At 38.9% G+C, this 72089-nt stretch overlaps 1 non-coding gene and 2 pseudogenes across 1 annotated transcript; 1 reads left to right on the top strand and 2 right to left on the bottom strand.

Moving 5' to 3' along the window:
• The first annotated feature begins 25320 nt into the window (after positions 1 to 25320).
• Positions 25321 to 27538, top strand: LOC112319546 (farnesyl pyrophosphate synthase pseudogene; annotated as a pseudogene).
• Positions 27539 to 41581: 14043 nt separating this feature from the next.
• LOC112319634 (small nucleolar RNA SNORA28) lies at positions 41582 to 41686 on the bottom strand (annotated as a pseudogene).
• Positions 41687 to 68277: 26591 nt separating this feature from the next.
• Positions 68278 to 68351, bottom strand: TRNAN-GUU (transfer RNA asparagine (anticodon GUU)). The gene has a single exon. It is a non-coding gene; the product is annotated as a tRNA-Asn (tRNA).
• Between the last annotated feature and the right edge of the window lie 3738 nt (positions 68352 to 72089).

The raw sequence follows: 72089 nt of genomic DNA on the forward strand, positions 1-72089 counted from the left end.
ATTGAATCTAAAACAAAAACAGAAAATACTAAGCAAACAACCAGGAAAGGAACAGAATCATAGGTATGGAGATCATTTTGGAGAGTTATCAGCTGAGAGAGGGAAGGGGAAGAATGGAGGAAAAGGTGCAAGGATTAAAAAGCATAATTAGTAGGTACAAAATAGACAGGGGGGTGTTAAAAATAGTATAGGAAATGCAGAATCCAAGGAACTTATATGCACAACCCATGGGCATGAACTAAGGTGGGGATTGCTGGAGGGAAGGGGGGTACCCGGCAGAGGTGGGCAAAGGGGAAAAATTGGGACAACTATAATAACATAATCAATATACTTAAAAAATACAGAACTTGGCCATGGAAGAATCGGGGAAATGGCATTATCTCCTGTCCAACAAGATCATTTGCCCATGAGTATTTATGTCCTAATTGGGAAAGGGAAGGGACTCACCTGTATTGCAATAACAAAAAGTGAGATTCACTCAATTATACCCTCGGGGGTAAAGACCAAGCAGAGAGCAGGATTCACAGCTAGAACCTACTAGCTAGAGGTTTGCAGGGTTCTCACCCTGAAAGAGGGGCTTGGGATGGAAAGCGCAGGCTGCTGTGAGAGCCTTGCTGCACGTGAAATGCAAACATTTTTGGTGTTTTTCCACACAGGCTAATTAAGATCATTCGGTTTGAAGTTACAGCTCCTGGCTCCACTCTGAGAGGCCTGCTCTTATTTCTTGAATCTGTGCCCACACTTTGTAGGTTTTCTGCATGGCTGTCTGGTGGGTAACTCTGGAAAATGTTTGCAGAAGCTGCCAGGCATGTGTAGCAGTGAAAGAGTCAACTGTGTACATACAGAAATTCCACAAAAATGGCAGCACCTCACCGGATGTAGACAATATGATTTTTCCAAAGACCTGAAATTTAAAGCTTAGTCTGGGGAACCTGGAGACTTTCTGTGTAGACGTGGCTTAGGTGTCACATCTGGGGAGCTGAGCCCCTATGACCTTTCCAGTTTACACTGATTTTAAGAGTGGGTTTTGGAATGAAATCATCATGGTCTGACCACAGCCCTGCTCAAAGCCAAACATTGCACAGGCATTAGGAAGAGGTGCTACTATAGCAGAAGCAGATGATTGTTACCTCTAACCCCCCAAAGTTCTTTCAGACCAAGATGATGTCTCCTATGCTTAGGGTGCATAATTCAGGGTTTTCAACAAGGTACCAATGAGTATCTGAGCAGAGTCAAAGATGCTTCCCAAATTGGTGCAGCCATTATGGAAAACAGTATGGACAAAATTAGAAATAGAACTCTCATATGACCCAGCAATTCTACTTCTGGGTGTAAATCCAAAGGATATGAAATCACTATGTCAAAGACATATCTGTATTCCCATGTTTATTGCGGCAGTATTTCCAATAGTCACGATCTGACATCTGCGTGTGACAGCATACACCCATCAATAGTAGGGTGTAATTTCATTACCCCACGGCTAGAATATGTAGCTTTTTGTAGGACACAGAAGCATGTAAGACGGCTACAACAGGTAATTTTGGGTTTTTTTCCCTTAGATAATCTTAATTTTTAAAATCAGTAATACTTTGTCAACCTCGCCCTGAGCGGGCATGGCTCAGTTGCCTGAGTATCATCCCAGAAAGCAAAATGTTGCCAGTGTGACTCCCTGTCAGGGCACATGCCTGGGTTTAGGCCCAGTCCTGGGTTGGGGTGCATGTGAGAGACAACTGATCCATGTTTCTCTTACACATCGATTGATATTTCTCTCCCTTTCTTTCTCTCTCCCTTTTCCTCTCTCTAAAAATAAATAAAATCTTTAAAAAATACTTTATCAACCTCACTGTTAGTAGAACTGTAGATGATCTGGGCAACAGGATATGGGGGCAGGAGGGAAGAAATCACCCAATTGTCTTTCACTGTAATAGTTGCTAGAGCAATCTCACACACACTGATAAGGAGATGTCATAAAAATTAAGGGCTAGTTGTTGTTGGTTGCACAATGATAAAGTTTTTTTCAAAATATTGGTTAGCCCGCTTATAAGAAAAATGCCCTCTCCACCTATGCAGAAGGAAAAAATATTCAGGTTATGTTTGTCTTTGCTATGTCAAAAAGTCAAGTGTACAAAGGTCTACATGTCAAACCTAAAATTATAACTTTGAAAGTCTATTAAAAACAAAGACATCATGCATTTTTATTAATTATGCAGAAGGTATAAAACTGCTGCATGACAATATAGTATATAACAGTATAAAAGCTTTTATACTGTTAATGCAAACTAACAGCAACCTTGATTAGAAATTTGTCTTAATTGCACCTTTACATATCACACCAGAGAGACAAATACCACAAGATCTGCAGAAACATTCGATTCTGAGCCCTTAAATAGCAGGATAAATTGTTGTGTTATAATTTATTACATATAGAAAAACAAAAGTAAAATTATATATAATTTATAAAATATATAATATTCACTTAGTCCTGGTCATTTACCCTCACATTGAAACTGTGTTCTCTCATGAATTACACTACCCTGCCCTGTTTCTCCTTCTACTTTTTTTTTAATGTTTCTCTCTCATTTTGTGATTTACTTTGTCCTTCAGATTGAGAAGTGTGGACAATGCTCAAGACTCAGTTGTTCTCATGCAGGTCTTCTCTGTGGTCACCCGACCTTAGCAGTTTCATCTGCTTTGTTGGCTGCTTTTTGGATGAGTCCCAGATCTGTCTGCCTCTGACATCTCTAAGCTTCAGACTCACTTTCCCACCTGCCTGACAGCCATATGTCATTTGGATAAATGTTGTCACCTGAAATCCAACCTGTTTAAAACCAAATTCATCCTTTTCCCTAGGTCGATGTCCTTTCCCACCCACTGATTTTTTATTTTTCTGATTGGCACCATTTTTTCTTAGTTTCTTAGGCTTGAAACCTTAAAGGAAGTCTTTGGCACCTTCCTCCAGCTTACCCTTCATATAAAATCAAAAGGAATTTTTGTTTTGGGTTCAAGGTGTCAATGTTGGAAGATTCTAAACTCACCTCTTCCTACAGATACACTGAATTGACAACTACATATGGAATAATTTCCTCTGGAGAAAACACTAAAATTAGCTGAGTGATGCCTACATACCAGGCAAATGAGGGGAAACACTCACATTGATGCAGATAGTAGGAGCAGAGACACAATATGGCCAGAAACTTCACCCCTGATGCAGCAACCCACAATCAGGAAGGAACTCAGAACCTGGAACTTCTTCCTGAGAAACAAAGCTTTGAACCCCACATTAGGCACCCCAACTTTTAAGACCTGCACCTGAGAGACAAGCCCCCAAATGACTTAGCTTTGAAAACCAGCAGAGCTCATGTCCATAAGACCCACAAAGCTATAATAAACTTGGAAATGGCTCTTATGAGTGTGTGTGTTCAGACTCACCGCTCCAGGGAGGGACCAGCACAGAGCCAGATGATTGAGAGGCACCCACACTTCGTGTGAAAGGGCTTATTTACTTATTTTAAAGCATTGGCCGGAGGGGCAGACATCTAATTTGATACATATCTAGGGGCCTGCTGGGGTACTCACTAGAAACAGAGGCTGGTGGGAGCCATATTTGCATCCTCCCTCTGCCTCACTCTAGCTTGCTGGGATTTCCCAGAAAGGAACTTGTGTCCTTTTCTGGTGCCCTGAATTTTTGTGGCTGCTGCCAGGGGACACCTCTGGATCTCCTGGCTCTGGCAGCAAAGGGAATTTGAGTTCCATAGGACTGCGACAACCAGAGACAGTTCTGGGCTGGCTACCATATGCAGGGAACACAGACAGCAGATGAAACACATCCCCAGTCTTTCTGTGAAAGAAACCTACTTGTTTGTCCTGGAGCTTCAGCCTGAGGTTCAAGCTTCTAGTTTGACACACAAACTTAACAGATGCACTAAACTGATATAGGCAAAACATGCCACCCAAAAGCAACAGATTACCCATTCTTCTCAAGTGTACATGCAACATTCTCCAGGGTATATCAGATGTTAGGCCACAAGACAAGCCTTAAAATAATTTAAGAAGATTGCAGTCATATTGAGCATCTTTTCCAACCTCAACGGTATGAAACTAGAAATCAATTACAAGAAGAAAACAAGTATGGCTCAACGACTTCAAACACATTAATGTGATATACCACATTAACAAAATAAAGGATAAAAATCATATAATCATCTAAATAGATGCAGAAAAAGCTTTTGACAAAATGAGTAGAGAGGAAGCATACCATAACATAAAAAAGGCTGTATATAATAAGCCCACAGCTAACATCTTAACTCAAAGATTAAAAGCTAAAAGCTTTTACGCTTAGATGAGGAACAAGACAAGGATGCCCATTCACTACTTTTATTCAACACAGTATTGAGAGATCTAGTCATAGCAATTAGGCAGGAAAAAGAAATAAAAGGCATCCAAGCTGAGAAAAAAAGTAAAACTCTCACTATTTGCAGATGACATGGTATTGTGTACAGAAAACCCTAAAAACCCCACCAAAACTGTTAAAATAAATGAATTTAATAAAGTTGCAGAATACAAAATCAATACCCCAAAATCTGTTGCATTTCTATACACTGGTAGTAAACTATCGGCAAGAGAAATTTAAAAAGCAATCCCATTTGCAATTGCACCAAAAAGAATAAAATATCTAGGAATAAATTTAACCAAGCAGCAGGTTAAAGGCTTGTACACTGAACACTGTAAGACATTAATGAAAGAAATTGAAGACACATAAATGGAAAGATATTCTGTATTCAAGGATTAGATGAATTTATATTTAAAAAATGTTGTTACTACCCAAAGCAATCTGTAGATTTAATATAATCCCTATCAAATTCCAATGGCATTTTGCACAGAAATAGAACAAACAACCCTAAAATTTGTATGGAACTACAAAAGACCCTGAGTAGTCAAAACAATCTTGAGAGAGAAGAACAAACCTGGAGGCATCATGCTCCCTGATTTCTAACTATATTCTAAAACTACATTAATCAAAATAGTATGGTATTGGCATAAAAACAGACACACAGACCAATGGGACAGAATTGAGAGCCCAGAAATAAACCCATGTATATAAAGCCAGGTAATGCATGACAAAGGTGCCAAGAATACATAATGTGGGAAAAAGTCTCTATAAATGATGTTTGTCCCTGGCTGGGTTACTCAGTAAATTGAGCACTAGTCTGTGAACCAAAAGGTCACTGGTTCAATTCCCAGTCAGGACACATGCCTGGGTTTTGGGCCAGGTCCCTGGTTAGGTGCATGCAAGAGGCAGCCAACTGATGTTTCTCACATCTAAGTTTCTTTCCCTGTCTTTCTCCCTCCCTTCTCCTCTCTCTGAAAATGAAATAAACAAACTCTTTTTTTAAAAAAAAGGTTGCTGGTTTGATTCCCAGTCAGGACACGTATTTAGGTTGTGGGTTCAATCCCTGGTCAGGTGCATATGGGAGGCAACCAATTGGTGTTTCTCTTTCTCTCTTTCCCCCTTCCTCCCCCTCTAAAAATCAATAAAAACATATCCTCGGGTGAGGATTAAAGAAAATGGTGTTGGAAAAACTGGACCACTATCTTACATCATGTACAAAAATCAACTCAAAAATGGATTAATGTCTTGAATGTAAGACTTGAAACCATTAAACTCCTAAAAGAAAACACAGATGATAAGCTCCTTGATGTTGGTCTTGGTGATGATTTTTGGGATATAACACCAAAAGCAAAACAACAAAAGCAAAAATAGAGAAGCGGGGCTACTTCAAACTAAAAATCTGCACAGTAAGGGAAACCATCAAAACAATGAAAAGGTAACTTACCAAGTGGGAAAAAATATTTGTAACTCATAAGTTTGATGAGGTTAATATCCAAAATAGATAAAGCACTCACAACTCAATACCAACCAACCAACAAAATTCTATTTAAAATGGGCAGAGGATCTGAACAGAAATTTTTCCAAAAAGGACATACGGGTGGTCAATAGGGACATGAAAAGGTGCTTAACATCGCTAATCATCAAAGTAGTGCAAATCAAAACCACAGTGAGATACCACCACACACCTGAATGGCTGTTTTCTAAAAGAAAAAAATAATAAGTGTTGGTGAGGATATGCAGAAAAGGGAACTCTTGTGCAATATTGCTGGGAATGTAATTTAGTACAACCACTATGGAAAACAGTATGGAGGTTCCTCAAAAAAATTAAAAATAGAATTACAATAAAAATAGAACTGCAATCTTACTTCTGGGAATTTATTAGAAAGAAATAAAATCAATAAGATATATGCGCCCAGAGGTTCATTGCAGCATTATTTACAATAGTCAAGATATGGAAACAATCTACATGTGTATCGATGAATGTGGGTATATATATGAATTGGAATATTATTCATCCATAAAAATAAATGAAATCTTGGCATTTGTGACAACATGGCTAGACCTTGAGGGTATTATGCTAATGAAATTAATCAGACAGAGATCAACAAATGCTGTGTAATCTCACTTATATGTGGAATATAAACAACAACAACAAAGCCAAACTAACAAACAACAAAGCAAGCTCATGGATATAGAACATAGACTGGTGGTTGCCAGAGGTGGTGTGAGGGGGTGGAGTGGGGGAAATGGGTGACAGGGGTCAAAAGGTACAAACTTGCAATTATAAAATAAATAAGTCATTGGGATGTAATGTACAGCATGATGATTAAAATTAACTATACTGTGTTACAAATTTAAAGTTACTAAGAGAATAGATCTTAAAAATTCTTATCACAAGAAAAAATAGTTTGTAACTATGAATGGTGACTAATGTTAACTAGACATTGTAGTGATCACTTTGCAATATATATGAATATCAAATCACAATGTTGTACACTTAAAACTAACATGTTATATGTCAATTATAGCTCCATAAAAATTATATAGTCAACCTGTCAGTCTTTTTGTTTTGTTTATGATTTGAAATTATATTTGATATCACAAATTTTTTATAGTACTCAAGATTATAGAAATAGTCATCTTAGTTTTCTGTTACAACTTTTTCATTTGCCCTAACTGGTGTAGCTCAATTGGTTGGTTGTTGTCCTGCAAACCAAAAGGTTGTGGGTTTGATTCCCAGTCAGGGCACATGCCTGGGTTGTGGGTTCAGTCCCTGGTTGGGGCGTGTATGAGAGGCAACTCAATGGGTGTTTCTCTCTCACATCGATTATTCTCCCCCCCTTTTTCTTCCTTCCTTCTTCTCTCTCTAGAATCAATAAAAGAAAATTTTTTTAAAGAACTTTTTCATTTTACTTTTTAAGTTTACATTCTAGTCCCAACCTTACCTGGAGTTTTTGACATAAACTCTAGCACATCTAATTGCCTGCTTAACATCTTCACTTTAGCTTCTGACAGTCATCTCACAGTTCCTAAGGCCAAATAAGAATTCATTAAGCCTCCTTCTACAGATCTGTTCTTTGTCCAGTTTTCCTGTCATTAGTAGATGGCACTGCCATTTCCCCAGTTGCTCAAGCCAAAAACTCATCCATCAGTACTGTTCTCTCTGTCTCTCATTCCTAACATCAAATTTACCAGCAAGCTGGGTCAACTCTACCTTCAAACCACATCCCAAATCCATCCATTGTCTCTCCTGCCACTGTTACTGTCTGAGCCTAAGCCAGCAGCCTCTCCTTCCTGGACGCTATGACAATCTTGTCACTGAGATCATTCCTTCCATTCCCTACCACACACACACATATAATTCATTCTCTACATAGCAGCCAAGGAGATATTTAGAAACTGTACACCAAATCATATAACTCCCCTTCTTAAAATTCTATCATTATCGATGAAATAAGATCTAAAGCCTTTGCCATAGACTCAAGGCTCCATAATGCCCACTGCTACCAATATGGGGTAGACTCCAGTTCTTTTTCCTTTCCCCTGGGGTCCAGTGTTCTCCAAATAGCTGCTTAAGGGCCTTCTGCTATTCCATCTGCTTAGATTTATCTTCTCTCAGATCTTTACATAGCTGGCTGCTTCTTCATTCAGATCTCAGTGAAAATATTGCCTTCTCAGTAAAGCTTTCCCTGATACCATATAAATTAGCCCCAGTCATTTTCTCGCTCTGTCCTGTTTTATTTCGTCATAGCACTCATTATTACCTAATATTTTCTTTATTTGCATATTGTCAGAGTGCAAGCCAAATGAAAAGACTTCACTAGGCAGTAGGCCCCGCTCAGAAAGCTTTACATACAGGTCATGATGGAACTGGCACTTCAGAAGACTCACTCACGCAGTAAATGGGAAGGCAAACCTGAGTGGGTGAAGCAAACACAGAGGACCCAGGGGGAGCCAAGGAGGCCAGTGGTGAACCCGAAGCTCTCAAGGCCAAGCTCTGTGCCTTGTGGCTAAGTCAGGTTGGGTGCTTGCCATCAAGGTCTAATTTAACCTATTAGAAACATGCTCAGAGGAGCCAGCCGCTTAGTCCCTTGGGCCTGTGACAGATGAAAAAGGTGGGAGTTCAGCAAACAAGACCCGTAGGAGAGGAAGCCCTGCATTTCCTCTGTGTTCTTTCTTTTTTAAAGCTTCAAACTGAGAAGGAAAAAATCTGATAAATATATTCTCTTTTGAATTTCCTGTCTGCCCTTAGCCAGCTCTCAGCAAGAGAAGCCAAGTTCTCCTAACCTCTGTGAGGAAGGCCAATAGACTGACAGCTGGATATCAATATTTACATTCTGTTATCACATCTGTTGAAGAACCCCAGGCCAAAGTAGCTAAACTGAATTATTCTAGTTTTATCTCTCCACTGCTGTGTTCTGAAAAAATACTTCCTCTTTTTTGAAAGCACGGGTTTTGTTAAGGCCAACATATTTTTTTTTCTTCAAATATCATAAAGACGCCTCACGCCAAGCGTTAACCCTCCTTTAGCTCAATTGGCACTCAGTATATCTGAAGTGCAAACTGATTGACATGACGTGTTATAAGCCAACATTAAAACAATCTGCCATCTGAAAGACACATCTCCAACATGTCAGTAAACAACAAGAAAAACAGACTTTAAGTGACCACTGACATGAGTCAGCTGTGAGCAACAGCGAAGGAAAAACACGTGAAGGGTCCAGAGGCCTTTCTGGGACTTAAATTTTGTTAAAAAGCAACTGCCAAGTGAAACTTTAGGAGACTCGGCTGACCACCCAGTGTAGAGACAGTGCTCTAGATGCATTCCACAAATCATGGGAAGGTTGCCAGACATGCACTTTCATTGGGAAAAGAGAAAAGAAAACCCCCCCGCAGAACCTCTATAATATATACCCTTGGCTAGATATTGCCATGATATCAAGTGCCAGATAGCTTAAACAGTTTCCCTTTCTTCAGACTCCTACTCTTTCTTTATTTTCCTTTTCTTCTCCCATTTTAATCTATGAGATATACATAGATGCCATTTGGAACAATCCAGGTTTATTTAGAGTGTCCTTATTTTCTGCATTTTATGTGGTTGGTTTACATGGGGTCAATGCTTAGCAGGCAGCTTTGCTAAGGGATTTCTCTCTCTTGCAAATAATATAAACATCCATGTCTATTTTACAAAATGTGAAGATGGAAGAAAATATCTTTGGTCTTTTAGTTTGGCCTTTTAATTCGTTTCTCCTTCACACACATGGTGTCATTTCAAGCACATCGACTTCGTGTCATTCTCCCTTAATCCCATGTTCAAGGTTCCCACCATTGCCCCCCAAGATCTGAGTGGAACTTGTTCAGAGGCTGGCTGGCAAGGTGTGTGACAGCATGTTCCCTCACATGCAGTGACAGCAGCCAACAATGGGGCACTGCTGTGCATGGATCTGTATCCACAAAATCACCGTCAAAGGAAGTGGCCCAAATAGCTCTTCGTGTGTCACTGTTGGCGTGAAGGCACAACAGCTTCTTGAACATCAGTGTAGAATTGAGGAACAGGCTCACCATTTCTAACTAGAGTTGTTTTTTTTTTTCTGGAAACCGTGGAGTTTGAACACTGTTTAATGGGCACTTCTGCTATATTTTGAGTTCAGCAATAATTAACCTCATTCTGCACCTTAAACCTGGTGTGTCATGGACGTTTGTAGGAGGCTATTTTGTGTTTTTGTTTTATTTTGTTTTGCTTTTGACAGCCCAGCATCGGAACCCCTCTGTGTGAGGAATTCCCTATCTTGTGAGTGTTGTATGGGAAACATTGCTGAAAAGTCCAGATCTTCTGTTCTTAGTCTTGTTTGCAGTTGGGGGCAGATGTGTGGCCTAAGCTTGACCAATACAGTTACGAGACATGAATTAAATGCCAGGGAGGCAGCAGAGTGGGCCTGGCAGTATGGGTGTGGGGCACCAAGGGGGACCGAGGGGGTGCTGCAGGGACACCACTGACCTCAGAGGTGGTTCCTTGGCAGCATTCAAGTACAGTCCCTGCTGTTTCCTATCATCCCGCTTCTTGCTCATTCCCCAAAACTGGTTCTCTGGTATCCCCAGCCATCATCTGGGCTTTCCAGTATCACTTCAGCACATTTAAAAAGTCATCCAGGACCCGTTTCCATTGCTCCTGACAGGCCAGGGAAGTGAAAGAGCACTCTGCACAGGGCAGCAGTCCAAATCTGAGTCTTCCTAGGAAATATGTTTTGGCATAAACACCAGGTGGACTTCAAGGCCCTACCTTGGCCCAGGTCCTCTCTTTTATCACCAGCATTGTGTTCCCGTCTTTAAAGGCAGCTTGATTCTTATCTCCATTCTTTTTGATGGTAGACCAAATCAGAAACACCATTCAAATGGAACAAAATAAAAAGAAACATCAATGTTCCTTTTATTTAATCAGAATCATAGCTAATTCTGATTTCATGCAAAATGGTGAGAACAGATTTGCTGGGGTATTTAAGAGATAAGTTCTCAAGGCTTAAACTGTTTGATTCCATTTCCCTGACTCCCTCACTAATATAGCTTTAGAATTACCTTTGGCTTTTTTTAGAGCAACTCTTCAAGCTGCTATCTCTTTTTTTAGTAGCTTATTTTAATTAAAATAAAGATTTTTTAAAGCATTGCTCAAGATACTATATATTTTAAAATGCAATATTCACAACAAAAACCAGAGAACAAAGGGGTTGGCTTGCGGTGGTGCTCGTACACCTAAGTGGAAGAGCCAACAGGGATTTAATTTTGGCTCTCTACCTACCCATAGACTCAAATGATTCTGCACAAACTATGTCTCATCTTTTTTAAGGGTGAAGAAGGCCTTTTGTCACGAGACAGGCACAGATGGTATCAATATGACTTACACCCTTGAGTTGTCTGTAGAGGTAAACAACCATTTGCTTTGTTCAGTTCTCAAGCTCAAGAATGTCTAAATATGGCCTTTATTTCCAGGGGTGTTTTCTCTAATTTTTAAAATATAATAATACTTAGAGTGGGAAATGTATGAAGGTATCAACTTCATCCTCTAGTGATGTCTCTGGAAAAGATTTCTGGAAGCCCCTAGGGGTGTTTCCCAAGAGTTTATACCCCTGTCTGGGTAGCATCTTGTGACATCTCTCATTTTTCTTTCTTCTTGCTTCTTGTCTCCTACTCTGGCCCTGTCCCCTTGGGCAGTGCTGTGTCCTGCCTATGGACCTGCTGTCGCTGGTTGGGCCCTGGCAACACCGGCTTGCCTTTTCTTTTCAGTTTCCCAGGTTCTTCACATAAAATATCCCATTGGGAATATTTTTATTTTATTTTATTTCTTTTTTAAAAATGTATTGGGTTTTTTGGGGGGGGGATATTTTTAAATGGCAACAATGAAAACTATGTGGAAATTTTGATTTATATTATCCAGATTAAAATATACTATTTGTATTTTCTAACTCATAAGTATTTGGAATTGTTCTGACTCTCAGAATGAAGTGTTACTCTTTTGGACCAGTGAATGAATTCAATCCACTTTGAAGTTTCTCTTTTCTTGCTTTATGTCAATAGATTTTTGAGTCAACATACTTGATCAGAATTTATTTTGAAGTTTGTGAATGAATATCAATCAGTTCACACAGGCAAGCAGAGTGGACACTAATTATTAAGGACTTTGTATTTTCCCATCACATGTAAGAACTTATCTTTTGATCCACTCATTTGCTGATGGGAATTCTACGCAGCAGAGAGAAAGAAGGAGTTTATATCCTTTGCAATGGCATGGATGGAACTGGAGAGCATTATGCTAAGTGAAATAAGCCAGGCGGTGAGGGACAAATACCATATGATCTCACCTTTAACTGGAACATAATCAACAAAAGAAAAAAAGCAAACAAAATATAACCAGAGACATTGAAATTAAGAACAATGTAACAATAGCCAGAGGGGAGTGGGGAGGGGATAGTGGGGAGAGGGGTCTACAGGAGCTACTATAAAGGACACAAGGACAAAATCAAGGGGGAGGCTAGAGGTAGGGGAGGGAGGTGGGATTGGCTGGGGTGGGGTGGAGGGATGGGGAGAAAATGCAGACAATTGTAACTGAATAAAAGTAAAAAAAATTAAAAAATAACATCTCTTGGGCTATTCATTCTTTGCCATATTATGTCCTATTACTATGTTCATTTTTAGCATTTTAACTCTTTTCTTTTTTAGCATTTATGCCAATTTAAAATAATTATTTTCACGAATCATTGTTTAATGTTTGTTTGACAGAACTTCTTATTATTTCCACGTCTACCATCTAAACATAGCCCCTGAATTGGCCTCCTTAACTCTAACCATTTCGTTGCTCCTTCGCCCTGCTCTTGCCACACCAGCTTCCTTACTACCACGCTGCTTCAGCTCAGCAGGCATGCTCCTAGTTAGGAATCTTGGCAATTTCTATTCCCTCTACTTGAAATCTCTTTCTCTAGATATTCCCAAGTCTCAACCTCTGGCTTTGATTAGATCTATGCTGATGTTTTGAAGGCCCTCTCCTTGACTTCCCCATCTATCTTCCAATTGTTTCCAAGCTCAGATGTAGGGAGGGGTTAAGTTGTTATTATTTGACTCCTCAAGCCCTAAGGGTATTTTATAGTTTATATTGCTATTGTAAATGGAAGCTTTTAAAATTTTATGTTTCCTAATTATATAGGAATGTAATTTATTTTGATAGTTGATCTTGTACTCAGGAAGGTTGGTGAACATTTATATCAGTTCTAATAGTTAATCTGTAGATTCTTTCCAAATTCCTATGCTTTCAATCATGTCATCTGATGCCAGTTCTGTTTTTCTTCTGAAATCTTTATATTTTTTAGTTCTCTTTTTATCTTACTGGTTAGGACCTCTGAAACAATATCGAATAGAAACAATGATATCTGGCATCCTTGTCTTGTTCCTAACTTTAAAGGACATGTTTTCAATAGTTCACCATTAAGTATGACATTTGCAGCAGATTTTTTCTAGGTACCCATCACCATAATGGGAAAGTTCCCATTTTTCTGAGAGATTTTAAAGTCATAAATGCATATTGAAGAAAATGAAGACAGTATTGTCCTACTACATATTAATGTCTCACAGTTACAACAAAGAGTGTGGTACTAACACTAAGATAGATAGAACAATGGTGGGTTTATAGTCTAGAAATAGATGCAAATAAAAATAAGAACTTGGATGATTTATTCTGGTTCCCTTTATTTTTTATATTTTCCTTGTATTCTGTTAAAATTTTACCTTAAGTATCTTTATGGCTTCTCTTTCCAGTTCATTGGGGCCATGTCTTCTTGTAGCTTATTGAAGAAGCAGTTTTCTGAAATTTTCTTTTGAGTCCTGCAACAGGTTATTTTCAGAGATTTCTCTGACTCTTCTAGATGATGTTCATTTTTTCTTTTATTTCTTATTCTGGAAGAAATGTTTCAAAGCTCAGCTCTGCTGCTTAGTAGCTCATAATATATGATGTTATTTTTTCTAAGCTTCAGTTTCCTCATCTATAAAAAAGACAATAAGAACTCCTATAACACAGGGTGTTTTAAGGGAATAAATGTGCTCCTATGTAACATGCCTGTCACAGTGCCTAGCACTGAGCAGCACTCCATAAGTTTAGCTTCAATAAATGTATCGAGGTTTGTTTTTCTTTATTCCTCCTCAATCAAGGCAATTTCTTGGACAAGATGTGTGCATTGTCTTTTGCCCTGGTGTGATGGTTGAATTCTTGTTCCATGTTTGCAGTGAGAGGGTCGACTGAGGAGCACGACATCATTCCAATTTCTAGCTCTTAGTAGGCTTTCATACAGTGCATTTCTGGTATGTTGAATAGACACCTTCGACCATGTTGTTTGGTTCACTTAGGCTCTGAACCAAAGTTGTGTATAAGAAATTAAAACCCACTCACTACAATAAGGTTTTTGTATCCCATCCCATAGCACTTTATTCACAGAGAATGTATTCCTAATGTACGATATTCACAAAAGGGTAAGCTTATATCTGAAGAATGTCAGCTCATAATGATGATGATGACAATAATGCACAATGATGGTAATGTTTACTGAGCATTGCATTGCAAATGCAATAAAGTCCCCAGTTAACTCATAGATATTTGAGTCAGCAACTCCTCAAGCACAAAAGCACTATAAAACTGTAGTGCTCCCAATAGGGACCTGCATTCCTTGGATATATCAGCTCTTGCATTGGCTCTTTCAGTCTTGATTAAGCCACCTTTGTTGGGGGCACTCAAAGCCTAGAACTTCAGTCTGTCTATTAAGCTATGGTGTACACTGCTAATCACAGAAGGGACACACTTAACAACAATAACAAGAATTAAAAACCACCATACACAGATTTCAATGATGGTTGTGGAAAACTAAAGATACTTGGGATGTGGGAAACCAAAAGTGTTTTTAAAGCTACTGTTATATCTGAAATAGTATAAAGGTTATTATATATCCTTACTAAAGATAAATTTTAAAAAATAAGTGAAAGTGTTCAAAGTGGGGCAGCCTCCTGCTAAATATTGAGCCAGCTTATAGAGAAATACCTCATTTTCTTTCCATACATTTTTAAAGAGGAAAGCGCAGGTTAGGGAGTAAATTTAGCACAAGAATCTTGGACAGGCACAAGCTCCAAGCATGCTGAGATCTCAGCATCAGGCTAATCTACAATGGGCAGAAACAGACTTTGGAAAACTAATTGAGATGTAGAATTGTGTATAGTAACCCCATGATTGATCTGCACTTGTTTTGGTATCAAGTGTGGTTTAATTCAGAGGACAGCGAACGGCAACAGAATTGTGGTGGTGTCCTGATTGCTAATGGTATATCTGGTTAGGAACAAAATCTTAGCTAGTTCCAGGGGGGCATAATCTCTAGGAACAGTGATGGTAAACACCAGTCAGAGTATCAGAACGTTGGTTTAAGTTGAAGTTCAGGGAAGGCTCAGGTCCTTGTGCAAATAAGAAAACCAAGAGGGATGCCCAGTGAACACTACAAGAATAGGCCTGTATGTGTCCAGAGTGCCTATGTGTAGGTTTTCTTTATAAGATGAAATCCATATTTCAGCAGCAGAAGGATAACTTTACTCAATATGACTGCCTTACTGGGGTTAACTAGAGAATTCACTAAGAGATTCCTTAGCCTTCTTGCCTACAGTTCAGAGGGACTAAACCATTCTGACTATAATGGAGCTTTACTTTTTCAGGCCTGAAAAAGTGTTGGAGCAACACAGAAATCTTATTCTAATAAGTGAAGAACATGCATATTAGGTACTACAGATAATCCAAAGGAAAAATATGGCTGTATTACTCCCAGCATAAAAGCACATATAAGCAAATTTACTTAAGTAAAAGTAGTGTGCTATTTTGTCATTAACCAGACATTTTATTTTTATTTATTTGTTTGTTTGTTTTAGACAGAGGAAGAGTGAGTGAGAGAGAGAGAGAGAGAGAGAAAGAAACATCAATTTATTATTTCATTTATTCATTCATTGGTTGATTCTTGTATGTACCCTGAACAGGGATCAAACCCACAACCTTGGCTTATTGGGATGAAGCTCTAACCAGCTGAGCTATCCAGGCAGGACAATAGCATGCTATTTTGAATAACAGGTGATATTTAATAAATGTTACCAAATACAGTGGAGTAAAAATAGTCCCCTCAATAAACAGTGGTCGGAGAACAGGGCTTGTACACGCGGAAAACATGAAACTAGATCACCAACTTACACCATATGCCAAAATAAACTCAAAATAGATAAAAGACTTAAATATAAGGCATGATATCGTGAAGGTCGTAGCAGAAAACAGGCAGTAAAATTTCAGATATCTCACATAGCAATATTTTTGCCAATATATCCTAGGACAAGAGAAATCAAGGAAAAAATAAATGAATGGGACTACATCAAATTAAAAAGCTTCTGTTCAGCTAAAGAAACCATCATCAGAATGAAAAAGGAACCAACTGTATGGGTGAACATGTTTGCCAATGATGCATCGGACAAGGGTTTAACCTCCAAAATATATAAAGAACTCATATGACTCAACACCAGGAAGACAAACAATCCAATTAAAACATGGGCAAAGGACCTGAATAGACATTTCTCCAAGTAGGATACATACATGGCCCATAGACATATGAAAAGATGCTCAACATTAATAGCCATCAGAGAGATGAAAATTAAAGCCACAATGAAAAATCACCTAACACCTGTCAGAATGGCCATCACTAACAAATCAACAAACAAGTGCCAATGAGGATGTGGAGGAAAGGGAACCCTAGTGCACTGTTGGTGGGAATGCAGACTGGTGTAGCCACTGTGGAGAACAGTATGGAATTTCCTCAAAAAATTAAAAATCAACTGCTTTTTGACCCAGCGATTCCACTGCTGGGAATATACCATAAGAGTCCCAAAACACCAATTCAAAATAACTTATGCACCTCTATGTTCATAGCAGAGCTATTTACAATAGCCAAGTGCTTGAAACAGTCTATGTGCCCACCAGCAAATGAGTGGGTCAAAAAACTGTGGTACAGTTACACAATGGAATACACAGTGAAAAGAAAGAGGGAGCTCCTACCTTTTGTGACAGCATGGATGGAACTGGAGAGCATTATGCTAAGTGAAATAAGCCAGGCGTATGGTATTTGAAGGGCAAATACCATACGATCTCACCTATAAGTGGAACCTAATCAACAAAACAAACAAGCAAGCACAGTATAATCAGTCATTGAAATAAAGAACAAACTGACAGTAACCAGAGGGGAGGTGGAAAGGGATCATGGGGAGAAAAGGGGGAGGGGTTTTCAGGAACATGTAGAAAGGACACATAGACAAAGCCAAATGGGAGCAGGATCAAGGAGGGGAAATGGGGCTGGCTGTGGTGTAGGGGACTGGTGGGGAGAAAATGGAGAAAACTGTACTTGAACAACAGTTTAAAAATGTGAAAAAAAATAAAAAGGACTCATGGCACAGACAACAGTGTGGTGAGAAGGGGGTGGGTGGGGGTGGAAGAAGGTATCAGGGGGGATAAATGGTAATGAAAAAATACAACAAAAATGAACTAGTAAAAGTAAATAAAAATTTAAAAATAATAAAAGTATGTTTAAGGGTGTCAGTAGAGAAAATTAAAAATAAGAAGTAGAAAATAGGTACTCGTTAAAGGCATTTGATACTTTCAGTTTGGCAGAAATATGAGGATCAGATTGAACCTCATTCTGTGAATAATAATTACAACATAATGTGGAAGAAATTCATCCTCTTTGACTACAACACTCCAGTATGCAGAAACAAAGAATTCTAAAAAGAAGTCTCTCTCTAACTGAGAGCTGAGGGTCTTCATGATGCCTGAATGGAGTTTTAAAATAAAGAAAGCAGAGCTGAAGAAGTCTGAATCAAATAGCCCATTTAATGGTAACATGAAAATCAGGTTGAGCTATAGTCTAGAGATGGTACAGGTTTCTTCACCCCATTCATCGTTAATTGGTTGATTTATTAATTCAATCAAGAAATACGTATTGAGCATCTACTACACACTGACACTTGGCCAGGCACTCCTCAAAATTTTGATCTAAAATGAACAAACTCTTCTTTACTTTCATCAGCTCCAAATAACCATTTCAATTTCTTGCCATGACGGAGCCATAAATGTCCCATAGGGATACCGTGTCTTCTGCAGTCCTCTCCAACAGAGGACCCTCCTAAACACCTCCTTCCCAGCACATTATTTCCTCTCCCTTTTGTGAAACTCCTGCTCCTTAGAAAATTAACTGTCTGCTTATACCTCCCTTTTCCCCTCCCCAGCAATCATCTACTGCTCCTCGTTCGTGTCCAGTGGATGGTTCAGGCTTCTTTTACCTCAGCTCCTGTCACCATCTTCAGTCATTTCAACACAAGCTTAGGTGACCCATCAACTAGTTATTCAACAACTTGAATGTCTCCTCTTTGGTTGTGCTCCCTTTTCCACTTTGATGAGCCACTTCCAAATCATACCTAGATCAGGAACTGCAACATATCAGTAACACTAATGAATGCTCGCCTCTTCCAACAGTTGTTATGTCCTTCTCTTTCAAGTACTTAGAAAAGAACAGTTTTTGTCTTTGTCTCTTTCCTTTCTTTTCTTTCCTTTTCTTTTTCTCCCTTTTCCTTTTTTATCTTTTTAACCAATATTCTTCCACTTTCTAGCTACCTCCTGTCTCCTGTATTCAATTCCTTCTCTATTCACTTTAAAATAAAGTATTGTGATTAGATACCTTAATAAACTCTCATATTATTTCTAATTTCTTCTGCAGGTTTTTTGGTGTCTCTAGGTGTATCATCTGAAAAAATGAAAAAATTTTGGATTCCTAGTTTCCAATTCATGCACCTTTATTTTTCTTATTTTTTATATAAGACATACAGTAAAATAATGAACAAATGCAATGCAACAGTAGAGTTTCTCTGAAAATCTAATCCAAATAGTGCCCTATTCTCAATCTCTAAGGCAAGTTCTTTAGTCTAAATCACCATTACCTTTTCACTTGATCAACTAATCTCGCCTCCAAAGTGGACTCCTCAATTCTCTGTTCCTCTCCATTCCTTCTGCACTTAACAGCCAGAGTAATCTTTTAAAAACATAATCTAGGTTATGTCATTTCCTTGCCTTAAACCTTTCATTGGTTTATAATTGCACCCAGAGTAAAATCCAAAACTTTTAAGAGAGTCTACCTCTTCAAGCCCTTTTTTTCTCAGGAGATCTTCTCACACTACTTTTATTTCCTAAAGACTACAAAGCTTTTCTGCCTCAAGTCCTTCTCAGTGGCTGTTCCTTCTTCCTATTGAACTCCTACTCAGAACGCTCCTAGAGAGGCCCTCTTATTCTAGAAATTCAGCCAGCTTATTATTTTTTTAATATTTCATATAACTCATCATTTTTCTTTCAGAACATGTACTACCTTTTGTAATTATATTTATTTATTTGTGTGGCTACTTAATATATGTCTCTGCCATTATACTAAAAGCTCTGTGTGTTTATCCCCTCATCATTAGCCTCTGGCAATTTGCCCAGAAAATACTGTACTCTTAATAAATATTTATTAAATGGATAATGAGGATATAAAGATGAGTAAGACACACTCCTGGCTCAGAAAATGCACATGCAAATCTTTCCCCCCAGTCTCAATTATTTGTTTTCCTTCCCAGGATTAGAAATGGCAATAAGAGCACGATGACATCCATGATCCTGATTTCATATTCCTCAGTGAGAGGAACTTTGGTCAGAAACTGATTAACATGAGCAGTTACAGCAGCCTGAATCTGGGCCTGAAAATGGCAGGAGAAGCAGGATAAGTGGGGGCAACAAAATAAATACAGGATTTGTTCATTGCCCATCCAAATCTGGAAGCCAGGACAGCAAAATTACCCGTGATTGGAATTTATTGGAGTATAGACCTAAACATTTCAATACTTATATTCCTTTTCACACACATGTTATATCTCCCTTAACTTCTTTAGAAATACAAGTATTTTTAATAGTGTTGCATGTGAGTGACTAAGGGAAAAATCCAGACTTTTGCCCAACGTAAAAACAAGTGGCAGCAATTGTTAGCTTCCACAGCCAGAAGCAGCCCAGGTTACTTGAAAACAAATGTGAAGTTCCACAAGTGTAAATACAGGCTGAATGGCAAATATTTGTTCATTTTTAGAGATTCCATCTTTCTTCCAGTCTTGAATGACAAACCATGTTTCCTCATATTCACGGAAGCTTACACCGGTGCCTCAAATCCCAACCTTTCCTTCCTCTCCTGACACCTTCACTTTGCAGCATCTTGTACCTTCAGCCTTGCTTTCTCTCTCTATGCAAATACCTCTCTGAGCTATATATATGCTTGTTTCTTCTTTCCCAAAGTTTGTATTATCTTCTGGCTGTAATATAATTTATATCTTTCTTTCTCATTAAAGCCTTTCCATTTTCATACCTCCCACTCCTTAACCCACTGTAATCTGGCTTCCACCACTCATGAGAATGCCCTCTGGAATGACTTCCTACCTGACAAATCCAAAGAGCTTTCTCTAGTCATTTTTCCAGTGGTGACCCAGTAAATATTGAACAACCAGCTTCTCAGAACAAGAGTTAAGGAGCCTGGATTAGTAGTGTATTCCACTTTCAGTGGTGCAAATATGTTCACCAGGGCTCATTTCAGCTACCAACTTGGAGCCAACGGGCTTCCAAAACTGAAAATGTAACATTGGGTCTGTGAGTCATTACAAGCCTTCTAAACCTTCTGTTACATGGGTATTTGTTGATCAATCCTTATTCCAACTTCCCATTCTCTTGCATTACATGACAACAATACTTTTGAGACCCCCCTCCTACTTTTTTGACCATTTCTTGCTTGTTATATTCTTGGCTCTTTTTTCTTCTCTTGCTTAGGAATTGAGGTTCCTTCCCTGGGGTCTGTACTTTGTCCAATGCTGTTCTTTCTCAACAAAATTTCCTGGTGAAATCAAATACAATCTTATTGTTTTAAACATATATCTCTTACACAGAAGTTCTACCCTAACTGCCTAGTGGATATCTCTAATGTCAGACAGACTCCTCAAACCCAAAATATCATAATCTTTCCCATGGTCTGGCTTTACTACCTCTGTTTAATCTATAAAACACTGCTTTAGCTCCTAAATAATTCTTAAATTTATCTGTGTCTCTCCATTCTTCTCACTTTTGCTAGTTTTAAGAGCTGGAATAATCTACAAGGCAATCTATAAGATTCAAAGTTAATGATGTCCTTCCCTAATGTCAGATGGTTCAGTGGGGCACCGCCACTTGCTGGCAGCATTTCTCAAGATGTGTGTTGTGTCGTAAGGGGGAAAAAGAGGTTTTGCAGTCAAATAAGTCTAGGAGTCACTGAGTTGAACAAAGGGAAGTTTTGTTTTAATTTGTTTTCAATTTTCAGAACCTTTAATATGCCAATGTGCATTAGGGATTTCTGAGAAGAATGGAATATTCAGGGATTTTCAAGTATATTTGACCAGCTTGAACTTTTATTTTTTAGTGGGAGGAGGGGATGAGTTAAAATACTACTACCTGAAAAAAAGTCAAACTCAGAGAAACATAGAGTAAAAAATTGGTAGACAGGGGCTGGGGGAAGAGTACGTAGGGAGAGGCTGGTAAAAGGGTACAAAGAGTACTTTCAGCTCTAAGATGAGTAAAGTCTGAGGGTCTAACGCGTGACATGGTGACCATAGTTGATAGCACTGTATTGTATAATTGAAATTTGCCAGGTAAGCAGAACTTAAATGTTCTCACCCAAAAAAAGGGAGGGGAAAATTTTGTGAGGTGATGGATATGTTAATTAACTTGATGGGGGAATCTTTTTCCAATTATATAAATATTGAATCATCACGTTGTACACATTAAATATCTTATAATTGTATTTGTCAATAACATCTCAATAAAGCTGATAAAGAAAACGGACCATGTTACCTGGGAGGTGAATTCAATCTCTCCCCTGTTGTAACCGTCCTGAATGAAGCCTTCCTTAAAAAACCCACTATTACCACTTCACAGTACATCAGCATTTCTCAGAACACAGTTCAGTGTGACTCTGGTCTAACTAACTAGAATCAAAAGCCTCAAGAAACACAAAGCCCTTTTTGACTTCATCTCTGCCTACCACTTGAACTGAAATCCTTCTGCTCGCTGCCTGACGACTTAAACTCCAACACTACATTTTTGTAGTTGGCCATATAAACCATGTTGTTGGCTTCCGTTTTTGTTTTTTTTTTTAGTGCAGGCTCTGCTCTCAGCAGGAGTTTGCCTTTATTAGCTTTCTTGTCTAGATAACGCCTATTTTGACATTCAGTTCTGCATCATTTCTTCAAGAAATTCCTTTCTGGCTTTTCCAATACCCTCATTTGAGATGACTCTCTTTAATATTGATACTCAGAGTACATGCCTATCCTTGCACTTGCTGCATTGTTCTATCAACAGATGCCTGTGCTTGTTTCCTTCCGGATTGTGAGCTTCTTGAAGGCAGGGACTATATATTACTCATTTTCACCATCTAACATAGTACCTATCTATATTGTGACATTTTATTCAGAGATTTTGACATCTGAGAACTCCTTGACCTTGGAGTGACTGTCCTTCCCAGGGCTAGTCAGTTCCTAGAGATAGTAAAGGACTCACCTGCAGGCACACCATTTGTATGCAAAATAACCAATCCATAAGCCATATACCCAACCACCTCCTTTATTAAGTTCTCACAGGGCTCTTAATACTCCACACCATTATTCCCCTGCCCTAATTACTCTGGAGCCAGGTAACAGGCAACTAGAGACAGCCCCTACATCCCAGAACCTGCTGAAATTACTCAAACTAGCCAATCCAAAGCCTGCTTACCCGACCTCGTTAGTTCTTTCCACAGAAACCACTGTAACAGCTACTGCCCATGTTTTCCCAGCCCTGGTGCTTCCCCGTGTGGCCCTGCATGGCATGCTGTACCGTGCCTCCTTGATGCAGATCCCGGCCAGCAGGATCTGCTGTTGTGGTTGCAATATTCAAATACACATGGACTACCAAAATCCTGTGGAGAAAAAGGGGCTGCGTGGCCGCTCTCCAAGTTTGAGAAAGGGCCCCTGACCCTCGCCTGGACAGGCTTTTATTATTTTTCTGGGCACATTACATCGAGGGCGATCCTTATTTACCATGCACAGGTTCACCACAGGTGACTACCTTTTAAGGACAACAAAGGATAGAACACTGCTAATTACTTCAAAGAGAATGATATTACAGCTCAAAGGGGAAGCTGCTCACACTCCATACCTGGGTGGTTTAGCACATATTTTAGGAAGATGAAGATACTCAGTAAACATTTGCTGCCTCAATTCAGGGTGAGGGAGTTTTAGCAAGAGCAAGTCTCATGGCAGTCTAGGTACAATGCAGGCCTGATTTCCCACTGGAGAACCTATCCATGGACGTGGGTCCTGCCCACTAACCTCACTCCCCACTGGCTTTTCCGAGTGGGGGCTGAGCCACATTTCCTACACTTGGAACGGTTCCCCACACCTCCTGATTCTAGGATCTGTATGAACATCTTCCTTCATGACTATTATTTTCATGTCTGTGTGTCTTACCACACCTGATAAAAACAAATTCCAGGTACATTTTAAAACACTGTCACATGGTGGATATTCAATAAATGTTTGTTGAATAAATAAATGAATTAAATTGTTGTTGGTAAAAATATATGAGGTCTGTCCAGAAGGTATCCAGCCATATAATATGAAAAATAGAGACATTTATTGAAGAAGATACAAGACACAAGAACCATTGTACACAAGACAAGGACGCCTTAGTCCCCTTCAAAGTAGGCACGTTGGGACCTCACACAGTTCTCCCAATTGCCATCAGCTACCCCGTCATATTTTCCTGAATCTCATTGACAATCTGAAATCTCTTCCTTTTCAAAGGTGATTTTAGTTTTGTGAAAAGCCAGAAGTTTCAAGGAACCAAATCTGGGCAGTAGGAGGGCCGAGTCACCTGGGTGATTTGATGTTTCACCAAAAAACTCTGCACAAGACATGATGCAGGAGAGGGCATGTTGTCGTGATGAAGCTGCCAATCACTAGTTGCCCATTGCTGTAGCCTTCTGAATCATCCAAATTGCTTCTGTAGAGGAATGTTCAAGCTTAACTCAAAATTTGATGCAGATTCGTTGCTCTACTCAGTCATTTTTAATGTGATAGCCACACAGTACACTTGCTCACTCAGTGACGTCTACTGCCCCCACTGACTAGTACAGTGAAGTTGTCATTGGTTACAAATGCCCATTCCAGTCCATTTTCCTTGGCTGCCAGGTGACATCAATGTCACACAAACCATTCTTATTATATTAACAATGGCTGGACTTTTCCTGGAAAGACCTCGTAAAAACTGCTACACTGAGGTAGCTTTATATTGTGACATTGGTGAATCTATCATAGAAGAATATAATTGTCCTTGACATCAATAGCTAAGCCATATCTTTAAAACAAAACAAAAAGAATATTTTTTCATGAAAAAGAGATAGGAATTGTATGCTGTTTCCCACCTTTGCAGAATATAAAATGAAAAAAGCAGGGGGCAAGTTTCAGTTGTAATAAGAGAGTTAACTAGCTTCCCTTCACTCCTACTGTCTTTAAATCTAACCCTTAAATTAGGAATAGTGAGGAAAGTCCATAAATTAAGACAAGGTTAACACTGAGACACTCTAGTTAAAACCCTGTCTAGGAGTGGCAGGAGAATTCCCTTCCATCATATCTAAAAAGCATTAAATCTGAGAATTCCCTTCCATTATATATATGAGAAGCATGGATGCATAAGAATGTTGCTGCGGGACATCTGTAAACACTCTCGACTCACGTAAACAAATGTGAAAGGGGACCATGTCCTTCATTTCCAGTTAAGCCTGGAAATTGAAGCAGTTATGAGTCTTCGTGTTACCAGTGCCAGAAAAACCTAACTCAGACTGGTCTAAACAATCACAACTCACTGGCACATAAAAGGTAAGTCTGGATGTAGAAAAACAATGAAACAGAAAAAATTTTCAAAAAACACACATGCAATAAAACCATATTAAAAGTGAGAAAAAAAGAAAGTATGAACACAGGATTCAAGTGAAGGGTTAAACGAGGTCAGGGGAAGTCAGAGTTACGGGAGGTCAGGAGAGGGTTATGTGAGGTCAGGGAAAGTTATATGAGATGGGGAGGAAGCCATATGGTTAAGAATGGGGTTATTTGTCAAGGTTCTAACTTTTGTTTTGTATAATGGGTTTTAGGATGTTTGTTACATTATGGAAAATATAATAAATACACAAGTAAGCACATTTAGGTGGAAGCAGAGCTAGAACTAGAATGAAAATGTTCTGAGCTTCGTCCAGAGGTCGATGCTGCTTGCGCAGAGAAAAGCTGTTGTCACCAGGGGTATGGGCTCCTGGTCCAATAGCGCCTCCTCCTTTGCAACAGGGAGCAGGGGCAGGGTGACTTTGTAATCTGTATTCAAGTAGGCATGAAGTCGGGGCCTTATTGTATGCCAAGAGAGGACTGAGACAGAAGAATTTCAGATAAAATAAACATGTGTATATAGGGTGAGAGGCAAACACAGGTTTACAGATGTGAGTATGCAAAACATGGAGTTTATTCCTGTATTATTATTTATTATTTATTGTATTATTTTCTATATGAGCAACTGTAAACCTACTTTTGCCCCACCCTTTATTTCTCTTTTTTTGTAGAGAACAAATTTAAATAACAGCCCATTCCTAAATAGATTGATGGAATTAAGTCAATAAACCCCAAACAGTTGTTAATTGATGAGATCCTCCTTTCATTGTTAACTGAGAGTTTGCAAATGCTGAATAATTAATTTTTGCATCAATAGTTAACACAATTTAGTAATAGGAGAGCTATCTGATTAAGAATTTAAATCTTAAGTCATGACCCATAACAAGTCAGTCTGACTCTTCTTTTATTAAATCCCGAATGGGTAGGATCTTGAAATAATATATAATATGTGAGGTTTACATGTATAAGAACATAAAAAAGCATTTCAATATTTTCCCACTAACTCTTTGGTTATGTTATATGGGATTGGGTGGAAGCAGAGATAAAAACTAAGCATGGGCCTTGTAGAAATTTTTTTCCTACTTCAGACCATGTTTAAGTTTTCTCCTAATGACTGGGCAGTATCAGACTAAAGCCATGATTCTTCAGGCAAAATGAATGGAGCTCAGTAACTTTTTGTGAATTTGATCAGTACAAAAAGCTAAACTAAATCATACGAAGAAAAAGAACTGTCAGAAACAGCTTTTTCTCCCTCCCCATTCACACTCCCCCCAACACTTACATACCATCAGTTTATTCTTGAGCAAAATTTGTCTTCGATTTTCATTTTACTTTTTTTCCCCATATTTAAGACTTAAAAAAAGTTTGCTAATAGTGTGCTGACTTGACATGGCGTGGAACTTAAACACTTACCGGTACACTAAGTTATCAGGCATTACGAAAGTCAGAACACAAGAACCGGCATCCAAAACAGAGTACTTTACTCCTCCTCAGAGCGAATGGAGACCAGAAATTGGATGTTTATGACCCCCAAAACGCAGAATTTCCTCCAGCACTTCTCCCAGATGTGCTGACTGAGGATGACATGGGGCACCCAGATCCTGGAGATGCTATTGCCTGGCCCAAGGAGGTCCTGAGGTACAATGTCATTGGAGGCAAATGCCAGCGGGGTTTTACGGGGCAGATAACATTCCAGGAGCTGGTGGAATCAAGAAAGCAGGACGCTGATAGGCTCAGCTGGCTTTGACTGTGGGCTGGTGTGTGGGACTGCTCCAAGCTTTCTTCCTGGTGTCAGATGACATTAATGGATTCATTCCTCACTGAGGGGGGCAGATCTGCTGGTATCAGAAGCCAGGCATAGATTGGAAGCCATCAGTAGTGTTACGTTTCTGGAAGCATGTATCTACTGGCTGCAGAAGCTCTAGTGCTGGGAGAAGCCCTGTTCTCTAAATCTAATCAAGCTTTTCCGGCAGGGTTTCTAGCAGACTGAGAATGGACAGGCCTCTACCTCCACAGCCCCATAGGGCAATGTGGATCATGGCAGATTCACTGAAAGGAAGTACAAATCTATTGTCAAGTGTAAGACAGCTTTCTACTCCTTCCACCTTCCTGTAGCTGCTGCCATGTATATGGTGGGGAGTGAGGGGGAGAAGGAACATGCCAAAGCCAGGAAGATCCTGCTGGAGATGGGAGGGCTTTCAGACTCAGAATGATTACTTTGCCCTCTCTGGGGACTCCAGTGTGATGGGTAAGATTGGCACTGACATCCAGGACAACAAATGCAGCTGGCTGGTGATTCAGGGTCTGCAACAAGCCTCTCCAGAACAGCACAGATCCTACAGGAGAACTATGGGCAGAAAGAGGCCAAGAGGGGGGACCTGCGTGAAGGTGCTCTAAGAGGAGCTGAATCTGCAGGCTGCATTCCTGCAGTATGAGGAAGACGGTTACACTCACCTTATGTCTCTCATCGAGCAATACCCTTTGCCCCTGTCTCTAGCCATCTTCCCGAAGCTAGCACACAAGATCTACAAGCAGAAGTGACCTAGAGACTGCCAAGGCAGGGAGGAGAGGCTCTCAATAATTTACAGTAAATCCTCAAACAAAAAAAGTCAGGACACTCTTGTTTATGTTTTGATTGTGGTCAGCTTGACCACGGAGAGACAAAAGCCAGTGTGATGGTTATGTCTGGTCTGCCTTATCAACTTGTCAAGAATGTTCTAGAAATTAGTCGATAATCACACTGTGATCTGCTTCATTCCAGCCATGTAGGCTCAGCTCTGTACTGCTAATGTCATACTGGTTCTCTCTTGGCCATGGACTTTGAAGTCTAGGCTGGAAGTGTGAACATGAATCAGTACAAAAGAAAGTTTTTGAACAATGATATGATTCATGATTTAGAGAGTGTATTAAAGGGAGCAGTAGGAACACATAAGTGAGAGTAACAGGAACCTGAGTTTGGCGAGTCTAGATAAATAGGTTAGGAGGTAAGAAACAGGGAATGATGAGTTCAGTAATAAAGATGTTGAATTTAAGTTATTAATGGGACATCCAATTTCAGCATATAGTGGAAAATGCAGAACTGTTACTCTGGAAGATAACATTGCGAATTAGCTAAGGTGATAGCAAGTCATGGAATACAGATCGCTGAGGCTGTGAAAGAACCAGGGAGATCTGAAGGGTGCATACCCGATCTCAGTCCCTCAGCAAATTATAACAATTGCACAGGTACCAGCAAAATCCCCTCCCCCAACAAACTTAGAGGCTTTTTTCACCAGGATTCCTTCACCACCAACACACACACTCACTCTAGTGTTCTCAAGACTTTAAGGAAAGAAAAATATATCTTGGTTATAAAATGTTTATTCAGGGCAGGAAAGACTTTCCCCCTATTCTCTTAGGTTCTGTGGCTGGGCCCAAGAATTACACTGACAAAAGACAGATTAATAGGAGAAAAGCATAGACATTTTATTTGATGTTAACATTTCTATGTGTACACAATTCCCTTCATATAAAGAAAGTAAAGATGAAAAGCAGCGGATAGGCCTGAGAGCTCATACACCACTGAAACAGAGTGAGAAATTGCGGGGATGGGACAAGCAAAGGAAGGGGTTGTGGCTAGGGGCAGTATATTGGGGGAAAGTGACTAGGAAGTAAATGAGGGAAACTCATGGAAGGTAAGGATTATTTTTGTAAGGTTCATTTTTTTTTTGTAGAGATTTAGGGAATCTCAGCATTGATTCCCAGTCTTGGATGATAAGAACATTCTTCTCTTTCTGCTGCAGGGAGGGCACCTTTATCACAGCAAATTTATGCCTTGCTTTTAGGTAGAAAAGAGATCTGAGAACCCTTCCTACATCTGCTGTTTCTCAGGTGCCTTCAGCTCAAAATAATCCATATGCCAAAGTGGCATATTGTGGGGTGGCATGTTCTGACCCCTTTATTGCCATTCTTGACTCAGTAAATTTTGTGAACTGTAACATAAATGCACTGGTAGTATACCAAGATTTTAGCACACTTGCATGCATAATATAAAGCAGATATATACTGAAACTAAAAGTATTTCATTATAGCATATTATAGTATTTATTTCATCATTCATTCCTTCAGTGTTGCATCCCGCCAAATGCTAGAACTATACTGAGCACTTTGGGAAATAAGAAAATAGAAATCCACCTCTTGTGATCACTTTTCAAAACAAGGGAAATGAGGCATATATATATATATATATATATATATATATATATATATATATATATATATACACTGAACATGAATAAGCATAAGATAGGGTAGAAAGTCATGTCTTAAAACTGGACAAAAAATGCTATTCCAGATGGGTGGTGGGGGCAGTATCAGCAACTCTCAGGTGCTTAGGAAGGCTCCATAAAGGACAAGACAACTAAACTAGTCCTTGAAGCATAAGATTTGGAATTTAGAGATCAAGATGACTATCACCAACGAGAAGAGCAATGGCCTATAGCTGGGAAAATGCAGCCTGTAGGTAAGAGAAAGCAAGTGTTTGGTGGAGCCAAGGGCAAGATTTATTGACGGGAGGAGAGGATCTTAAGATTGGAAATGTTGGCTGAGGTCACATCATGATAGTCTCAAAGGTCATATCCTGAGGATTTGGACTTGATTCTGAAGCCAGGAGACTCTGAACTTTCAGCAGATAGAAGGAGACATGGTACAATCATAGATATTATATTTCAGAAAGACAAAATGGTAACACTGTGTAAGATGTAAGGAGAAGAAGAGCCTAGAAGTGAGCATAAATGAGGCTCTATCATATTAGGGTGCAGGGATTCTATGTGCTAATAGAGTATTAGTGTCCACATTTTGTAATGCAACTAGCCTTATTTAAAGTGGTGATGTTCTCAAACTAGGATGAGGGGCAATTTTCTCTGTCTTAATATGGATTTTAGCCTAAGGATATTTTGTAAAAGTTAAGTTACTTTTGAAAATGAAGAATCTTCATGAAATAACTGCTAAAACAGGACTCCATGGAAGAATCACACGGTGCAGTTTCGACTGCTATCTAAGAGTACAGATAACAACTTCTGACCCTTCATAGATTCTCCTGATCCAATGTCACAATGAAGGTGACATTAAGGTTTGTTTTTAAGTTTCTCTGCTTAGTTCATAAGAATGGTAGCTAAGAGAGAAAAACTGACCTTTATTCAATACCACACTCAATGGTAAATGAAGCTACCTGGATAGGTATTTGGTTTTATTTACTATTATTTTTTGAAGTCATATTAGCAACACAGCCTAAAACCTTGAAGAGGACTTCATTGATGTCTGTAGAAACTTTCAAGTTGACTAGACCTGACATATACACCTCATCCCTGAGATATTTATAGCCAATAAAGAAAAATTAGACATTGGGGCTATCCAGTGTCTTTCACGCTTACAGTCTTCATTCATGAAATCATGGACCTTTGTGCTTGCCCTTCATGGCACTTGTAATCAAAGAGAAAGAAAAATAGTAACCATATAAAAACATGAAAGTAAGTATATTTTTACTAATCACAGTGAGTTTTCTGATAGGGTAAGGACTGAGCACCATGAGAGAAACTCGGGGGATGGATAGATGTAGGGGATCAGAGAAAGTGTCTCAGAGAAAGCAGTATTTAAACTGAAGTAGGAGTTAGCCAGGAAAAGAGGATCAGCGTTTCACAGGAAGACAGAATCTCAAGTCAAGTTAACTATAATAATCACATTGGAATTACAAGACCCTAGTATATATTTCATTGGGCCTAGAGGTACAACATAAAAATATTACAGATCATCTAACAATATGTGAAAATGTCATACATTAATTTTAAATAGCAATTTGCGATATTGTGGTTATAAACTTTTTGGCTTGGGGCAATATATTTCTATGTCTTATGAAATTATTAATTCTCATTTAATGCTAATGTTCCTTTCTGTGAAGATTAGAGCTAATTAACTACTCCTTTCATCTACATTAATTTATTAGTTACTCATGATGAATCCAGTAAATGTTTCTGTATTAGTTGGCCAAAGTAAGTTTTATGGACAAGATACCAACACAGCTGAACATGCACATGATCAAATACTTTAGGAAAAAAAAATAAACATTGCAATCATCAGCAAATAAAGTTGGAAAACAAATGGACTGAAGGGCTAAATATTACGATACATTAAATAGTGATCAACTTAACATTATTTGGGTGACCAAACATAGTTTCCCTAGTTACAGTCACTGATGTAACAGGACTGCGCCTCACCACCATTACAGAATCAAAAGTGGGTAACTGAGTAGGAAGATAGCGGCGAGTGAGATAGGTGGGAGCAGAGTCCACTTCCCCTGAGCACGGGTGAAACACCTAGCCGATCTTCTCTGGAACAGAGTGAACAGCCAACAGTACCCCAGCATATATGAAGATTGGAGACCAAAAATTGTAGAGGACATTGAAAAATCAGACGGTAAGGAGAGTGCTTCAGGACAATAAGGTTCCTGGGACCAGCATGGGGACCAGGGCAGCTGCAGCCCCAAGCCTGCGCCCGCCGGGCCTGCTGCAGGACTCTTGGGAGAGAGCCGGGTCAAGTGCTCCCTCCCTTGCCAAACAAGGTTTGAGCAGCACCAAGAGAGACCCAGTTGCTTGAAGTCACAGAGAGGGAAATAAGGGCGAAGTGGCAGACATACAAGGGCTGTGAGCACCCACAGAGACTGTGGTTGCAGCCTGGGGAGAGCTGAGAGTTGGGCTGGGATGGGTCCTGACCCGGACAGTCCCTGGTCTAGTTGGGGAGGTGGGCTGTGTGAGTGGCCAGGCCCTTCCTTGTATGGAGTGGCAGGCTTGAGCAGAAGGAAGATTTCAAAAAGAAAAAGTGAAAAAAGAGACCCTCGGTGCCTGTTTGGGAAATTCTCCTGCAGCAGCCACTCTGACCTCCTCCCCATCCAGCCGATGGGCGCTCCCACAGTGGCGTGGAAGGCCCCGAACTCACACGGGTAGTCCCAGGGGGAGTCTGCACCCGAACCTCTGGGACGGGAGGCTGTTCCTCCCACCACAACTGCAGGCCAGGGACAGAGCGCTCCTGACCCTGCCATGCAGAGGCACTGTCCACCCAACCCCTGTGCCCCTGGGGAAGCAGCTGAGGAGGCATGTGCCTGCATTGCAGCAGCAGCCATGGTGGCATCTCTGCCCTGCAGGGCTAGGGCTGACTGGCTCTCTGGGAAAGCAGAAATGACCCTGCAGAGGAGAACTACAGGGTTCAGGGAGTCAGTAATCCCCAGAGGGACTTGACTCACTGGGGGCACTGAACTGGTCTGAGGGGGCATTGAGAGTCCCTAGCATCTAGGACAACAAAGAGTGAGAAGGGGGTATGTGAATTGCCCCTAATTGGTGCACCTTGGGGACAGTGCAACTGGTGGACTGAAGGCCTAGGCTGGGTGTAGAGGGGCACCAGGGGCCCGGCAGGGAACTGGGGAACTGGACTAGAGGCTGGCCGAGTGCCAATCAGGAAGGGAGAAAAGTGAAACCAATCCCCCCTCAGCTTGCTGAAGCCAGGAAGACCAGCAGATTTGGCTTGGCCAGTTTGAAGCCAGCAGAAGGTCTTTTGGGTTTTGTTGGTTTTTCTTTTCTTTAGTAATTCTTTATTTTTTTATTTTTAATTTTTTCTTTTAACTCCTTCTTCTTCTCTTTGCTTCTTTATTTTTTTTATTCATTCTTCCTTTCTTTCCCTTTTTATCTCTTCTTCCTTCCTCCTTCTTCTTTTTCTTTTTTTTAATTCCCACAAGCAAGACAATAAAACCTGGAACTGTGAAAAGACCAGAGTTGGACCCAAAGAGGGGGCATCCCAACAGTTGAGACAGTGAGACAAATTTCACTTTGCTATTCCAGAGAACTTGCAAGTTATTGTATATTTGTATTATTATTTTTTCATTATTACATCTTTCATTTTATTAGTATTTTTGTATTTTTCTTCTTTGTGTTTAGTCTTCTTCACTTGACTGGTTAAATTGCATTGTTTGACTGGTCTCCCTTGTTCTCTCTTTCATGGTGTATTGTTAATTCACTGTATTTCACTTCACTTGTGTTCCATTAGCACACTACTCTAGGACCTCTACTTCCTATTCTTGTTATCCAGATCACATAAATTCTGTCATATGATTGCTGCTCCATTATTATTGTAAGTAATTGCTGTTCCATACATTCGTAAATACTACACAGCATCCCTCCCAGATCTTAGCCCACTTCACTATTTTCTGAACTTTATTACTGTTGTGGTTAACTCTATTCTCTTACATACCACACCTATTTTCTATCTTTTACTCTCACTTTACCTCATAATCTGACCTCCCACAAGCTCACTGCCTTCTAGATCCAACTCACAATCCTTCCTCCCGCAACAAGTCTTTTTGTTGTTGTTGTTGTTCAATTAAAACTGTCTGCATTTTCTCCCCACTCCTCCACCCCACCCCAGCCAAACCCGCAACAAGTCTTACCTTCTTTCTACACTTTCTAAAAAGTGGCTAGTTGGGTGAAATATCACGGTTAACACTACACATATCCAAAAGATCTCCTATCTCCTCTCTATGGGCTGGTACTTTAAATATTATAGAATACGCTCCTGCTTTCTTAAAGCATTTCACTTTCCCTCTCCAACTGATCACAAAAAAGAGTAGGTGGAAGCTGTGAACACCAGGATACCTGTTGGAAAAGGAAACCCACCAACAAAGGAACCACCAACACAACTGAACAAGAGCAAGAGAGAATCCTCAAAACCTTGCACACAGGGAAGAACCAGCTTCAACACAACCTGCCCACACCTGCACAACAGAATACAAGAGGTGGTGGACAGAGTGACTCTCAGTTAACCAGCTGGTGGGAAGGACCCTCCAAAGACAGACCCAACAACAAGCAAAACCCAAAGACATACAGAGAGCCAACATAAGCGACAGCCCAAGACCAGCAAGCTCAGGAGATCAAGGAGACTGCATCACTGAATCTCACAGGCGTCCTATCATAGAAGTTCACACCATAATCCCATGGAGTCAGAATAGATCAATTTAAGAAGCAGAGGCTAACAAGAAGAGTCTCACAAACAATGGGAAGACAAAGAAACAAACCCCAAATGAAAGGAAAGGAGTAAGCTTCAGAAAGAACGCTAAATGAAATAGAGGCTAGTCAACTATCAAATATTGAGTTCAAAGCAATGGTTATAAGGAAACTCAATGAGTTCACAGAGAATTATCAAAAACTCCAGGGAAACTACAATTAACTCACTGCAAACTACATCAATATGAAAAAGGAGATAGAAACTACCAAAAAGGGTCAAGAGGAAATGAAGAATACAATTTCTGAACTGAAGAACACAGTAGAAGGAATCAAAAGCAGGCTCAATAAAGCAGAGAATCAAATTAGCAAACTGGAGGACAAGGTAGAGAAAACCTCCCAGAAACAACAGGAAAAGGAAAAGAGGCTCAGAAAGAATGAAGAAGGGTTAAGGGAACTGCAGGAGGACAACATGAAACATAATAAGATCCATATAATAGGGATATCAGAAAGAGAAGAAGAGGATGGGATAGAAAACCTGTTTGAAAAAGTAATGATGGAAAACTTCCCTAATTTGATGAGAGAAAAAGTCATACAAATCCAGGAAACACAGAGCATACCAATCAAGAGGAACCCAAAGAGGCCCACTGCAAGACACATCATAATTAAAATGGCAAAATTCCAAGACAAAGAGAGAATCTTAAAGGCAGCAAGGGAAAAACAGGAAGTAACATACAAGGGAGCCCTGACAAGGCTAGCAGCTGACTTCTCAATGGAAACACTCCAAGCTAGAAGGGAATGGCAAGAAATATTCCAAGTAATGAAAACCAGAGGCCTACAACCAAGACTACTTTATCCAGCAAGGCTCTCAATTAAAATCGAAGGCAAAATAAGGAGTTCCTGGACAAAAGAATATACCTCCTCCAAACCCGCTCTGCAGGAGATGCTAAAGGGTTTGCTTTAAGAACAGGAAGAAAAACAGTGAAAGAGAGAGGAACATAGGTATGAAAAAATGGCGATGAATAAGTATCTATCAATAATAACTGTAAATGTAAATGGATTAAATGACCCAATCAAAAGACACAGAATAACGGAATGGATAAGAAAACATGACCCACACATATGCTGCCTACAGGAGACCTACCTCAGAACAAAAGACCTACACAGACTGAAAGTGAAGGGCTGGAAACAAATATTCCAAGCAATGGACAGGGGAAAAAAGCAGGGATAGCAATACTCATATTGGACAAAATAGACTTCAAAAAAAGAGCCATAAAAAGAGACCCAGAAGGTCACCTCATAATACTCGAGGGAAGAACCCATCAAGAAGACATAAAATAGTAAATGTATATTCACCCAACATAGAAGCACCCAAATACATAAAGAAAATCTTGGAGGACATCAAGAAACATATTGACAGCAACACAAGTATAGTAGGAGATTTTAACACCCCACTGTTGAAAATGGACAGATCTTCCAAACAAAATATCAACAGAGATATTGTGACATTCAACAATGCTCTAGATGAAGTGGACTTAACTGATATATATAGAGCCTTTCATCCCAAAGAAGCAAAATACACATTCTTTTCAAATGTACATGGAACATTTTCAAAGATAGCCCACATGATAGTCCACACAAAACAAGTCTCAAATTCAAGAAAATGCTTGAAATCACATCAAGCATTTTCTCCAACTACAAGGGACTGAAACTAGAAACCAACCTCAAGGAGAAAACCCGAAAACACTCAAAATCATGGAGATTGAATAGCATGCTACTAAATAATGAATGGGTCAAGAATGAGATTAGGTAAGAAATCAAAAATTTGCTGGAAACAAATGAAAATGAACTCACAACAATGCAAAACTTATGGGACACAGTGAAGGCAGTCCTGAGAGGGAAGTTCATAGCAATACAGGCCTACCTAAAAAAGATAGAAACATTTCAGATAAACAACCTAACCCTGTGCCTACAAGAACTCAAAGAACAACAACAAAGACCACCCAGAGCAAGTAGAAGGAAGGAAGTAACCAAGATCAGGGCAGAATTAAATGACATAGAGACTAAAAGCACAATTCTAAGGATGAATGAATCCAGGAGCTGGTTCTTTGAAACGATAAACAAGTTAGACAAGCCTCTAAGCAAGCTCATCAAGAAAAAAAGAGAGAGGACCCAAATAAACACAATCAGAAATGAAAGAGGAGAGATTACAACTGACACCACAGAAATACAAAGGATTGTAAGAAATTACTACAAAGAATTATATGCCAAGAAATGTGAAAACCTAGGTGAAATGGATAAATTTGTAGAAAAATATAATCTTCCAAAACTTAGTGAAGAAGCAGAAAGCCTGAACAGATCAATAACACATGGTGAAATTGAAGCAGTAATCAAAAAGCTTCTGGCACACAAAAACCCTGGACCAGATGGTTTCAGAGGAGAAGTTTACAAAATATTTAAGGGAGAGCTAACCCCCATCCTCCACAGATTATTTCAAAAAATTCAAGAGGATGGAAGACTCCCAAACTCTTTTTATGAAGCCAACACCATCCTAATCCCAAAACCAGATAAAGACATAACAAAGAAAGAAAACTTCAGGCCAATATTGCTGATGAACACGGATTCTAAAATCCTCAACAAAATATTGGCAAACTGCATCCAGCAATACGTTAAAAAGATCATAAACCATGATCAAGTGGGATTCATCCCAGGGATGCGAGGGTACAATATTTGAAAATCAATAAACATAATACACCACATAAACAAAATGAAAGACAAAAATCACATCATATCAATAGATGTGGAAAAAGCATTTGACAAGGTACAGCACCTATTTATGATAAAAACATTCAGCAAAGTGGGAATAGAGGGAGCATTCCTCAATATAATAAAGACCATATGTGAGACACCTACAGCCAACATCATACTCAATGGACAAAAGGTTAGAGCTTTCCCACTAAGATCAAGAACGAGACAAGGATGCCCACTTTCACTACTCCTATTCAACGTAGTACTGGAAGTCCTAGCCATAGCAATCAGACAAGAAAAAGCAATAAAAGGCATCCAAATTGGAAAGGAGGAAGTAAAACTGTCATTGTTTGCAGATGACATGATAGTGTACATGGAAAATCCTATAGACTCCACCAAAAAACTACTCGACCTAATAAAAGAATTTGACAAAACAGCCAGATACAAAGTCAATATTCAGAAATCAAAGGCATTTTTGTACACTTTGTATATATTTGTACATTTTGTACACAACAAAAAAAATCAGAAACAGAAATCAGGAAAAATATCCCATTTGATATAGCAACAAGAAAAATAAAGTACCTAAGAATAAACCTAGCCAAGGAGGTAAAAGACCTATACTCAGAAAACTATACAACACTGAAGAAAGAAATTAAGGAACACACAAACAAATGGAAACATGTACCATGCTCATGGACAGGAAGAATTAACATCATCAAAATGGCCGTACTACCCAAAGCGATGTATACATTCAATGCAATCCCTATTAAAGTACCCATGACATATTTCACAGATATAGAACAAACATTTCAGAAATTCATATGGAACCATAAACGACCCCAAATAGCTGCAGCAATTTTGAGAAAGAAGAACAAAGCAGGAGGGATCACAATACCTGATATCAAACTGTATTACAAGGCCACGGTAATCAAAACAGCCTGGTACTGGCATAAAAACAGGCACATAGACCAATGGAACATAACAGAGAGCCCAGAAATAAACCCAAGTCTCTACGGTCAATTAATATTTGACAAAGGGGGCAGGAGCATAAAAGGGAGCAAAAACAGCCTCTTGAACAAATGGTGTTGGGAGATCTGGACAGCTACGTGCAAAAAAATGAAACTCAATCACCAACTTATGCCATACACAAAAATAAATTCAAGGTGGATAAAAGACTTAAATATAAGTCGTAACACCATAAAAGTCCTAGAGGAAAACATTGGTAGGAAACTCTCAGACATTCCACGCAGCAACATCCCCGCAGAAATGTCCCCTAAAGGAAGGGACATAAAGGAAAGAATAAAGAAATGGGACCTCATCAAAATAAAAAGCTTCTGCATGGCTAAAGAAAACAGCATTAAAATCAAAAGAGAACCAACAGTATAGGAAAACATATTTGCCAATGATACCTCAGACAAGGGTCTGATCTCCAAAATATATAAAGAACTCACACAACTGCACTCCAGGAAGACAAACAACCCAATTAAAACATGGGCAAAAGACTTGAACAGACAATTCTCCAAGGAAGACATACAGAGGGCCCAGAGACATATGAAAAGATGCTCAGTATCACTAGCCATCAGAGAGATGAAAATTAAAACCACAATGAGACACCACCTCACACCAGTCAGAATGGCCAACATAAACAAATCAACAAACAAGCATTGGAGAGAATGTGGAGAAAAGGGAACCCTAGTGCACTGTTGGTGGGAATGGAGACTGGTGCAGCCACTGTGGAAAACAGTATGGAATTTCCTCAGAAAACTAAAAATGGAACTGCCTTTTGACCCAGCATTTCCACTGCTGGGATTATACCCTAAGAACCCTGAAATACCAATCCAAAAGAACCTATGCACCCCAATGTTCATAGCAGCACAATTTACAATAGCCACTGGAAGCAACCTAAGTGCCCATCAGCAAATGAGTGGATCCGAAAACTATGGTACATTTACACAATGGAATACTACGCAGCAGAGAGAAGGAAGGAGCTTATACCCTTTGCAATGGCATGGATGGAACTGGAGAGCATTATGCTAAGTGAAATAAGCCAGACAGTGAGGAACAAATACCATATGACCTTACCTTTAACTGGAACATAACCAACAAAAGAAAAAAGCAAACAAAATATAACCAGAGACATTGAAATTAAGAACAATCTAACAATAGCCAGAGGGGAGGGAGGAGGAGATAGTGGGGAGAGGGGTTTACAGAAGCTACTATAAAGGACACAGGGACAAAATCAAGGGGGAGGGTGGAAGCAAGGGAGGGAGGTGGGTTTGGCTGGGGTGAGGTGGGAGGGGTGGGAGGGGTGGGGAGAAAATGCTGACAGCTGTAATTGAATAAGAATAAAGTAATTTTTTGAAATATGTGGGTAACTGAAAACGACCTAAGTCTTTAGTACTGAATTCCAAGTCTTTTTTTTTTTAATTTTTTATTGTTATTCGATTACAGTTGTGTGCCTTTTCTCCCCATCCCTCCACCCCACCCCAGCCTTAAAATATTGTATCTTTTTAAATGTTTTTTTAATATATTTATTGATTATGCTATTACAGTTGTCCCATTTCCCCCCCACTCCACTCCATCCTGCCCACCCCCCTCCCTCCCACATTCCCACCCCCATAGTTCATGTCCATGGGTCATACTTATAAGTTCTCTGGCTTCTACATTTCCTACACTATTCTTACCCTCCCCCTGTCTATTTTCCACCTATCATCTATGCTACTTATTCTCTGTACCTTTCCTCCCCTCTCCCCCTCCCACTCCCTTATTGACAACCCTCATGTTCTAGTTGTTTGCCTAGTTTGCTCTCGTTTTTGTTTTATGTGTGGTCGTTAATAACTGTGAGTTTGCTGTCATTTTTACTGTTCCTATTTTTGATCTTCTTTTTCTTAGGTAACTCCCTTTAACATTTCATATAATAAGGGCTTGGTGATGATGAGCTTCTTTAACTTGACCTTATCTGAGAAGCACTTTATCTTCCCTTCCATTCTAAATGATAGCTTTGCTGGATACAGTAATCTTGGATGTAGGTCCTTGCGTTTAATCTTGGGTAATGTAATTATGATGTGCCTTGTTGTGTTCCTCCTTGGGTCCAGCTTCTTTGGGACTCTCTGAGATTCCTGGACTTCCCGGAAGTCTATTTCCTTTGCCAGATTAGGGAAGTTCTCCATTATTTGTTCAAATAAGTTTTCAATTTTTTGTTCTTCCTCTTCTCCTTCTGGCACCCCTATAATTCGGATGTTGGAACGTTTCAAGGTGTCCTGGAGGTTCCTAAGCCTCTCCTCATTTTTCCAAGTTCTTGTTTCTTCATTCTTTTCTGGTTGGATGTTTGTTTCTTCCTTCTGGTCCATAGAATTGATTTGAGTCCCAGTTTCCTTCTCATCACTATTGGTTCCCTGTACATTTTCCTTTGTTTCTCTTAGCATAGGCTTCATTTTTTCATCTGTTTTTCGAACAGATTCAACCAAGTCTGTGAGCATATTGATAACCAGTGCTTTGAACTGTGCATCCGATAGGTTGGCTATCTCTTCCTTGCTTAGCTGTATTTTTTCTGGAGCTTTGAAGTGTTCTGTCATTTGGGCCATTTTTTTTTTTGTTTGTCTTGGCGCGTCTGTTACTTTAAGGGGCGGAGCCTTAGGTGTTCACCAGGGCGGGGTAATGCTGGTCGCTGAGCTGTGACGCTGTACATGGGGGAGGGGCCGAGTGGGAGCAATGGCGCCGGCCTCACTCTCCTCCGGATTTCAATCTTTCACTCCGATACCCACAATCAAACTGGGCCACTCTGGTGCTGGTTCCCGAGTAAGTGGGCCTGTGCACACTCTAGGCCCCTGTGGGTCTCTCCAACAACTTCTCCTGTGAGGCTGGGCGTCTCTCCTGCTGCCGCCCCAACCCCCAGGGGCGCTTTCAATCAGAGGTTTGAGGCTTTATTTCCCCGAGCTGGAGCCTGGGTTGCGTGGTCTGCTTCACTGCCCAACGTTTGTCCGGTTTGTCTGTGTGCGAATGTGGGGACGTGGGGTGCTACCCGCCACTCTGCCTGCCCCACTCTCCGCCACTCTGAGTCCGGCCCTCTGGGTTTATCTGTGCAAATGTGAGGCCGCAGGGTCTGCTAGTGCTTGGACTGCCTGCACCATTTGTCCCACACTCCGCCAGTCTCAGTCCCGCCACAGCCACTCGAGTCATCTTCACCCCGGTGCCCGTCTCCGCCCCTCCTACCAGTCTGGATGTGTTTATTTTCTATTTCCTTGGTGTAGGTCCCCCTTGCTGTTCGATTCTCTGTCAGTTCTGGTTGTGCGAGGAGGCACAGTGTGTCTACCTACACCGCCATCTTGGTTCTGAATTCCAAGTCTTCAATACTAACAATAGGTAGACCTCTCTCGCAGGTTTTTTTTAGAACCAGGAAGATTTCAGATACGAAAACCAGCAATAGCACCAAGTAATTATTGGCATAAGTAAAGGGGAAAATTTGAGTGGTTCCCAAACTGTGATCCAGGTACCAGCAGCACCACACTTGCCTTGGAACTTGGTAGAAATCCAAGCTGTGGGCCCTCCACCTTGGTTCCTGAATCGGGGAGGGCCCTGCAATCTGTGCTGTATGCAGGGGACTCTGATGCTCACTGAAGAAGGTTTTCTCAAACCTTGTTGAATTTAAGGTGAAATCAGATTGAAAAGCTCACCTCAATTTTCTTGCAGTTTTCTAAAAGTTATTTCCTTTAATTTATTTCAGCTCAGAACAAGTTGAAGCCATTAATAGAATATCATTTATAGCCACTGGTTGAAGAATTAGCTATAAATTTAAATTGTTAAACTTTTTTTTTACACTGTCTAAGTCTATATAACGGCTTGTCTGATGAAGGAGAGAGGGCCGGAATAGGTTAGACTCTGTTGCTACAGCAAGCTCAAATTGTGTCAGACAGTTTTGATTAAAGTGTTAAACTTTGCATAAGTTGCACTTTGACCTTTGAATATTTTTAATATGTTGTAGATTTAAAGTTCTGAGGGTTACATGGAATTTGGGTGATCATGAATACATTTTTATTTAGTATAACTTAAATAGCATGATAAAAAACAGTATTTATACAATAAATATATTTTCATTTGCAAACTTTCATATAGTTTAATATGTCTCACCTGGCATGCATTAAAATTAATAGCTGCCTCCTTTTAGGAAAGCTTGTTCTAGAACATAGCCAATTTCTTTAAAAATATAGAAAATTAAACAATCACTCTTTGTATCACAAAAAGATCACCTTTGGCTTTAAAAATGTATTTTCTCTCATCATTTAAAAATAAATTAATTTATAAACATTAAGTATATTTAGATTTTTTATATTATGTGTATATTTCAACTAACTCAATCATATGCAAATATACCAATTTTTAAGCCATAAGTATACTACACACATATAATATACATCATTTCCTAATACCAGGCTTGAAGTCATTTGGAATCTCTCCCTGGGTACAGTGGGGGATATGCTCCAAGACCCCCAGCAGATGCCTGAGAGTATGGATAGTACCAAAAAATAATTAACAACAACTAATAATAGAATAGAATAATTATCACAATAAACTGTAATAAAAGTTATTTGGATGTGGTCTCTCTGTCTCTCAAAGTGTCTTATTGTGCTGTACTCACATTTTCACTTAGGAAGCACTTTCCGGCTTCTCCTTGGCTTGTCAGAATTGCCAGCATCATTATTCTTTTGCCTTGGGGCCATTGTTAAATACAATAAGGGTGACTTTAACACCAGCACTTCGACACTGAACAGCCCATGTCATCACCAACATGGTGACACAGTGACTAACACGTGGGCAGTGTCTGCAGCGTGGAGACGCTGGACAAAGGGAGGGTTCATGTCCCAGGCAGAATGGTGCGAGATTTCATCCCACTAGTCAGAATGACCACAAAATTTAAACCTTATCAATTGTTTATTTCTGGAATTTTCATTTAATACTTTTGGACGGTGGTTGATGAAGGTAACTGAAAGCAAAACCGGCAGATAAGGAGAGAGAACTACTGTATACAGAAAGAAGGCCTCCTCATTGAACACAGTCTGATTTCCTAGGAAGATTTTGTCTAATCTTCTGCTCCACATGCTACCTTTGTAGATGTTTCCCAATACTGTGAGCAGTCAATTAATAAATAAATAAATTTTAATCTAACCTATGTGTTAGAAATGGACAGAGAAACGTCATTGAGCAGAGCTTGCTATAATGCCACCAAAGACAGTTCTAGGAGGAAGCATATCAGGCACAGTGTTTTGAGTCACTGGTAATTAATGTCACAACTAAGCAACCATGTAACATAAAATAAGAACCTCTACCTGCCTGGGTGGGAGAGATGGGTTGAAACAGACTGAAGAGGTGGTAAGGTATGTAGCCATTCAGTTTGATGAAGAAAAGGAAGGAATAAGAGTTGGTTTTTACTATTCTTCCTATTATGAAATTCTGAAGGAGTCCCCAGAAAGAACAAGGAGCTATGGTGTTATTAACACACCTCACATAACTATACATAGTAGGCAGTACAATTTCTTCCTGGTAAAGACCTGGAAAGAAAGCTAGGAAAATGTTCCCACTTGGTACACATATAAGGACACTCTTTTTTCTATATACTACTATAACTAAGTTTGGGGATCATATCTCCTTGAGGTGAAGATAATTTAGAGTTGAACTGAAGGCTGAACTGTACAGTTTTCTCATTAGATTAATAGGGATACCACTACCTATCTTATTTTGCAGTGTTGAGAAAAATAAATGATTCCATATGTAAGTAAAGTTCTTAATACAGTGCCTGGCATACAGTAAGAGCTCAGTAAAGTGTGCATATCTGCCATCTAATCAAGATCATCATTGAACGAACCTATCATCTTTGCCATCATGCTCCTTCTATCTGGGATATTTTGTTTACAAAATTTGACAATGTTCGCTAGCATTACATGAGTCTTCCAGAATCCATACTCAACATTAATCCTGAACCTCTACTGTAATTGCACTTTAATCTCCATCTCCTATAGAGAGCATGAAGCCAAACCAGCTTTAACAGAGTTCTTCTTCATCTATGGCATAGTCTCAGGAATTTCTCCCCAAAAGTATTAATAATTTTTAAATTCAAGAAAATCAACTCCTGACATAATTCCTAAATAACCATATCTTTCCTATTAATTATCCAATAAATTTTAGAGCTGCAAGTAAATTGATCTATACCACACACTCATGGTTTAAGGCACAGAATGGTTAAGAGGCACGCCCAAAGCCACTCTCCAAGTCAGCACAGGGCTGGATGGGCACAGGTCTCCTGACCACATGCCAGGCTGTCTTCATTATCATAGATGCATCAAGTATAAACTGCACTAAAGACCTTCCCACTTGTCATATTAAATAGCATACTACCAAGGATTATGCAGGTTTCCTTATAACAAATATTTTACACAAAATATTTAATTCCTGAGTTTCTACCAAACCAAGGAGGCACAAAAAACATTAACTTAGGTATTTTAGTTGAAATAATATTTCATGTAAAAAAGTTAAAATGTGTCACTTTTTCTTTCAAACTTGGGCCCGGCATAATGGCTCCCACAAGCAGGGTAACGTGCAGAAGAAGGGCCGTTCTCCATCAATGAGGTGGTGGCCAGAGAATACACTATCAACATTCACAAGTGAGTCCATGGAGTGGGTTGTAAGAAGCATGCCCCTCAGGCATTCAAAGAGGTCCAGAAAGTTGCCATGAAGGAGACGGGAGCTCCAGATGTACATCCTGACGCCAGGTTTAACAAAGCAGTCTGGGCCAAAGGAACAGGCATGTCTCATACCGTTATCAGGTGCGGTTGTCCAGAAAACATAATGAGGATGAAGATTCACCAAACAAGCTCTATACTGACAAAAAATTGTTACAATGTGTTTTCATATATAAACACTGTTAACTCATTAAGCATATTTGCAGCATATCAATTACATGCATTATATGGGAATATTTACTTTAACATTCATTTGTTTTACTGAAAATTTTGAGTACTGTATCAACTCATTGACTCAGATTCCAAAGAGATTATCTTTTTTTTTTTTTAAATCAATGATCTGGTTTATTTTCCAGAAGAATTTAAAATAAATACTGTGATGTTTACCCAAGGTGATCAGTCCCACACTCATCTTCCAGCATCTAAAATACCTGTCCTCCTTTCCTAAAGTCAATTTACATTTGTAGAAAGGATTTTGATAACAGATTTTTTCAGGCTAAAATTTGATAAGCTTATCAATTTAAGATAAAAATTCAAACCGTGATTTCACAAGCTGGCTAAAAAATTCAATGTCATTCTAGGGACCACATGAATACCAATATTATCTTCCCCATTTCTTTTTTCTTTATGCATAAATGAAAAAAATTCCTTTGATTTACAGTCTGCCTCAGCAATCAGCTTTCCTTTGTAAAGGAATCCGTCACCCACATGTCCTGTTTCATCTCTCAGTAAATTCTGACTTCAAAAGTTTAACCCACCCATAGCAGAAGCTTCAGTGTAGAATCTTCCTTGTTCTTACTCATTTATCCTCTTTTAAACTTGTTCACCTTACTTGAATGGAAAATATTAGTGAATCCACCCAAGTTTAAGGGAAAAGAATAGCCTGTTATAAAACCTCTATCAGCACAATCAGCACAGGGCTGGATGGGCACAGGACTCCTGACCTCATGACATGCTGTCTTCATTATCATAGATGCATCAAGTACAAACTCTACTACATATTAAAACTATGATTATTCTACATCCTTCTTCAACTTCCAGGTTGAAAAAAATTGAGATTTTCTACGTTTCTCTCATGTGTCATTATTTTTTATTAATAAACACAAAACCTGGAAAGTTACTATTTTGTTTTTTTAATAAAGAACCACGCAGTGTAAAAAACAAAATAAAGAACCAATAAAATCAAGAAAAGACGAAAGAAAAGCAATAAAGTCTAACATTTCCAAAAAAGACTCACTCTGAAATATTGTTTTTAGTTTCATACTAAGTCAAACTTCAGAATAATATGGATATGTTTTAAAGCAACCATTTTTTATTTTTATACTATGCTGCATTTTATGAAAAGGCAGAGAATAAAAAGCATGGAAAAATACTTTCTAAAATTACTCTTAAAATTCGTTATAATTGAAACTGTATAAGGAGTGTTTCTTCCCATTCTGGAATTTCACTCCATAGAGACACCACCCCCTACCCTTTAGGCTTTCTTCTAGTTTATATACTTGACCTCAAAGTAACACTTTTATTTTGCCATTCCTCAATTTTTGTTTTTAGTTCTTAATATTTTTGACTTCTTTTTGTCTATCCCCACCAAACAATTTTCCTTCCTCTCCAATGTATTTAGAACATAATGAATCAACTTTCTATGATTCGTTATTATGACCATAAATTTACATAGCTAAACCATACACAGTTCTATGATTACTTCCCCAGATGTTTCCTTTTCTTACATATCTACCTCTGAAGCATCCACACACTCTCTAGAATAAACCTCCAATCTTCTGGTGAGTGGTTGGGGAGAGGTAAGCTGCCCTTCTCTGTGAGGTGAGGGAGGTGATCTGGCAGGCCAAATTGTAAAGCCTTTCAAATATCAGCTCCCTCTGCATCCCATTTCTCAGAGGTTTCTGCTTCTACAAATTCCTGTTGCCTTTTTGAAGTTCTACACAGAAAACCCCCAGTCTTGGGTTTCAACCTCATTCAAACTGCTAAATCGGGTATCACTCATCTGCTCTCCCAATCTTTGTTGACATTTTTGTCAGTTGTCATTTCCTCCCATTCTCTTCATTCTTATGGATTTGTTCCTCTTTAATCCTTTAATCCTTTTAGTGTGGTTTATAGAGGAAACATGAATAAATGCTACTGTCCAATCCACCATAATTTGCTGGAAGTATTTGTGCTCATTACATATAAAGCATGATTTTCTATGGTTTTTCAAAACATAATCACACCCATTTCCCTTTTGCCTACTCCAAGGTGTCTGGTTATCTGCAGGTGAGACTGATTAACTTATTGGGATAGTGTTTGTTTTTTGTTTTTTAATTTAGACATTTAGCCCCAGGTAAAATTTTAAAGTAAATAAAATTCATTTTCAATATTTTTAGCTTCCCCACTCTTTTGTCATTTTCCCCACTTGATGGCACCCTTCTCCAAGGTCCATCATCCTCTCTTTCTCTCTCTCTCTCTCTCTCTCTCCCTCCCTCCTCCTCCTCCTCCTTCTCCTTTTCCTCTCCCTTTCTCTTTTCCTCTCTCTCTCCCTTAAAAACTAAATCTTTGAGGCAGGAGAGAAAACAAATACACTTATTCATACTAGGGTGTAAATGATTGAAACCACTAAAAAGTGCTTCCCAGGATATTAAATAAAATGAAAAATTTTAAACTGAAATTAAGGCAAACTTGAATTCCCAAAAATGTGTTTCAAAAAGTCTCTCTGACAGATGAAATGTATTGTAAGAGGAATGTAATAGAGTGAAAAATTAAAGAGAAGATTCAGAGAAAATGAAATAGGAGGGACTAATAGAGAAGATAGGTTTGTGACAATGTCCTATTCTAAAAAGATAAGTGAATATTTTTCTTCCTATATAAGCAAGCTTGGAGAAGCCAGAGTAAAAACATTAAGAAAACAAAATTCTATATATTGCAAAAACTATAATAAGAGACATGGCACTGTGAAAATATGAATATCATGAAAATTCTTTTATGTCTTAGAACAAAATTATTAAATAAAAGTGTTCCAAATTCCATTTATAACTCTTCCTAGATAATGTTAATAAGTGACCTGACTTTTCTAGTTAATGACATCAGTAACTAAAACACCAAGGTTCAGATCAGGGAAATAAATTTTTATGGACAACTCCTGTGCAAATATAATAAAAAAGATGCCAGTGCCTCACAAAAAGATAGCATTGGTTTGACATGATAAACCAGAAACTCTAGTTAGTACTCAAAATTATTATTGGACCATTCTAGATCCATTATCTCTAAGGCAAGTGGCCAGCACAAACAGAAAAACTGAAGTAGGACCCTCTTGCTTAAAAGACAAAAAACAAACAAAAATCTACTCTGTGAATCAACCTAACTATGCATCTTAAAAATATGGCTGGATTTACTTAGAGAGGAATTTTAATTTTCTCATCTTTAAATTAAAGAGACTGGCATAACCTGTGGTTATGTGTGAAGTAACACATTTCTGTCACTAAATTTCTACCAATCCACAGCACAATGAGAAAACAGTGAGCTGTTCATGAAGCCAACTTTACCCATTTTAAACAATTGTCCTTTATTCTAAGAATGTGTCCCATCTTGGATGAAACAGAAAAGATAATGGACAACTTTTTCTTTCCTCCTCCTTCTCCCCTCCCTATTTCTACTTCTTCTTTGAATTGCTCTTATTAAACAAAATTTAAAAGTTGATGAATTTCTATTGGTCACCAACACTTAAAAAAATGAAAACATCTACTGTTCAAGGACATATATCTAAAGCCTTTTCTAATATCAATGCAAATTAATTCTAAATAGTCCTCTAGTTTTTCTTGGACCAGTTGATCTCAACATAGTTCTTTTAAACTTTGATTTTTTTCTTATATTTTTATACCTCTGTGTTGGTCTATGTTTAAATTATGAAAAAAGTGAATTTAATATGCAACTAGTCCTCAGTGGAAGGTGCCACCAGGTAGTTCTAGGGATCACCCAGGTGCCTGGCAATGGCAGACCACAGGACTCATCCTGAAGATGAAATTACAAAGTAAACACACTGTCTTTCATTGCATGTTACAAATTAATGATAATACAGCATTAATAGGTTTCTGAGATGTTTTTATTCATTCTCTCCATTAAGATTAAGAAAATATTGATTGTCCACAGCAAAGACTAAGAACACTAGTCACAGGAAGTTACTTTGATATATAAGTCTTCAAAACAATGATGTTCATCTTGGTTTTGTTCACGTTGTGGATATTTGTATCACATCACGTGGGTATTCTACGAAGTTCTCCCTGGCTAATTACATCAAGCCGCTATTCATAGGACTGGCAAATCCAGTGTCTGAAAAAACTTGTTTTACAGTTATTGATCATAAAAAGCACTTTTGCTCTAACAGTACTAGATGGGTATTCAGAGACTCAAGCTCCTGTGCTAGCTCTGTGTTGCACTTCAACACTGTCATCAAAACATCTCTCCTCTTTAGGCCCTTAGTATCTTGGTCTATGAATGGAGAGAATAATATCTCAATATATCCCCGTGATACTCCCATGAGGTAGATAATAGGGAAATTCTTTGAAAAATACAAAGCACTATAAAAATATTAAAAGGTATGTTCAAATTCAATATATATTTGCTGATTTGAGACTTCCAGAAACATGTTCTTATTTGTATACAGCTTCCAGGTCAAATACCACAGATTACTACAGATTTCCATTCACTCATGTACATGCGCTAGCTTTTTCATTTTCTCCCAGCGGCTTTTATACAAAAGTCTGTCCTTTCTAAAATGGTTTCATGAAGCAATTTCTTTATGGTGGTTATTTATGGGCTCTGTTACTTTATGATGGTGACTGAAATTGCTTCTCCAAATTTTATTTCTGTTTTTTAATTCTTTTAAATTGATTTGAGAGAGAGAGAAAGAGAGAGAGAAACATCGATTTGTTGTTTCACCCATTTATGCATTCACTGGTTTATTCTCCTATGTGCCCTGACAGGGGATCCAACCCTCAATGTTGGCACACCGGGATGATGCTTCTACCAACTGACCTATCTGGCCAGGGCTCAAGCTTTTCTATGGAATTAATTTTCCTACACTTGCTGTTCATTTTATAAGAAGAAATCAAACGATTTCAAGGCCCATAAAACCAAATAAACAACAGACAGTGATTAGTTTGAAGGAATAATAGTAGTTACATATCCATTAGCAGCTGGATGTACAGACCTCCCACCAGTGGTTTTTCCAAGATTTTAAATACGGGAACTTTGTGTTAATGTGTTAATATATCCACAATTGAATATATATCTCAAAAAACCCTACAAAACTAGTAATGTTTTTGCGTGAATTTGTATTTTCCTAATCACAATAGCATCCATATACATTTGGAGATTTAGCACACAGACAGTAAGTGGTGAGTGTAGAGATCAAGGGACTCCAGCAGTCTGTGACACATGAGCAGACGATCATTGACTTATACCTTACCTTGCCATGTTTTTGTCTTCTAGCAGAGAATAATTAATTTTTTAGTTAAACAAAGTGGGAGGAAATAAGAAAAATTCAGATATGGATGTGTCAAGTTTCTGCCTTATTGGCTCTCTTTTTAAATTTGGGTATTGATTAGTTTTTAATCTAAATTGTTTCCTATTAGAAAATAAATGCAAGTTGTTGAATCCTTTAAAAGTCCTAATTATTAAGTGTTTACTATTGGTGACAGTAGTTCTCCACAAGGTCAGATTTAATATTCCTTTCTTATAACGAGTAATTGCTAATGCCCACTTTAATAGCCTACTGTATCTATTGCAGTGAATAAACTATCCCAAACAACAATTTATCACTCCTCAGGATTCTGTGGGTACACTGGACAGTTCTGCTTGATGTGGTGTCTTGTAGGGCTCAGGAACAGTTAAGAGGTCGAAATGGCCTCACATTACTGGCAGTTGGTGCTGGCTGCTGTCTGGGAGCTCATCTGGGCCTGTTAAGCAAGAGGCCTCATTTCTCTTCCTGGTGGGGCCTATGCAGGTGACTGTTCAGGCATTTTCATATGTGTGCTCTGAAAGCAAAGGTGGAAGCTGCAAATCTCTTAAGGCCAAGCCTCCTAAAGTTATACAGCACCATTCTTACTGCATTCTATTGGTCAGAACAGGTCACAGGGCCAGCGCAAATTCAAAGCAAGGAGAAACAGATGCCACCTCTTAATATTAGAGTGATAAGGTTATATTGTACAAGAAGTTGTAGGAAGAGAGATTGTTGTGACAATCTTTAGAAACTATCATATGTGTTCAAATGAAATTCTTAGACAATATAATCTAAGTATATACACAATGTGTGTTCAAATGAAATTCTTAGACAATATAATCTAAGTATAGATTCTTAGACAATATAATCTAAGTATATACACAATGTTTTAAAAATGAAAATAGCATGTCAATAATAATTTAATGGAAAAATAGAAGAAAAGTAATTCATAAAATATGTATCTCAATATGTAAATGTTCAGACTGACCACACTAAAAGAGCTAATAAACTAGCTAGATTCTTATATTAATTTAAGATTAAGTTTTGATTAAAAAAAAGATAAGTCACTCCATAAAAGAGATATATCAAAATAGAGATATAAGAGGACACCAGAACAACAATAACAAAAAGGATTAGGATAAGCAATTACACATCAGATGTAATTGTATATAGTACGAAAAAATAATTTAAGTTCGAGAGGAAATAAAATATTCTCAAAATGACTTGGACATTACCTATAAAGCATAAAATCAAAATAATTCTCTATATGACTATGGAAAATATATCAATTATTTAAAAATTCTACCACATGTCAAAGCATATATTCAGGCTCCAGTACTTAAAAAGATTTTGGAGATCACATCTGTCAATACCACAGAGAATACTGGATGGATTTTTAAGAAGTAAACAAAAGTGACTGTAGAGAAGTTATATAGTAGACATCAGAGACACATGAGAGCAAGATTGAAAAACAATAGATGATCTTCAAAGCAATAACTTTAGTATGTGGTTTTCACATCATTAATTTCTTATTCCACTACAAAACTTAAAATATCTAGAATGTCAATAATATAAAATATTTAAAGTAACATGTATTAAAATTTAGTGTGATTCCTACATTTCATGTGCCTCAATAATATTTGGTGTCTTAGTCTGGTAAAGGGCTTCTCAAATCTCCTTAATTACACAATGCAGTTGATCTGTTGGCTTTTTCAGTAACTGCACAACTGACTGCACTTAATACTCTTTTCATTGAACTGTGTACAGTAGAGCTGGGACTAGGGTGAGGGAAGTGAGGCACTCACTTTGGGCACAAAATTTAAAGGGCTCCTTAAATTCAAACTCAGTAATCAAGATAAACAATATTTAATACAATCTTTCAAAACATCAAATTAATGCCAAAAAGTCAATAATGAACAAAGTAACAAAATTTTAAATGAAGATAGGATCAGCAGAGTAAGGTTTCAGTAATTCTGATACAATATATTTCATTTATGAGCCTTTTTGTGCAGCTTTTTATAAAACTTTTCAGTATTAGTTTATAACGAAGGGTTATTGATTTACACTTCTACTAAAGTGCTACTGATATTTGCAAGATGGCGGAGGAGTGAATGGAAGCCACACTAACCTCCTCCCAGGACCAATCTGTAATTAAAACTAAATTGTGGAGAAATTAGCCAGAACAAACAAATGAACAAAAGCAAGAGAGAGGCCTTATAACCCCTGACAGACAGAAGAATCAGCTTCAGCACAACCCGTCTGGAGTTGTGGTAAGGAGTGTGGTGGAGACTCAAGAGGCCTGGCTGGGCGCCCACAGGTAGCAGTGCAAGAGGGATAATTAAGCAGCCGGTTGGATCCCCCTCAGAAAAATGGGGTCTAAACCCTAAGCTGGGATCCCCAACCTAGAACACCAGAGCCCAAAAAGTACACAGATAACGACTGGCTGTGAAAAGCAGCAGGGTTGCTCTCTGCCGGAGACCAATGGCCAGAGATGCAAAGAGCCATTTAAAGGGCCACCACACAAATATCCATTTGCTGACACTTATCAGGGGTTCTGACAAAGGCAGGAGCAGAGTGGGCTAGAGATGCCTGTGGAGAGACTGGGGACAGAAGCTTTGGGGAGAGAGCTGAGAGAGTAGCTCTTGGAATCCCAGTGCTGAGTCATCCCCCATATGGCAGCAGACATTGGACTCAGGCAGACCACTCCCCTCTGAGCAGCAGCAGCCTAAGGGGAAACAATAGCCCCAATCCATAGAGAGACTGGGCCCTGGCTCTGTGGTCCTTAAGCCTGACTGTGGAGTGCAGAGTGACTAGATAAACAACTGAAAGAGACAACCATAGGCAGTAGATCCCTGGCAGTCTCGGAGCAGGCTGCCTAAGGTCAGATGGGGTCAACATCTGACATCACCAGAGGCAGGTCCAGAAAGAAAAAACAGTGGTAAATACTTGCGGCTACCAAAATGAAATCCACTGTGGTCGTCTCCATGATTAGCGATATTTCCTTTCCTGCATAGCTTTTTAACATTCATTTCTTGTCCAGCAATTTGTGCATATTAAGTCACTAGAATTTATACTATAGTTTATTTCTCTCCTTTCTTATAATAGTCTTAATCTTTTTACACCCTTATTAATACTGGTCCATTTGCTGCTAATACTGAGATGGCTGGGGGGAGATATTTTTTCAGATGTGGGTTTGTTCCCTGGGCTTTGCTCTGGCAGCACCTGCACAACAGCATACAAGACATGGCGGGTGGAGTGACCCTTAGTCAACCAGCTGGAGGAAGGACCCAATAAAGAATGACCCAACAACAAGCAAAACCCAATTACATCCAGAAAGCCAGCAGAAAAGGCATAAAGGGCATCCCAAGAGCATCAAGTTCAGGGGATCAAGGAGACTGCATCACTGAATCTCACAGGCGTCCTATCATAGAAGTTCACACCACAAACTCATGGAGTCAGAACAGATCAATTTAAGAAGCAGAGGCTAACAAGAAGAGTCTCACAAACAATGGGAAGACAAAGCAACAAAACCCAAATGAAAGGAAAGGAGAAAGACTCAGAAAGAATGCTAAATGAAATAGAGGCAAGCCAACTATCACATATTGAGTTCAAAGCAATGGTTATAAGGAAATTGAATGAGCTCACTGAGAATTACCAAAAACTACAGGGAAACTACCAGGAACTTACTGCAAACTATATCAACATGAAAAAGGAGATAGAAACTATCAACAAGGGTCAAGAGGAAATGAAGAATACAATTTCTGAACTGAAGAACACAGTAGAAGGAATTAAAAGCAGGCTCAATGAAGCAGAGAATCAAATCAGCCAGCTGGAGGACAAGGTAGAAAAAAAAACTCCCAGAAACAGCAGGAAAAGGTGAAAAGACTCAAAAAGAATGAAGAGGTATTAAGGGAACTGCAGGAGGACAACATGAAACATAATAAGATCCATATAATAGGGATATCAGAAAGAGAAGAAGAGGATGGGATAGAAAACCTGTTTGAAAAAGTCATGATGGAAAACTTCCCTAATTTGTGTGACTGAAAAAATCACACAAATCCAAGAAGCACAGAGGGTCCCAATCAAGAGGAACCCAAAGAGGCCTGCTGCAAGACACATCATAAATAAATGACAAAATTCCAAGACAAAGAGAGAATCTTAAAGGCAGCAAGGGAAAAACAAGAAGTAACATACAAGGGAGCTCTGACAAGGCTAGCAGCTGACTTTTCAATGGAAAGACTCCAAGCCAGAAGGGAATGTCAAGAAATATTGCAAGTAATGAAAACCAGAGGCCTACAACCAAGACTACTTTATCCAGCAAGGCTCTCAATTAAAATGTAAGGCCAAATAAGGAGTTTCCCAGACAAAAGAAGACTGAAAACCAAACTAGCTCTGCAAGACATGCTAAAGGGTCTGCTTTAAAAAAAAAAAAGAAGAGTGAGAGAGAGAGGAACGCAAGTAGTAAAGTGCCAATGAATAAGTACCTATCAATAATAACCTTGAATGTAAATGGATTAAATGCTCCAATCAAAAGACATAGCGTAGCTGAATAGATAAGAAAACATATACTGCCAGAAGAGACCCAGCTCAGAATAAAGTGCTACTGACATATTTGTCGTAGGATATTTTTTGCTTTCTTGTTTTTGTTATCATTTTATATATATATATATATATATATATATATATATATATTATTGTTATTCAATTATAGTTGTCCCCATTTTCCCTCCATTACTCTCCCCAACCCTACCCACCCCCACCTCCCACATTCAATCCTCCCTTCACCCCCTGTTGTCTTTGTCCATGGGCCCTTTATACATGTTCATTGCCAACCCTTCCTGTTCTTTGCCCTGTCATCCCCTTTCCCCCTCCCCTCTGGTTACTGTAAGTTTGTTCTTTATTTCCATGTCCCTGGTTATATTTTGCTCGCTTGTTTGTTTTGTTGATTAGGTTCCACTTATATGTAGTAGGATATTTTCAGTGTGTCCTTTTAAACTCTAGCAGGATGTAGGAAAATTTTTCTTTGTGCAGAATTGACTCAAGCTTTGGGGACCATCAAGCATACCTGGCACCTTTCTCTAGGTGGTACTCCACATATCCAATCATTGTGCCAACAAAAAATGCCCCACATGTTTCCAAACTCACTGGCAATGTAGTGACTACCCTGAAGGAGAACTGCTAGAGAAGATAACATCAACATATTAGTGAATCAGATGAGCACAGGCTGTATGAAACGTCTTTTGAAAAGTGTCATGGATACATATTTAAGGCTGATTTGAACTTTAATTAAGTCACACTTAAAAGCTTTCTAGGGTTTTTAAAAATTAAAGAGCTTTTAGAATATAATACTGCATGTCCTTCTTTAAAAACTAGATCATGATAAAAGCTCAAATCTGAAGCAACCACAATGCTAATCACAATATTCCATCTAAAGCTCTCCACTGGAAGACACCTAATAACTATGCTATAGCTCATTTCATTCTTGTGTCTAGCTACTTAGTGCAATTAAGTGTTATTATGCTTTATTTACTCATATCTTTAACCTTTTTTGATTTTGGTAATATGCCATACATCTCAATAAATTATCTCCTTTGCATTAATTCACAATAATAATTAACTTTATATTCTTAAAGTCCATTTGAAAGGGGGAAAAGGGGAGATTCATGAGCAGCAATGTATAAAACCCCATACATTAAAGAAAAAAATCCTAAAACTTCATGGATTTGCTGTGGTTACCAATCTGAAAGCACATATAAATGATAGGATTTTTGTTTTGCTTTGTTTAGGCAATGGCAACATCTAATAAGTATTAAGACAAATTATCTGAAAGTAAGATCAGATGCAACTGTGAATTTTTCCTTACACTTTAATGGTATGCTAAGTAATGTCACTTAAAGGTATATGCATTTGAGAAGCCAAGATAAAGCTGGAGTAGGCGGAAGCTACACTCACCACCTCCCAAGACCAAACTAGAATTACAACTAAACCTACAGCAATCAGCCTGAATAACTAACTAAAGGCTAGCTGAAGAGAAGTCTTATAACCAAGGATTTGCAGAAGTCACATCAAGACTGCTCCAAACAGGTTGCCCAGGACCAGTCACAGACAGTGTCTGATACTGGTGTGGACCACAGTCCCTCCCAAGTGACCCAGAACCAACACACCCAGTGCCCAGCTTCAACAACATCAAAGCAAGGCCAGTATGTTTCACAAGTGGCATATCCAAAGGGAGATGTCAGCAGGCATCAAACCCTGCTGAGGCAAATTTTACTTCCAATGCTCAGCACCTGTACATCAACTTGCACACTGTGGTTGGGGTTGAGCCTCACAGTCACCCAGCCTGAGGATTGACCCCAGGCAAAAATGAGCCAATAGGACTCAAGACTCAATTGCAACAGGAGGGCCCACAAAATCCACAAAAGAAACATTCCTGGAGCACCCAGCTCAGGTGATCAAGGAGATTGCACCACTGGACCCCATCGGACATCTACTAAATAAGGCCATGCCACAAGAGACAGGGAGTCATGGCAGATCTGTTTAATATATAGGAAAAAAAACACACACACACAAAGAGGCAGTCAAAATGGAGAGACAAAGAGTCCTGTCTGGGTGGCTCACTTGGTCAGAGCGTGATTTTGTACAGCAAAAGGTTGCAGGGTTGATCCCTGGCCAAGGCACATATGGGAGGCAACAGATTGATGTGTCTCCCTCACATTAATGTTTTTCTATCTCTCTCCCTGAACCTTGCTTTCTAAAATCATGAAAAACATATCATCAGGTGGGGATTAAATTTTAAAAACGAAGATAAAGGCACCAAATGAAAGAACAGGACAAATCTCCAGGAAAAAAGGGCTAAATAAAATGGATGCAAGCAATTTAACAGTTACAGAGTTCAAAGTAGTAGTTATAAGGATGTTCAACAGCATGAAAAGGGAAATAGAAATCACAAAAAAGGACTAGTCAGAAATAAAGAATATGATATCTGAAATGAAGAATACACTGGAAGGAATAAACAGTAGGATGGATGAAGCAGAGGATCAAATGAGTGATTTGGAAGACAAGGTAGAAAAAACACCCATTCAGAGCAGCAAAAAGAAAAACATTTAAATGGGGATAGTTTAAGGGGCATTTAAGACAACACGAGATATAACGACATCTGTATCATAGGGGTACCAGAAGGGGAAGAGAGAGAGCAAGAGATCAAGAAACTATTTGAAGAAATAATGACTGAAATGTCCCTAACCTGGTGAAGGGAAAAGACACACAAGTCCAGGAAGTGCAGAAAGTACCAAATGAGATGAACCCAAAGAGGCCTACACCAAGGCACATAATAATTAAAATGGCAAAGGTTAAAGACAAAGAATCTTAAAAGCCATAAAGACAGTTAGTTACCTACAAGTGAGCTCCCATAACACTGTCTGCTGATTTCTCAACAGAAACATTTCAGGTCAGAAGGAATTGACATGAAATATTCGAAGTGATGAAAAGCAAGGACCTACAATGAAGACTACTTTACCCAGCAAGACTACCATTTAAAACTGAAGGAGTAAAAAAGAGCTTTCCAGAGAAGAAAAAGCTAAGGGAGTTTATTACCACCAAACAAGCATTAACAACAAATTTTAAAGGACATGCTTTAAAAAGAAGAAGAAGGAAGAGAAGGGAAAAAACAGAGGAACATAGCTAAAAGCATAAAATGGCAATAGCCCTTGCCAAGTAGCTCAGTTGGTTAGAGCATCGTTCTGATACCCCAAGGTTTTTGGTTTGATTCCCAGTCAGGGCACATACAGGAATCAGCCAATGAGTGCATAAATAAGTGGAATAATAATAGATGTTTCTCTCTCTCTCCCTCTCCCTCTTAAAAAAAGTCAATAAATAAAAAAATCAAATAGCAATTAATACATACCTATCAGTAAACCAAAACATACACACAGGCTAAATGAAAAATGATAAAGAAATTTCATGCAAATGGGAAGGAAAAAAGGCTGGGGTAGCAATACTTACATCTGACAAAATAAGCTTAAAAACAAAAACTATACTAAAAGACAAAGAAGGATACTACATAATGAGAAAAGAGCAATCCAACAAGAGAATATAACCCTTGTAAACATTTATGCACCCAACATAGGAGAACCTAAATATGTAAAGCAAATCTTGATGGACATAAAGGGAAAGATTGGCAGTAATACAGACGTAGTAGATACTTTTAACATCCCATTGACATCAATGGATAGATCTTCCAGACAGAAAATCAATGGGAAACAGTGGCCTTGAATGACACACTAAATCAGATGGATTTAATAAATATCTTCACAGCATTTCTTCACAAAATAACACAATATACATTCTTTTCAAGTGCACATACTATACTTTTTTTAGGATAGACAATATGTTAAGACACAAAACAAGACTCAATGAATTTAAGAAGATTGAAATCATATCAAACACTCTTATGACCATAATAGTAGGAAACTAGAAATCAATCAAAAAAAAAAACAAACTAAAAACCACACAAAGACATAAAGGCTAAATAACATGTTATTAAACAATGAGTGGAGTAACAATAAAATTAAGGAAAAAATCAAAATATACCTTAAAACAAAAGAAAATGAGAATACGACAACCCCAAATCTATGGAACATGGCAACAACAATCCTAAGAGGGAAATTCATAGCATTACAGGCCTATTTTAAGAAATGAGAAAAATTGCAAAGGTTGGTACAATATCTTCAAATCAATAAATGTGATACACCACATAAAAAAAATAAAGTATAAAAACCACATGATCATATCAATAGGTGCAGAAAAAGCATCGGATGAAATCCAGCATCCATTTAGGAAACTCATATGACAGAGGTAATAGAGAAAACATACCTCAACATAATAAAGGCCATATATGACAAATCCACAGCCAGCATCATACCCAATGGGCAAAAACTACAAGTGTTTCTCTTAAATTTGGGAACAAGACAGTTATGTCTGCTTTCACCACTGTTATTCAAAATAGTACTGGAAGTCCTGGCCACAGCAATCAGACAATAAGAAAAAATAAAAGGCACATGAACTGTAAAGGAAGAAGTAAAACTATCATTATTTACAGATGACAGGATACTGTATACAAAGAACCCTAAAGATTCTACAAAAAAACTACTAGAACTGATAAATGAATTCAGGAAAGTAGCAGGATACAAAATAAATACTCAGAATAGAGTTGCATTTTTATACACCAATAATGAACTACCAGAAAGAGAAACTAAGAAAACTATCTTATTCACAGTTGCTTCAAACAAAATAAAATACATAGGAATAAATTTAACCAAGGGTGTAAAAGACCTGTACTTGGAAAATTATAAGACACTGAGGAAAGAAATTGAAGAAGATAAAAATAAGTGGAAGCACACACCATGTTCATGGATAGGAAGAATTAACATCATTACAATGTTCATACTACCCAAAGCAATCTATAGATGCAATACAATTTCTATCAACATATCAATGGCATATTTCACAGAACTAGAAGAAACACTACAAAAATTTATGTGGAACCACAAAAGACTCCAAATAGCCACAGAAATCTTGAGAAAGAAGAACAAAGTTGAGGAATTATGCTACCTCATATCAAACTATACTCCAAGGCCATAGTCATCAAAACAGCATGGAATTGGCATGAAAACAGACATATAGATCAACTGCATAAAATAGACAGCCTAGAAATCAATCCACACCTTTATATAAATTAGTATTTGACAAGGGAGACAAAAACATACAATGGGGTGAAGATAGTCCATCCAATAAACGGTGTTGGGAAAACTGCACACATACATGTCAAAAAAAATAAGTAAAACTAGACCACAATCTTACATCATGTACAAGAATAAACACAAAATGTATTAAAGGCCCAAATGCTAGACTTGAAACCATAAAAATCCTAGAAGAAAACATAGACAACAAAATCATGGGCATTTTTCATGGTAATATTTTTATTATATATCTCCTTGGGCAAGGGACACAAAAAGAAAAATAAATAAATGGGACTACATCAAACTAAAAAACTTTCGTACAGCAAAGGAAACTATCAACAAAATGAAGACAACCCACTGAATGGGAGAACATATTCACCAATGACACATCTGAGAAAAGGTTAATATCTAAAATTTATAAAAGATCATAAAATTCAACATGAAAAAATCAAACAATCCAATGAAAAATGAGCAAAGGATCTAAATAGACAGTCTCCAAAGAGGACATAGAGATGGCCGATTGACATATGAAAAGATGTTTAATTTCACTAATCATCAGAAAAATACAAATTTAAACCACAATGAGATATCACCTCCCACCTATCATCAATAAATAAACAACAACAAGTATTGGTGAGATGTGGGAACCCTCATTCACTGTTGGTGGGAATGCAGATTGGTGTAACCACTGTGGAAAGCATTGTGGAGTTACCTGAAAAAATTGAAAATGGAACTGCCTTATGACCCAGCAATTCTACTTCTGGTAATATATCCAAAATCATCCAAAACACTAATTTGAAAGTGTATATGCACTCTTATGTTCATTGAAGCATTATTTACAATAGCCAAGATTTGGAAGCAGCTCAAATGTCTATTAGTGTAGGGGTCCCTAACCTCTGAGCCGCAGACCAGTATCAGTCTGGGCCTGTTAGGAACCAGGCTGAACAGCAGGAGGTGAGCTTGAATGTCATGTGCTTGAATCATCCTGAAACCATTCCCTCCCCTGACACCCTGCCCCATCCATGGAAAAATTGTCTTCCATGAAACTGGTCCCTGGTGCCAAAAAGGTTGGGGTCCTCTGCATTAGTGGATGAGTTGATGAAAAAGCTGTTGTACATTTACACAATGGAATACTACTTGGCCATATAAAAGAAGAGAATCTTACCTTTTGCAAAATGATGGATGTACCTGAAGAGCATTATGTTAAGTAAAATAAGCCAGTCAGAGAAACACAAGTATCACGATTTCACTCATGTGAAATCTAATGAATAAACTAACAAAAAAAAATAGAAACAGACTCCTCACAGATGGAGAACAGACTGACAGGTGTCAAAGGGGAGGGAAAAGAAAAACTCATAGGCACAGACAACAGCATGGTGATTACCAGAGGGAAAGGGGGGTGAGGGAGATACAGAAGATGGTATAGGGGGGATAAATGGTGTTGAAAGGAGACTTGACTTGGGGTGGCAAACACACAGTAAAATACACAAATGGCGTATTATAGAATTGTACACCTGAAACCTATATAATTTTATTAACCAATGTCACCCCAATAAATTCAATAAAAAATAAAATTGAAAAAATAAAGGCGCATGCATTTGACAATGTCACTTCTTAACCCCTTGTCCCCAAAATGTAGTTAATCATACATTTAACTAACAATAATTTATATTTATAAAAGTCTGTGCATTTTTATTGTGAATAGATGATTAAAATGGAGGGTCTTTACTAAAAACATCACTGCATTCTTGATTATTTGGATAATTAAAAGTTAGGGCTGGTGTTCCCAGTGGCATCAACCATATGTGTTGCACGCCTGTAGAGCACTCAGCTGGTTCCTTTGGGTACAAAAGGATTTCATGAGTTTTCTAAAAACTCGTTTTAGCCACAAAAAGAGATAGTTAATTTAATTAACTGATAAATTACTTAAATTGTCCATTTTTCTGTTGTCCTACAATATCTTACATTATAATTCAAGATGTTAGAGAGTATGGCAGAAGTACTAACTCATTTGCCTTCCCAAATTCTTAAGACATGCAGTTTTCAAATGGCTTATAAAAATCTGATTTCTTAAAATATAGACAATAATGTTATAATAACAATGTATGTTGACAGATGAGCACTAGATTTATTGAAGTGATCACTTCATAAGGTGTATAAATATCCAATCACTATGTTGTACACCTGAAACTAATATAATATTGTATATTAACTATAATTGAAAATTAAAAAAATTAAAATTAATAAGAAGTTAAAAATATGATTCCTTATTTTATTCCTTATTCCTTATTTAATGCTGCAGCAGTAGAAGATATATACCAAGTAAAGTTTTTTTTCAATTTTATTCATTATTTTATTATTTGTAAATAGAGGAAGACAGACCAGATAAGCAAAAAGGCAAAGCGTATCGGAGGCCTTGGTAAGACACACACAGTCCAGAGGGCAGGAATGAATCCCACCGACATTCAAGGGCCACCATGATAGTGAAGTTATGAGTAATCCTGGGGTCTGGAGCACCCCTTCCAAAAGTAATTGGCAAAATACTGAGTTTCCCATTTTCCACCAGTAAGATAATAGAAAAATGCCTGCTAGGGCTCTTCAGGTTCCACATTCAGGAACAATACTTCAACCTACAGGGGTTGGCAAAAGTAGGTTTACAGTTGTTCATATGGAAAAAGACATGCAGGTTATGATTATTACAATAGCTTTATTAACTCAAAAATATGTCACAATGGTATACTATACAAATAAACAAATAATACCATAATTAACTAGTAATACAAGTATAAACTCTGTGTTTTGAGTACTCACAGCTCAAACCTACTTTTGCCCACCCCTGTATTTATCAGGTAGTAGCTGTCATTCTAAGTAGGGTCCAGGGCAGGAAAGGGCATTACAGTAAGTCTGGGCTGTAATGCAAGCAGCCCTTCCACTTGGGCCACAGAACCGGGCATACCCTACAGTATTAGATGTATCTTTGGTGGGAACAGATGTCTTCTGGAGATAATGGCAACTCCAAAAACAAGAATCACAATATAGACCCCTAGAGTTCTGGAATAAGGCCATTTGCCATCTGCAGCAAATAGTTACACACCATTCAAAAACCATCTTTGCACGTGCTGCTGGACCTTAGTAACAGAGTGCCTGATCGCAGGTAATTGAGTGATCATGAGACCGGAACTGCCATTCCTGAGATAAGTCCTATCAAGAGCCACAGTGTCATCAAGGTGAGCAGGCCTAACAGCAGTCCATTGTGATGTGACAGTGACACATCTGGGATCAGGGTCAAAGGAGATAAATAAACCACATAAGCAGGTAGCCTAAACCCCATGACACGTACCTATGTTACTGAGCGCCTCTCCTTTAGCAGATATCTCTGACCAAATCAGGGTGGGTGGGTGGGAGGAAATCTGTTGTGACCAGATGACAAAGGAGGAAAAAGGCTGAAAATAGTCACAACTGGGTCAGTTCAGTATGTGGGTGCATGTCAAAAATAGATAGCAGCTATACTACTGCCCCACTCAGGAGTGGCCCTGAAGGGCAACAGCAAGGACAAACAGCCTTCCAATGAGTTTCAGGCGGTACTTCTGAATGGAGAGAACAGCCCAAGATGATGATATGTACAGACTCATGGCAGTGGTGAGTGGCTTGGCTGATTAGTCTGAGTCTGTGAAGGTGAAAGATGGGAAGATTAGCATGGAAGCAAGTTCTTAAAGAAGACCACAAATAATTCTGCAGCTCCCTTAATGTACATGTCTCTAGTCTCCTCAACAGGTGAAGCTTACATCCTCTCCTTGTGAATCTGGGCACAGCCTATAATTGCTTTGAGCAATAGAATGCAGAGGAAGTAACATTTTGAGATTTCTGTGCCCAAGCGTTAAAAAAGCCTCGTATCTTCCACTCTCCCTCTTAGAGCCCTGAGCTGCCATTTAAAGAAAACCAGGCTACCCTGCCGGAGAGAGAGGCCCTGTGGAGAAGCCCTGAAGGATGAGATGTCATGTGGAGAAAGAGGCTATAGGAAGAAGTGCTGAAGTGCCATATATCTAGTCCCAGCCCCAATCTGATGGGGTCACAGGAGAGACCCCAAGTCATGCCAGTGAAGGCATTGCCTAGCTGAGCCCCATCAATTAATGGAATCAAGAGATTTAAGTCAGAATGGTTCTTATTTTAAGCCACTGAGGTTTTTAGTGGTTTATTATACAACAATCAATAACTAAAACAGAACTTGGTATCTGAAAATGGTGTCTGCATTAATAAGAAACTAAAACATGTGGCATTAGCTTTGGGACGAGGGGTAGAGAGAAGATGGAGCTCCTTAAAGAGACCATTAATGAAGGCCTGAAAGACAGTGATGAAATTGCTATTGGAGACTAAAGGAAAGGGGACCTGAGTATTATTATGTATTAATAAACGTGGCACACACACATATAACACAGTGGTGACACTGTCACCTGCAATGAGGTGGGAAATAGAAAAGGTACCCAAGGAACTCCTGGGCTTGGCTGAGAACATTTATAAGCAAACTGTTGAGAACACTGCTGTTTTTGTTTTGTTTTGTTTTTGTTTTTAGCTGCCTGTGTAAAAGCACATGAGGAATAAGATAAGAGAAAAAAAGAAGTGTACAGGTATACAGTTTTGAAGCAGAATTTAGAGGAAATATAAAGAAAACAGGACTTTCTGGGTTTTAAAGAAATATTGTTTCTTTGGATGGCAAAAGCCTTTTGAGGTAAGAACGTATTAGGGGTGGCGAGAAGGAATCAAATCCAGTATACAGAAATTAAAACATACCTCAGTCTAAAGTTCAGATCGAGGGTGGGACGTTAAGACAGTTCATTGAAAGTGTCTTACACTTTCAGGTGATGCATCAAAGAGCCTTTCAGCTGAGCAAAAAGACCTCTGTGATTTCTAAGGGCATGCCTCATACAGCTTCTCAACTAGCCACCAGGGTTTCTAAGAATCATGAGGAAGTTCCCTGGAGCAGCTTCACAACCCTATTTCAGAAAGACATGTAGGTATGGCTTTTACCAAAAGGATTCATTACAATTTGATACAAACAAAACACAATAATGTTTTTAAGGAAACAGAATCCATTTGTACAGAAGGGATAGACAATTCATAATGAAAAGAAGTCTCTGGGCCCTCAAACTGCTACAGGCAGAAAGCAGCTAACGAAGCTGCTTAGCTTCAAAGAGGGGCCATTTATAATGGAAAAGGAAGGATGAGTCGAGGGCAGAGCCTAAAGGTGTGGGCACTATTCGCACAGATCAGGACCATTCTACAACAAAGGACTGGCAACCCATGCCCTGCTGGATTTCAAAATTATTACGAATCAGTGACTGCTGTGTGTCTATTGTTTCCACCTTTTTGTCTATTCCAACTTTCCTGTTCCTGCCTCATCATTGTTTGGTAAATGTTGAAGAAGCAACTTAACTCTTTCATTTAGAGTTCCTTAGAACAAGAGAAATTATTTCTAAGGAGTTATACCCAAGGAAACACACCTGAGAGGCTCCATCAACTCACACAGCTGATTTAGATGATGAGGCCCTGGATTCAAGCAGATGCCATAATGCAGGGGTGTCAAACTCATTTTCACCAGGGGCCACATCAGCCTCGTAGTTGCCTTCAAAGAGCCGAATGTAATTTCAATTCCTTAACAGTTAAGGAGTAGTTACATTTATACAGTTCTAAAATTACATTCGGTCCCTTTGAAGGCAACTGCAAGGCTAATGTGGCCCCTGATGAAAATGAGTTTGACACCCCTGCCACAATGTATGAAACTTTTACTTTGGGGGAGAGTATAAGTCATGTTTTCTATGAGGGAGAAATGTGAATTGTGGCCAGAGGTGGGCTGTGGCAGCTATTCTTCAAGAACAACCCTAAGAAATTCTGCCCCTCCCTGAATGCACATACTGCCTTCGCCTTCTAAAACAGCACTCATGCCCCACTGAGTCTGGCTGGGCCTGTGATTGCACTGACTAACAGAATGTAAGGACTTTTGAAACCAGGCATTAAGAAGTCTAAGCAGCTTCCACTCCCTTGACCCTTAAGCCAGAATGTGAGAAGTTCTGGCTGTCTTGCCATCTTGGAAGGAATGGCCACAAGGAGGAGCATTGAGGCACCAGACATCCAGCCCAGCCCCATCTGACTGCAGCTGAGTGAAAGACCTCATGTAACACCAGTAAAGAAGCCCCCCCAGATGAGCCCAGTCCAAAACACAAAGTCGTGTCATATAACTGAACTGTAAACTAAGTTTTGGGTGGTTTGTTATGCAGCAACAGATAATAAACAATTAGGGTAAGGAAGTTTGGGAAAGAGGGATGTGGATGAGCCAATGGGAGTGGACATGAAATCTGAAGTTCTTTGTATTGCATGTTAACTCCTACGAGAAAGCATCCACCGTAAGAGACACTCACAGAACACCTCAGATGGTTGACATCTGCCAGACCAGCCACCGCAGTGCTGATTTAATGAGCTCAGGAATAGAGTAGCCAAGGTGCTAGGGATGAGGCTATGCATAGGCCTGACAGACTGGGCTGAGCCAGTTGCTGCCACTGCGTCATGTCAGTCTGCCAACAGCATAGACTAACACCAACCCCTACAATATGGCAACCAGTCAAGGACATCAACTGGTCACTCGATGGCAAATAGATGGCATGGGACCATTTCCACACTAGAAGGGGCAGTGACTCTAATACAAACTCCAGGTATAGACTCCCCTTGGCACCCACAGAATCTTAACTAACACTGTCTAAGGACTGGTGCTCAATCAGTGACATGGAAACCCATGTGACATTACATCGAGCCACTATTCTTCAGAGAAGGAGCAACAGGGGGCATAAGTCCATGGGATCAACTTATCCTTTCACTTACTGCAGCACCCAGAAGCTGCTGGCCTGATAGAGCAAGTGTAATGGCTTCTTAAAGACACAACTGAGCCAAAGCCAGCTTAGAGGTGTTACCCTGGATAGCCACCGTTTGGGATATCGCATACACCTGAAATCAGTGACCAGTATAGGGTACTGTATCCCCAATACATAGAATATATGGGTCTGGGAATCAAGAATTGGAGGTAGGAGTGGAACAGCTTACCATCACTTGTAATAATTTACTTGGGAAGTTTGTGCTTCCTATACATGACTCTAGGCAGAACGCTTCCGCCAAGGACCCCAGGCTCTGGAGCCTAACTACCTGGTTTCACATATGTATAGAGCTAGGGTACAAACTTCGACTTCAGGCAAATGATTCGATTACATGGGTACTTCAGCTGGCTGATCTGTGCAAGGGCAACAATAGGACTTACTTCGAAGGCTAATGTGAGGACCACATACATTCATCCATGAATGCACTTAGAACAGGGCCAGGCAACTAGTAAGCACTCAATAAATGTTAGCCTTCATTGAAATGTAAACCTGAGGGAAATATAAAGAGCATAAATACATATGTGCATGAATAAGACATACTATTTCTCTCCAGAACTTTCAAATTTCTGTAATCTATACTCAAGACAATAGTTATTATAAAAAACTATGATTACTTCTTAAAGGTAGCAGATGGAGAATAAAGTAAAAGTAACTATTTTGAGAGAGTTGTGCATTTTGTGAAATAAATTGTATGATATACTTATGGAATGTCAAAGCAAAATATGCTAGCAGTTTCACTTTTAATCTTTCTCATTTTATTTTTGAGGTTAACAATTACACAGTTGTAAAAAAATAAAATAAAGGAAGAAAAAACGTTTTCTCCCTTCTGAACAGATGGGAAATTTTACAGGCAGGTTTATTCCATTCTCTATAAAATTCTAGCACTTAGTAGAAAAAGTAAAATATAACATATAAATGTTCTGACAATAATGTCCACAAAAACACTTCATGCAAAACATTTCTGAATTTACCAATATACCAAGAATAGTTAGTAAAAGTGAGTATAAAAATGTGTTTACACTTACAGGGACAAGACAAAATGTTGCACGAGTTTTAAATCAATTTAGAGCTTGAAATTGACACTCCTGAAATACCTATTTCTAGGCGACCTCTGACATTTCTGGGGTCCTGAAGTAGAGCAAGTCCAGCTCTGCCCTCGCTCCCAGAGTGGGGGCCACCCGGGCCGCTCAGAGCCCGCGGGGGGCCTGGTGAAGCCGACGGGAACCTGCGCGGGCAAGGAAAAGGGGAGGTGAATGAGGGAACCTTTGGGCAAGAAGTCGCTGGAGTTTGGGAAGTGAGAGTGGAAGTGAAAGGAGGTGGCGGGGCGGGGGGGGGGGGGGGGGGGGGGGGGGGGGGCGCGGTGCTTTAAGAGACTGACTCTATCTACAGGCCACTGCGGGGAGGGTGGGAAGAGCCCACCGGGCTGCGGGGAGAAGAGGCGGCGAGCGGAGGGATCCCCAGTGCGTCAAACTGAAGAGCTGCCCGCGGGAGGACGGTAAAGTGAGATCCCCGGTTTCTCTTCTCCATTCCCTGGAAATCCACCTCCAGTGTTATCCCAGAGGTCCAAACTCAGAGATTTGTGCAAAACCAGCAAATCACCGGTGATAAGAACCCATTAAAAGTAAAAAGCCCAGCGTCCCTGGGTGGGCTCGAACCACCAACCTTTCGGTTAACAGCCGAACGCGCTAACCGATTGCGCCACAGAGACTTCCATGCAACTGAAGCTTCCAGTCATAACCTTTATGAAGAATAATAAAGGCAGACTGACTTCTGCATTTCTCGATTCATATTGTTAAAATCAGAACATTTCCCTTAACATTTCTAACCCTCTTAATTCTCTTTCCCACCTTTACAGCAGATTGGAAAATTAAGACATACGGCAAGATCAGCAGAATTTCAGATTGCAACGTGTATTAAAATACTTTGGGTCCACCCCCCCCAACCCCCGACCCCTCCACCTCCGAACTCTGTTTTGGAACGTTCTGTTTCAGGAACACAACTATTTATGTTTCCTTTTATAAGAAAATAAAATTTTAATCCTAAGAGTTGAGAAACTTTCCTGTTTAAACTTTTTGTCCAGTGCTTGGCTCGCTAATCTTCATAATTTACTTGTATAGCATTTCCAGGGTCATCTGAATTGTATTTCTCTTCTTTGTTTTTATTTTCAGATATTATTAAATACATATATGCAATCCTTATTTGTTTGTTTTGTACTAACCTATAGCATAATTATTTGTAACTAACACTTTGTTATTGGAAGAGGGCATTAGGAAAAGCTACAGTGACATTCTTTAGACCCTGTGCACTGTAGTTCATTGCTAAACCCACCTGTGATTCTCCCTGGAATTATTAGCCTTTACACCCACATTTTGAGCTATGACATTTAAAATGTATGTTTTGCGGGATAATTTATAACCCAATTTGAGGAAAGAAAAGTTAAAGAAAAAAAAGTATCATTTATGACTAGCTCCTGAAAATCCCTAGCACGGATACACTGCTGGCAAAATATGTACATTCCTATAAATATTCTATATAAAAATCTCTCATATTGTGTATGTCCTGACACCTTTTAAGGTGCTCTTTTTTTCCCTCTTCCCTCCTCAAAGAACTGCTAGTTTACACCTAACAACTCTATATTTAAATTTTTAAGTCATTATATTGCTTTACCCAGAATGCCTTGAGAAAGAATTCGTATCATGATTAATAGAAGTTGTATTCAAAGTTCCTTAGTCCAACCAGCATTTTGAATTCCTGTTGCTTGATAAGAACTTAAATAGGCTTTGGAACCAATTCGTGAGTTTGTTGAAAGCGATTGCACATTAAACAGCTGTGAAGTCACACCAAGCTGTACTCCTCCGTTCTCAACAAAATTTTAAAAGAGCACTTGAAAGTTCTGAATTTGAAAAAAAAATAGAGGAAGCAACTTATAAAAGACATATATTGAGTCTTATTTCATTATACGACGCTACCCTCATGCTAACACTTCATTTATAGCATACGTACCTGTCAGTGTTAGCTACAACTGTTAGGCACTGGATTTTCTTCTGAATTCCAAAATGAGTGTCCTTTCCTCCGCTATTGTTCTAGTGACCATTCAGTTAGGACAGACTGCCACGAGTTACTGCACCAACGCTTCATTTAATATTTACTCTCCTGCTTACAGTAATATTAGGAACTGTTCTATCCATGTCAGTGTCTTTTCTTCCAATCTCTTTTCCTCACTTCGGTCCTCATACATTTTAACTTCTAAAAAGAGAGATGATGAGAAACAATTGATGAGAAAACTAATTCAGAAAAGAATATTAATTCATTGTATGCAAAAAACTTGTATATGTGACTACTGTAGTTTGTTTTAAAACTCGGTCTTCAAGCCTGGTCCTGCAGTTGTTAATATTTTTAATAAAATAAATGGCCATTTCCACAAGTCATTAGTTTTGCCTCTCTCTTATTGTCTCTTTGCTTGAAAATACTTCAAAAGAACATATAAGTATTAAACATTGAATAGAATCTCAAAATTCAACTCCAATAATGTATATCAAATATAGCTTTATGCACAATGTCCCCTTAAAAAATAAGAGTATGTGTTATCATCTAAATTTTTGTGATTATCTCATCTTAGGCCTTAATATCAATGCCCAGTTTTAAAAACCAATTTAAGCCCACTGGATTAATTATAGCAGCATATATTATCTTTCCTTATATTTCAGGATAACCCAAGACAAACAATCCTTAGAGTTTCATTAGTACTTAGGTCTTTATAATTGCTAAAATCGAAAAGGATTGGGCATTTTCCCCCCTTTTTGTATATCATACACAATTGAAATGCCATTTTACCTTTTCCAAGAATGTTTCCTATCAAAATGCTGACCCATGCAGATTAATGGGCCTATGTATTTTACTTACACCTTAGAGAGGAAATAAAAGAGAGAGACAGAGAAAGAAGAACATTTGTACAAATGAGACCTATCTGACTTAACAAACAAGGCAAATGGACCACGTTGCTTTATAGACTTTCCAGGCATCATGGATCCAATGCTTTTAGATAATGTGCCACCAACATTATACCAACAGTAAGGGCAACTCACAGGATTCCCATAAACACAACAGTGCATGACTGCATTTCAGAAGGGTGGTGACTAAGTTGTTAGAAATGAAAAATCCAGTTATATAGTTAGAAATTAAAAAGAAATCCAGTGAGTTAGAGAAATAACCCCAGTAAAAGATTGTGGTACAGGAAACAAGTTAAAAGAGAATGCCAAACCAGATGTCACTAAGAGCAAGAGAAGAACTATGAGACCAATTTTCAAAGCCAGTTGGTCACATTTTTAAATTGTTTTATAGTAAAGGGAGTTGAACCCTTTCAACCAGTGTCAAACTTAAATGATATTTCCTACTCACCAAAAGTATCATTCCCATTTAAAACTGTAGACTCAAGGTCAGGATCAGGGTCAGTTTCAGTTAACCCACAGGACGCTTACATTCACAGGCATTTGGTGATTGTGACACCACAGACCAGAGCAATGAACAGAAGAAGACAATGGTAAACCACTGCTGCATTTTCTTTTCTTATTCTTGTTCTTTTTAAAAACCTTTTGTTTTACATGGAAAACCCTATGATGAGACAGTCTGAAATGAAATATGAGGTAGAGCTGTAAAATGAGACGCCTAGGTTAGAAACCGCTCAGTTACTGGTGAAGAGCAGAGAGCAAGTACAAATAGCGTTGTTTTTAAAACATATGTTTTACTGATTATGCTATTACAGTTGTCCCACTTTTTCCCCTGTGGCCCCTCTGACCAGTACTCCAATTCCCTCCAGCAATCCCCCCCCCTTATTTCATGTCCATGGGTCATGCATATAAGTTCTTTGACTTCTCTATTTCCTATACTGTTTTTAACATCCTTCTGTCTATTTTGTACCTACCAATTTGTACTACTTAATTCCTGTACCTTTTCCCTCATTCTCCACCTTCCCTCTTCCAGCTGATAACCCTCCAAATGATCTCCATATCTATGATTCTGTTTCTGTTCTGCTTGTTTTTTTACTTTGTTTTTTAGATTAAGTTGTTGGTAGTTCTGAGTTTGTTGCCATTTTAATGTTTTGATCTTCTCTTTCTTTTATAGTTCCCTATAACATTTCATATAATAATGGCTTGGTGATGGTGAACTCCTTTAGTTTTACTTTGTCTGGGAAGCACTTTATCTGTCCTTCCATTCTAAACGATAGCTTTGCTGGATAGAGTAATCTAGGTTGTAGGTCCTTGCTTTTCATCACTTTGAATACTTCTTCCCAGTCCCTTCTAGCCTGTAAGGTTTCTTTTGAGAAATCAGCTGACAGTTTTATGAGAATTCCTTTGTCAGTAACTATCTGCTTTTTTCTTGGTACATTTAAGATTCTCTCTTCATCTTTAACCTTTGGCATTGTCATTATGATGTGTCTTGGTGTGGT

This window comes from Desmodus rotundus, chromosome 4 (assembly GCF_022682495.2).
Source record: "Desmodus rotundus isolate HL8 chromosome 4, HLdesRot8A.1, whole genome shotgun sequence".
In the NCBI taxonomy this organism is placed as follows: Eukaryota; Metazoa; Chordata; class Mammalia; order Chiroptera; family Phyllostomidae; genus Desmodus; species Desmodus rotundus.